At 44.6% G+C, this 72,089-nt stretch overlaps 1 protein-coding gene across 2 annotated transcripts; it reads right to left on the reverse strand.

Annotated features, from left to right (window-relative positions):
• Positions 1–12,688: 12,688 nt before the first annotated feature.
• ATP6AP2 (ATPase H+ transporting accessory protein 2) lies at positions 12,689–32,450 on the reverse strand. 2 transcript variants are annotated; one of them, XM_028113419.2, is made up of 9 exons: positions 32,287–32,450; positions 25,696–25,826; positions 24,087–24,218; positions 19,512–19,607; positions 19,191–19,328; positions 18,273–18,326; positions 16,807–16,956; positions 15,900–16,019; positions 12,689–13,718 (listed from the first exon to the last, which is right to left on the reverse strand). In XM_028113419.2, exons 1-9 carry the CDS (start codon positions 32,324–32,326, stop codon positions 13,524–13,526), a joined length of 1,056 nt encoding a protein of 351 aa, XP_027969220.1. In that variant the 5' UTR covers positions 32,327–32,450; the 3' UTR covers positions 12,689–13,523. The 2 variants fall into 2 exon arrangements, with proteins under 2 accessions (XP_027969220.1, XP_087884954.1); XM_088028828.1 differs by lacking the exon at positions 24,087–24,218 and having other exon boundaries at positions 32,287–32,449.
• Between the last annotated feature and the right edge of the window lie 39,639 nt (positions 32,451–72,089).

Genomic DNA, 72,089 nt, shown 5'->3' on the forward strand with positions numbered 1-72,089 from the left:
TAGCTGGATATAGTGTTCTTGGCTGCATATTTTTCTCATTTAGTGCTCTGAATATATCATGCCAGTCCTTTCTGGCCTGCCGGGTCTCTGTGGATAGGTCTGTTGTCAATCTAATGTTTCTACCATATTGTAGGTTACAGATCTCTTCTCCCGAGCTGCTTTCAGGATTTTCTCTTTGTCTCTGAGACTCATAAGTTTTACTATTAGATGTTGGGGTGTTGACCTATTTTTATTGATTTTGATGGGGGTTCTCTGTGCCTCCTGGATTTTGATGCCTGTTTCCTTCCCCACATTAGGGAAGTTCTCTGCCATAATTTGCTCCAGTAATAACTTCTGCCCCTCTCTCTCTTTCTTCTTCTTCTGGGATCCCAATTATTCTAATATTGTTTCATCTTATGGTATCACTTATCTCTCGAATTCTGCCCTCGTGATCCAGTAGTTGTTAATCTCTCTTTTTCTCAGCTTCTTTCTTTTCCATCATTTGGTCTTCTGTATCACTAATTCTCTCTTCTGCCTCATTTATCCTAGCAGTTAGCACCTCCATTTTTTATTGCACCTCATTAATAGCCTTTTTGATTTCAACTTGGTTCGATTTTAGTTCTTTTATGTCTCCAGAAAGGGTTTCTCTAATATCTTCCATGCTTTTTTCAAGCCCAGGTAGTATCTTTATTTTTTATTTATTTTTTTTTTAAAGATTTTATTTATTTATTTGAGAGAGAGAATGAGCATGAGAGGGGGGAGGGTCAGAGGGAGAAGCAGACTCCCTGCTCAGCAGGGACCCCGATGTGGGACTCGATCCCGGGACTCCAGGATCATGACCTGAGCCGAAGGCAGTTGCTTAACCAACTGAGCCACCCAGGCGCCCCCAGCTAGTATCTTTAAAATCATCGTCTGAACTCTAGTTCTGACATCTTACTAATGTCCGTATTGATTAGGTTCCTGGCAGTCGGTACTGCCTCTTGTTCTTTTTTTTGAGGTGATTTTTTCTGTCTTATCATTTTGTCCAGAGAATAGATCAATGAGAGAACAAAATGCTAACAGGGTAACAACGACCCCAGAAAAATATACACTAAACAAATCAGAAGAGACCTGAAACCAGGGGAAAAGAAAGGGAAAGAAAGAAAAAGAAAAAAAGAAAAAAAGGTAAAAACAAACAAATGACAACAACAAAAAACAGAATATGATCAGATATGATCAGGCTGGTGCATGGATCAGTGCCACACACTAAATTTTGGGTGTATTTTGGTCTGTTAGAAGAAAGTGCCTCCCAAAATTTTAAAGAAAGAAAAACTTACATATGTACAAAAATAAGGGTAAATACGATGAGGGGATGGAATATGACTGTAAAGATGAAAATTATAAAGGATTTTATAAAAGGAATTGATAAGGTAAGAAGTTGGTTGAAAAAAGAAAGAGGATTTAAAAAAAGGGGAGAGAATGTGATGAGGCAAGAGACTAGGACAAAGCCATACACTAGAGATTTAGGGCATATTTTGGTCTGTTAGAAGAAACTGTATCCCAAAATTTTAAAAAGAGAACAACTTATATATATATATATCACCAAAAAGAAGGTTAACTACTATGAAGGGATAGACTATGACTCTAAAAATGAAAAAGAGAATAGATATTTAAAAAAAGGGATTGATAAGATGTTGGTTGAAAAAGGGAAAAAGAAAAACTCAAAAAAAAATTAACTTTGAAAGACTAAAGAATCATGGTAAAAAAAGCCATGAATTCTATGTGCTGTATTCCCCTGGTGCTAGAGTTCTGCCGTTCTCATTGATCGGTAAACTTGGTCTTGGCTGGCTGTTCATGCTGATCTTCTGGGGGAGGGGCCTGTTGCCGTGGTTCCCAAATGACTTTGCCGAGGCAGAATTGCCCCGCCCTTGCCGGGCCCCCGCTAAGTAATCTGCTCGGGTTTGCTCTCAGGAGCTTTTGTTCTCTGCCAGCTCTCGGTACAGCTTTGGAGGACGAGAGTGAAAATGGCGGCCTCCCAATCTCCACCTGGAGGAGCCGAGAACTCGGGGTCCCGCTCCTCAGTGCGCCCCCAGAGAAAAGCAGTCACTCCCGTCTCCCTGGTCTCCGGCCGCACTCCGTGCTCACCGGGCCTGTGACCGAGCGTTTCTATCTCTGGCACCCGACCCCGTGTGGAGTCTCCAAACCCAGCTGATCCCTGCGGTGCGCTCCCGCACCGCTCCTCCCCGGGGGAGGAAGGGGAGTCTCCCTGGCTCTGCCACTTGTTGGGTCCCTGCTGGAGGAGCAGTGGCCCGACTGGGCCGCGGATCACGGTTTATGGCCACCCCGAGCTGGAGCACGTGCCTCTGCTCCGTCTCTGGAGCCGCTTCCCCACTCTGATACCTGGGAGCTCTGCCGCACTCAGGCTCCCCCGGTCTTTCTGTGACCCCAAGGGTCCTGAGACCACACTGTCCCGTGAGGGTTCCACCCTCCGCTTAGCCACCGGAGCGATGTCCCTCCACGGAGCCGACTTCTAAAAAGTTCCGATTTTGTGCTCCGCGGCTCTACCACTTGCCCGTAGCGGCTGATGGAGGCCCCCTCCCCTGCCGTCTGTCCTCCCAAATATCACCTTGGATTCACTTCTCCGCACGTCCTGCCTTCCAGAAAGTGGTTGCTTTTCTGTTCAGAGTTGTGCTCTTCTTTTCTTCGATCTCCTGTTGAGTTCGTAGGTGTTCAGAATGGTTTGATCCCTCTCTAGCTGAATTCCTGGGACCAGACGAAATTTAGGTCTCCTACTCCTCCGCCATCTTGCTGATATTTCCTCTTTTTTGTTTGTTTACAACTATGTAGTACTCCATCATGTGGATATGTCATAGTTTGTTTAGCCAGTATCCTTCATTTAGACATTTAGGTAGTTTCTACTATTTTGCAAATATAAATAATAATGACTATCCTTACACATGTATATTTTCTCGTTATAGGTGTATTTTAAGAGTAAGGCCCTAGAGGGGTGCCTGGCTGGCTCAGAAGAGTGTGGGACTCTTGATCTCAGGGTTGTGAGTTCAAGCCCCATGTTGGGTGTAGAGATTACATACATACCTATATATATAAACTTAAAAAAAATTTTAAAGATTTTATTTATTTGACAGAGCACAAGCAGGGGGAGCAGCAGGTAGAGGGAGAAGTAGGCTCCCCGCTGAGCAAAGAGCCCAATGCGTTCTTGATCCCAGGGCCCTGGGATCATGACCTGAGCTGAAGGCAGACACTTAACCAACTGAGCCACTCAGGTGTCCCACTAAAAAAAATTATTTATTTATTTATTTTAAAGATTTTATTTATTTGAGAGAGAGAATGAGAGAGACAGCATGAGAGGGGGGAGGGTCAGAGGGAGAAGCAGACTCCCCGCCAAGCAGGGAGCCTGATGCCGGACTCGATCCCAGGACTCCAGGATCATGACCTGAGCCGAAGGCAGTCACCTAACCAACTGAGCCACCCAGGTGCCCCTAAAAAATTTTTTAAAAAAAAGAGTAAGGCCCTAGAAATGTTACTGCTAGGTCAGAGTGTAAATACAAATTTAATTTTGTTAGATATTGCCAAATTTGCCTTCCATTTTGCATTCGCACAATGTACGGGAGTGTCTCTTACCCCACAGCCTTGTCAACAGAATATATTGTAAAGCTTTAGAATGTTTGCTGATGTGACAGTTGAGAAATGGTATCTCATCGTAGGTTTTTTAAAATATATATAACAGCTATATTGAGGTGTAATCCACATGCTGTACGGTGCACCCATTTAGGGTGCACAATTCAGTGGTTCTCAGTATATTCACAGAGCTGTGCCTCTATCACCACAATCGGTTCTAGAACATTTTCATCACCCCAAAAGGAAACCCTATACCCAATAGTAGTCTCCCCTTACTCTTCATTCCGTAAAGCCCCTGGCAACCTCTAAACTACTTTCTGACTCTAAGGAGTTGCCTGTTGTGGACATTTTGTATAAATGGAAATAATAATGTGACTTTTATGTCTGGCTTCCTTCACTTAGCATATTGTTTTCAGGGTTCATCCTGTTGCGGCATGTAGTAATACTCCATTCCTTTTTCTGGCAGAGTACTGTTCTACTGGGTGCATAGACTACCTTTCATTTGTCCATTCATCCATGGATGGGCATTTGGGTTGTTTCCACTTTGGGCCATAGTGAATAATGCCACTGTGAACAATTGTGCACAAGTTTTTGTGTGTACATATGTTTTCATATCTCTTGGTTGGATACCTAGGAGTGCAATTGCTGGGTCATATGGTAACTCTGTTTAATCTTTTGAAGAATTGCTAGACTGTCTTCCAAAGAGGCTGCAGTATTTTACACTCCCGCCAGCAGTGCACAAAGGTTCGATTCTCCACATCCTTGCCAACACTTGTCATTACCTATCTTTTCTTTATAGCCATCCTAGTCTATGTTCTCAATACAGTTTTTTTTTAAGATTTTTATTTATTTATTTGACACAGAGCGAGAGAGAGGGAGAGACAGAGAGCGAGCACAAGCAGGGGAAATGGCCAGCAGGGGAGAAGCAGGCTCCTCGCTGAGCAAGGAGCCCGATGCGGGACTCGATCCCAGGACTTGGGGATTATGACCTGAGCCGAAGGCAGCCGCTTAACCGACTGAGCCACCCAGGCGCCCCCTCAATACAGTTTTAATGTGCACTCTTGTTATGAGTGAATTTCTTTTCATATGTTTAAGGGACATTTTAATATCTTTTTTTTTAAAAAAGATTTTATTTGAGAGACAGAACATGAGCAGGGGGAGGGGCAGAGGGAGAGGGAAAAACAGACTCCCTGCTGTGTGGGGAGCCTGGCGCAGGGCTCGATCCCAGGATCCTGAGATTGTGACCTGAGCTGAAGGCAGGTGCTTCACTGACTGAGCCACTCAGGCGCCCCCATTTTAATATCATTTTAGGGGAATTGTCTATTCGTGTCTTTGGCTCATTTCTAAATAGGAATTTGGGGCTTTTCCTGTCAAATTTCGAAAGCTCTTTATTAGAGATATTAGTACTTTATCTGTGATGTATGTTGCAAATATTTTCTCCTTGCTTATCGTTTGTCTTTTGACTTTTTTATGGTGTTTTTGGCAGCATTATTCATTTTGTTTTAAAGATTTTATTTATTTATTTGAGAGAGAGAGTGTGTGTATGGAGAGGGGCAGAGGAGAAGGGAGAAAGAATCTGAAGCAGACTACGTACTGAGCACAGAGGCTGACTTGGGGCTCGATCTCACCACCACAAGATCATGACCTGAGCTGAAACCAAGAGTCAGACGCTTAAACGGACTGTGCCACCCAGGCACCCCAGCAGCATTATTCATAATAGCCCCAAATTGTGAATAGACAAAATGTATATCCGCATAAGGAATATTATTCAGCAATAAAAAAGAACAAACTATGGACACATGCTATGATAATCAACAACCTCAAAAACATATGCCCAGTGAAAGAAGCCAGACACAAGAGACTCCATGCCACATGATGTAGTTTATATAAAATGTCCAGAAAAGGCAAATCTGTTGAGACAGATTAGTGGTTGTAGGGTTGCGGGAGGATAGGATTAACAGTAAATGTACATAAGAGATCTTACTGGGCTAATGAGAATGCTCTAAATTGATATATGGTGATGTTGTACGACTTGGTAAATTTACAAAAACATCATTAAATTACACACTTGAAATAGATACGTGATATCTAATATAAGCGTCAATAAAATTTTTTTTAAAGATTTTATTTATTTGAGAGAGAGAGAGAATGAGAGAGAGAGAGCACGAGAGGGAAGAGGGTCAGAGGGAGAAGCAGACTCCCCGCTGAGCAGGGAGCCCGATGTGGGACTCGATCCCAGGACTCCAGGATCATGACCTGAGCCGAAGGCAGTCGCTTAACCAACTGAGCCACCCAGGCGCCCAATAAAATTTTTTTTAAAGATTTTATTTATTTGAGAGAGAGAGTGAGTGAGAGAGAGAGAGCACAAGCTGGGGAAGAGGCAGAGGGAGAGAGAGAAGCAGGCTCCCCGCTGAGCCAGGAGTCCAATGCATGGCTCGATCCCAGGACCCCGGGATCATGACCCAAGCCGAAGGCAGACGCTTAACTGACTGAGCCACCCAGACACCCCTCAATAAAAATTTTTAAATTCACATTTTTAGATGGCCAAATTCATCAACATTTTCCTTTATTGCATCTGGATTTTGATGCAATAGACACAGAAAAGCTGTTTCCTGCACTTGGGCTATGAAATAACCCTGTTTTTCTCTAGTACTTGTATGGTCTCTCTCTTTTAAATTTAGATCTTTAATCCATTTGGAGTTTATTCTTGTCTATGGGGAGATCTGAGTGTAGTTTTATCTTTTCTCAAATGGGTATCCTGTTGTACCAACCTCATTTATTAAAAAGCCTACCTTTGCCCATTGATTTGAGATACTACCTTTATCATCTACCAAATGTCTCTATTTCTAGATCTTCTGTTCTATTCCATTGGTTCATCTGTTAATGGACCAGTACCGTACTGTTTTAATCATAGAGGCTTTAGGTTTCCATATCTGGTAATGCTAGTTCAGCCTTGTAACTCTTGCTTTTCAGTGTTTTCTTAGTTTTCCATACATAAACTTTAGGATCTCCTTGTCCAGCTCCATAAAAACATTTTGATTTTCGTTGGGATAGCATTAAATTAACTTAGGGAGAACAGACTTTTTTAGGATGTTGTCCTGGGTTGAATTTTGTCCACCAAAAAGACATGTTGAAGTCCTAACCCCTTGTACCACAGATATGACCTCATTTGGGAATAGGGTCACTGCAGATGTAATGAGTTAAGAGAAGATCATAATGGAGTAGGGTGGGCCCTTCATCCAATATAACCGTTCTTCTAAAAAGGAATTCTGCCTCAAGACTGTAACAGAAATATTACGTGAGTTTCCAGCCTGCTGGCCCTACCCCCACAATCACATGACTGGATTTCTTAAAACACATCTGTGCGCATGTGTGTATATATGCGTGTGTAGAAACATATTTTTTCATTTATTCTCTGAAGCACATGGACTGGCATACATGTTTTCCTATTCAAAAAGATGTCTTTTCACTTGTCAAGTCTATTTTTGTGTCTTTTTAGGAGTGTTTCAAAGTTGAAACTTGTTTCCTATATACATGATCCTTCAAGGGCAGCCAGAGTAGATAAACTATTCTTGGCTTGCCTTTTCTTTCCTTGGCTTTCTTGAAAATGTTGTTCCTTTCTTGCAATACTCTGTGTATTATGTTTGAGAATTCTGACGCCAGGCAAATTTTCTTATTCATATAAGTAATTTGATCTTTTGCCTGGAAGCCCTGAAGATCATTTGTCCTAAAAGTCTAAAATTGTATTAAGGTATGTCTCAGAGTTGACAGATTCAGGTCAGTTTTCCCCAAGTACATGGTGGGCCCTTTCAATATGCAGATTTGTTTTCTCTTATTTCTGGAAAGTTTTCTTGAGTTAGAGATTTAAAAAATTCTCTTCCATTGTTGTTTTCCTTCAGGGACTTGAATTAAGTGTGTGTATGTTGGAGTTTTCTTGCATATTTTCTATTTCAACCACTTTTTTTCCTGACCCTTTTTACTTCTTTATCTGCTTTTCATTTTCTTGGTTTTTTTTTTTCTCCCCATCTTTATTCAGTATTCTTTATTTTCATTTGACTCTGTTCTCTCTTGGGTGCCTTGTAATTTTATTCATTTATGGATGGTTGTCTTTTACTTTGACTCAATTTCTTTCCTGAGTTCAGTCAGCTCTCTTGCATTTCTACCTGTTTTTTTTGTTCATTTCTATTCTTAGTTTTTACATTTCTGATTCTAGGATTTTTTTTTATATTGAAAAACATGTTTGAAAGCATTTAATTCAGTTTCAATTTTTGTGTTGGGGTTTTCTTCTGCTTCATGGTTGGCTTTTATGGGGAGAATTTTCATCAGCTGATTTTTGTTTTGTTCTAAAGTATTTTGCATTGAGTTAGTTTAATTCTTTTTCTACTCCCAGGCATTTTGTGGACAGAGTTCCTAGTTCAGGAGCACCTTCATCTTCCTCTCAAAGAGCAAAGAGGGTTGAGTCCACACCAGGCAGGAGTGGGGTGGAGGGACAGAGAGGGGTTCTCCTGGGACCCGTTTTTATTTTATTTTTTTTTAGTATACGTGCTGCCGAAGTGAGCACCCAGTTTTTAATTTTAATTTCAAATCCATTGTGGGCCAGTATTTTTGTAAAATAAGGTGAAAATGAATTACTCTGAAAACGATTATTTTTAAATGACCCCAAAAATACAAGCCCAATTGTTTTATTTAACAGATAAAATTGCATTTTAATCAGTATAATCAGAAGAAAAGCAAGGAAAAAATTGTAAAAACTGTACACATTAATTGAAAGTGAATATATAGGCAGTTAGTAATCACTGTTATATTCATAACTTTATCATTACACAATTATAACTAAGTAACAGTTAACAGTTACAAGACAAAGCAATTCCCCCATATCCAATACCTATATGTACTTTGAGCAAAAACCATGTATATTATTTATTTAAAGTTTTAAATGTGACCAGTAAGTTTGGTTGCTTGTTACCTTATCTAATTCAGGTTGGACGGAGGACAGTGCTATATGTAGGGATGATACGGAGCTGAATGACTTCTCTGTTTTCATATATATTTATAGTAGAGAAACTAGAGTCTCGCAGGGCTATGTTGACAGAAACGAAAGAAGGTATTTTAAAGTAATTCAGCAAGCTCAGGATATTTATTTTTAATTTTCATCCAAACTAAAAGGAAGTGATGACTTACTCCCCAAAATAGGTCTTCAGATCTTCAGGACTAACAATTTATGATGTCAGAATTAAATTTTTATACTTTGGGGTAACAGTTGGCAAACTGACCTTAAAATATCTTCCACGAGGACATGGTTTTGTTGTGCGTGACTGGGACGCAGCTTGTTCTGTATGTGGCTCACTGTGCAGGCTTTACACCCAAACTGCTCTGTGGTCTGTACCATGTTCATTTGAGAGGAGTCTGTTGATCATGTGTTTGGATATCATGTAATGTCAAATTGCTATAAAAGCTTCTTAGCACAGATCTCCATTTTTGTACTTATCACATCACAGACTGGTAACAGCCCACAGATTGGCGCCAGTCTATGGGGGCCACTTTGAGCAGCCCATTTAGTCCACTAGCAGTTTACTGGATGATTCCTTCAACCTTCAGGGACAGAGGGTTTCTGCGATGAGTGAAGAACTAGCTGAGATGTTAGCTGAAGGTAAAGGGAACATGAAGGGAGTAGTAGACCATCAAAAGTCCTCCCACATCCAACTCTGACCTTGTTATCTTTTGAAGCAACAAGAACAGCTACCCCTAATCCCTCATTTTGTTGTGTATATGTTTACATATTCCAGCTGATACCACTGTTTCTTTCCTTACTTGCCCCGTTCCCCACCCATCTTTGTCTCCATCATGTAAAGGTATGGTCGTGGTTAACTTGAAAATTCAGTCCATAAATATGTGGTGCCAGAAAGTAAAGAAGTGCTCAAAAAATGATGGGGATCTGTCAAGAGGACGTAGGAACCAACCAAAGGGTCTCCCAGTAACCAAATCTGGGACAACTGAGCAACAAAAAGGACAGTGTTGGATTGTAACACAGAGCCTAAAATATCTGTCAGTTGGTGCTGGTATAAATAATGGAATAAATAATGGGGAGAAGGGAAAGCTCTTTACAGAATTCCAATTAATATAGAAGGAATGATAGAAATAAAACATTATTTGGCAAAAACCACAGTAATTCTTTCAGGCAAGAATATCAGATGCTAGAATGGGTGAAAGATGAAAAATGAAATGTTAAGTCTTTTAAAAAGATTTTATTTTAGAGAGCATGAGTGGGGAGGGAGGAGACAGAATCCTCAAGCAGACTCCCTGCTGAGTGTGGAGCCTGAAGTGGGGCTTGATCTCACTACCCTGGGATCATGACCTGAGCTAAAATCAAGAGTCGAGCACTTAACCAACTGAGCCACCCAAGGGTCCCCTTTGTGTGTGTGTGTGTGTGTGTGTGTGTGTGTGTGTGTGTGTGTGTGTGTTTTTAAGGTAAACTATGCCCGATGTGAGGCTTGAACTCACAACCCTGAGATTGAGTGTTGCATCTACCAACGGAGCCAACCAGGTACCCCTGAATAATAGTTTTAATTACAAAAGAAATGTAAGTAACTATAGGGGAGAAAACTGGCAGATACCACCTTCACCAGTTAATGTCACCAAAAGTGAGACCTTGACATCCATATGCCTCCTGATTAGAACATGAAGATGGACACATCACTTCTGTGCTAATTCATTTTATTTATTTGAGAGAGAGCACACGTGAGCAGGGGATGGACCCACAGAGAGAATCTCAAGCAGACTCCGCGCTGAGTGTGGAGCCCGACGTGGGGCTTAATCTCACAACTGAGAGACTATGACCTGAGCCGAAATCGAGTTGGATGTTTAACCTACTGAGTCATGCAGGCACCCCACTTCTCTGGTATTCTTTCCAAAAACATATAACCTGAATTTCATCATGAGCAAATATCAAACCCAAACTGAAGGACATTCTGCCCATTACACTTCAAAAATAAACTGTCCCAGGTTAAAGAAGCCTAGGGAAACATGAGAACTAAATGCATTGTGTGCTCCTGAAGTGGACTGTGGGCTAATAAAAGGCCTTAGTAAGACAGTTGGTGTAATTTAACCAAACTGTTACTGTTGTTTGCAACCAAGAAAACTGGCTAGGACACATCTATGGTACAACCATGGGTCCAAGCAGAGCTCCTTGAATTTAGCAGTTGTTAAGCATTCGCAAACCTTAGAACATGCTAGTGCACTGAAGGCTCATTTCCACAAACCTGGAGTATTACCATCCCCATGATGTTGATTTAAAACTGATTCGGGGGCGCCTGGGTGGCTGTTGGTTAACGTCTGCCTTTGGCTCCGGTCATGATCTGGGGGTCCTGGGATTGGGCCTGCCCAGGCTTCCTGCTCAGCGGGGAGTCTGCTTCTCCTTCTCCTTCTGCCCTCACCGCCACCCCCCCTGCTCATGCTCTCAAATAAATAAAATCTTAAAAAAAATAAAACTCTGATTCAGAGAGAGAGAGGGATTTGCCCAAGACTGTTCAGCTATTAAATGGTGACATGGTGAACTGAATTCATCTGTAGGACTCGAGGCGTTTTAATCCTAGTGGGTCTTAATAATGGCCTTCTCCAGCAACTCTGCTGTTCTAAGAAACCATTGCATAGTCATTCTGTCACAAAAAGGCTACAGAGAAACTCTGCCTAAGCCCAAGGTTAGGAGAGGCTTGATGCCATTGCAGAACCCAGTAGGCCTGGTCACTGACCCCAGTTCCTGTGTCCCTTAGAAATCATTGAACATCCATTAAAAAGTAAGTTCATGGCTTCTACATTATCTGGTACCAATGAGAATGTACTCGGATGACCATTCCTTCAAAATAGGCATAGCCAGAGAATAAAAATCAATTCTGTATCATTCCTAATCGAATTAGGCCATAAGCAGTACTTAAAACATGTAGAATCTCAGATATTTTATAAACCAGGAATATTCTGCCAATTAGATATAAAGTGATTGGGTTTTTTCAGCTCGTCAGAATAGTCATGAGTCTAGCTTTCCTGCCTCACACAAATCTCGACACTGTGATTTATGTTCCTGAACAAATTAGACTTAGAGCAAATCATCAGCAACAGGTATAATCATCTTGGCAGAACATTTATTTTAATTAATTGCTTTCTGCCTAACAGAAGGGTGCTGGTGCCATTTACCCTATAAGGACTAGTGCTGTCATGTAATTCTTTTCTCCCCTAGAACATAGTCTCATCAGTTTTAAATTAGACATTAGTTTACTTCATATGTAATCACAGTCTTCTATGGCAATGTTTATATAAGAAACTTGTGAAAGAAACATGGATTTTTAACTACTCTGCAGACTTAGGGATTCCTGACTTCCCAAATATAGGCCCTGTTGAGTTCTGTGAGGGGTTAGTGTTTTGGGGCCAGGCGGCTGAAAACACCCTCACCCCCATAAACTTGCCAGGGAGTAGCAGTGGAGAATATCTAAGTGATTTTGGAACCGTGTCTGTTCTCTCTTCCCGGTGACGGTGATTTCCAGCTTAAAGGTATCTTGCATTAAGTAGTAGAAGACACAACTAGCTGACTCCATCTTTTCAAACCTGCCAACCTGTTATTTAGAAAGGATCTGATGATCTTTCTAAAGAGGCACAGAAACGGCTCATACTAAACCCAAGTAGGGTTCCCAGGGGCAGGGCAGCACAACTCTCAGACTGATTTTGCTACATAATCATGAAATTTAAAATTCTAATAAGTCTTTAAAATTATAACCTTTAAGACTTTACCTTAGATAGTCCTTATTTTGACCAATTACTTACTCATCTTTTAAATACTGTAGGGAAATTTAAGCTTTTCCTACCTAGAGTCTAGTGTGAATTCATCATATTCTGTATAAATTCAGTAACAAGAATGGTAATTAAAATGTCTTCCTTGTCTTGATACTGAATCTCGGGAGGCAGTGAGAATAAATGTAAAAAAAAAAAAAAAGCATGAAACCGTTTGTGTAACAGCCAATTGATTAAATAAAACCCTGTTTAGTTAGGATTTTACAATATAAAATAGATTTAGTATTGAAATGACACAAATGTGGAATCAGTATTAACTTTATTTGTCACTCTTTATAGACATTGGTCCACTTCCACATGAAAAGTAGGGAGCATCTACTTCCACTTAATATTCTAGAGAATGACGTACCACAAACCATTAATAGTAACTTACACAGGAAAGTTGACTATAAAATAGTCAAGCCCCAAGATGTCCCCCCAAAATTGGTTTTTGGGTGTATAATTACAGATATCTATTAACTCCACAAAGCTAGTTTCTTTTTAGATCAATGTAGTATTTTTAATATCCACCTCGTGATCTGGATCACCAGACTTTCAGAAGAGGTTAAGAAACAGCCACCCTCTGTCAATCAGATGCAGTTCTCAATCTCAGTCACTGTGTAAGTACTCCCAGATAGTCCACTTAGGGCTCTTTGAAGTTAAATACCTTCTGTTTCAGAGATATTTACATCAAATTAAGACATTTACAAATGGTTCCTGGTATAGAACAGCCCAAATGTCATTTTCATCTGTCCTGTGTAAGGAAGTTAAGCACTAAGTTTGTCTAATAAATTCAGTGCATTTTCCCCAACATAAATAACACAAGTTATTCTAAATGTTTTACATTTATTTCAGTGCACATTTCCAAATGTTAAATGGAATGAAATTAAATGGTTATATCATATTTGAGCATATTATAGAATCTATAGCACACAGATCAATTCACATCAATACTATAATTCACTCTAAAAGAACATCACAGGCACACGGAGAACAAAATTTTCTTTTTTATAAATTTAAAGTATACTATCTACTTTTAAACTACACTAAAAGATTTAACAAAACAGCCAATTTCCAAATCCCTTTTCTAAGTTTGGCATGAGGAGAGTTCAATCCATTCGAATCTTCTGGTTTGTCATCCTATAAATAATGCTGTCATATCCAGGATCCATGTTCCAGATATTGTAAGAGGTGATAATCACGGCCAAGGCCAAAGCGATCATTATCCAAAGTACCATGTTGAAAACCACTGGATACTCAAGGTTATACTTATATGCGAGGTTATAGGGGCTTGATGGGTTCTTCTACAACGAAGAAAAGAGGGAAGAATTTTAAGTTCAGAAATTATCCCCATTTGGTAGCTGATTCGTTTATCAAACATTTATTCCTAGGTGGCATTAAGACATGCTTCTACTAGGAGGCGCCAAGAAGGGGAGCCTTCCCGAAAGGGGAAGCGCATGGTCAATGGAAGTATAAACCAGTCCAACTGCTTGAGAAAATGTGGCGACACCAGCATGGTCAAAGTGTGCGTATCCCGTGATCCAGCGAGTCCACGCCCTAGGGAAACCGTGTGTGAGTGAGTGTGTGAGTGTGTGAGTGTGTGTGTGTACCCAGAGCCACGCACAGCGGCCTGCCTTAACAGCACGTGGCACGTCCACACAAGGGGAGCCATGGCAGTGAGGATGGACCTACGGCCTGTGTGCCTCTGAAACAAGACTGGGCAGCAACAGAAAAAGTAGGATTCCATTCACATACAATTCCAGTGCAGGCAAAACCAAACAGTGTTTAAGGATGAATCCATTCTGTGGTCAAGCTGTAAAGAAATCAAGGGCATGACTAACGAATCGGGACAGCAATTCCCTGCGGATGGGGAGGGCACAGGGATAAGACCGGGGGCTCAGAGGACCAAGTATTGCATTCTCTTCCCCACGTTATATACTTATGTGTGCTCCACTTGAAATTTTAATCTTAAAGAGGAAAACGGTTCATTCAACGCCATCCCCATCCTGCCGGGCCTTGGTGGCGGGGGAGTCTATTCCAGGCCCAGGCAAAGGCGCTGTGTGGGCAACTTCATTCATTCCGGCTGGAGAACAGAGCAAGGAGGGCAACCACCAACACGGGGAACCTACGGGCAACCTGGCCTTGAGCCTATGGGCGAGGAGAAGCTGTGGACAGGTTTCAAGCAGGAAGTGAGTGACAGGATCAGGTTTGTCCTAAAAGGACACAGAAGACGATGTAGCCCCAGCACCTGGCATGTCGTAGGCACTCGAATGTTTCCTTCAACTCTCTCTCCCTCAGACTGAAGAAAGAGGGATTTCAGTGGGGGAGAGGATGGCCAGTCCCACGTGCAGGGAGCTTAGGAGGCAAACACAAGAGGACTTCCCCCTTGAAGACCTTTCTTTTGGGGGGTAAGCGGGTTCTTTCTCCCTGCACCTTAGTACTTATTCCCAGAGCCGCACAGCCATCAGCACAGTCTAGCTGTAGAACATTCCCATCACCCTACAAAGACCCTCAAGCTGAATGCCTCGTTGCCTGGCGGGCTGGGGAGACCGTCCAGGGCTGAGAGGCAGAACGGTATTCCCAAGGATGCAGGGCACCAGCCTCCCGTCTCCCAGTGCTTTAGTCCATTAGAATGAACAAATACAACACTGTAATTTTCAGATTACATATGTAAAATGTTAATTCACTTCGAGTTCCTCTTGCTCCTTAAGAATGTCTGTCTTGAAAGCTAAACTATGCACTCAAAAGCTGTTTATCAGTATTTCTAGACACTCGGTAGTGGGAAAATTTGGGGGATTGTCTAGCCTGCCATGTGATATTAAATGGTCCTCCCACTCCCATCAGAACGAAGCCATCTCAAAGCAGTCACGTCTAGATTATCTTGAGCACGCATTCCACCTCTGTCCCACCCTGAGATCAATGAATGGGTCCAGACGGAAGTGTCTATAAATGACCGTGGAGCACCCATCAGTAAGGTTCTCGGCCCCAGGACGCTCAGTGCTGCCCTCCTCTCCGTGCAGGCGGGCACCCTTGCCTAGGACCCTCTAAATGCTGAAAATCAAAGCAAGATCCAGGCCAAAAACTTGTAAATCAAATTCTTAGGAGTATAAACAGCAGATCCTGGAAAATGAGGGACTGGGCCACACAGACAACACACCTCCAGGAAAAGCAGACTCCGGGTGCTGAATCCTCCATCCTCCTCCCTCCCGTTAACTTCTGACGTCTGCTTGTAAGAGCAATATTGGAATGAGCTCACTGGCTCTGACAGACTTACCCTAACTCAGATTCTTGTATCATCTGATTACAAGCAGACTGAGCATCACTGGCAAAACGCACATGCCTACATGAATAAGCAATCTGGGTTTTCACTGAAATTGTCTCCCAGATTTACCCACCGCTCGTCCATGTTGCCCACAGGTGAACGAGGATTTAGTGGGTTTTTTTAAATTTCATAGTTTTAAAGCAGGGTCTAAAACTGTACTCACCACTTGTTTTGCCTCAAGAATAGTCCTTGTCTTCCTGATGAGAGATGTGTCAAACGATCGGACGGTCACTAACTCCACCACTGCATTCCCGCCATAAAGGTTGTACATGTCATCTGCGAACTGAAGACTTACTGGCATTACTATGAATTGCGAACATGCACTTACTCAAATAATGTTAAAGCTGTGCACCTAGGAGAACATACACTCGCCTCCTGGCTAACGAAATACACTGTCTTAAAGGTTTGATTATGTCAAAATATTCAGAGAAGTGCTCATCTTCAACATGTATTCAAATGTTCAAAATAAACAGACAAGTTGTTGGCATGTAAACTGCGGGGGAAGGGAAGTAGGAAAGGGAAATGAAGATGTTCCTAAGTGGTCTCTGGTTAATCACGAACACCTATGAAGTTTGACTCATGGAAGAGCTGCAGGCGAGCAACTCCCAAGGGCGGAGAGAAACGCGCACTTACTACGTGTCTATTCAGTGTCTGCTGCTGTGCTGTTTTCCTCCCATGATTTCATAGGGTCAATGGGGACAGTTTCAGGTAGGAAAGAAGAAAGTTCTGGCAATGGATGGTGGTGACAGTTGCACAATGTAAGTGTACCTAATGCTACAGAACTGTACACTTAAAAATGGTTAAAATGGTAAATTTTATGTATATCTCACCACAATTAAAAGAAAAAAGTATAGTGCTGGAGTTACTGATCGTTTCCCCTGCCATCTGCCAGCATGAGAGACATCCCAACACACACCTCTGACCCACTCCACCCTTTGTCACTAAAATTAGAGGTCCTCCAAAGAAGGGGAGACTTCAATCAACAGTATTTCACTAAATAGATTTTTCCATTAAGAAGCTAAAATTGAAATGGTCATACTCTAACCTCTCATACCCCATCAACAATTTACCTTTTGCAGGGCATCAACAAGGATCTTGGAAGCATCTCTGAATTGTTCAGAATCTTCCCCATAATGTTTCCCAATTTCATCCAAACCTGCCAGCTCCAGCGAATATAAATCCGGAGAATGATCCTTGGCTAGATGCTTATGTCGAGACAACTGAGGAGAATGAACGAACGACCAAGCGAACAAAAGGAAGTGGGTAATGTCAGACTCAGCCACTTCAAGTTTTATATGTAACTAAACTAGGCTGAAAGGAGCCATACCAGTGTGCCAAAAGATACAAATAGTTTTAAAATGGTGGCAAACAGAACTAGTTGAAATGGGAGTTTCTGATAAACCCAGCACAAATCTCATTTTTAAGAGCAATTGTAAGACTCCTTGAATATTTAATAAAAGCTCCTAAAAAAAACAACAACAAACAACTCCTCAGTTAAAAAACCTCAGATACAAGGGGCGCCTGGCTGGCTCAGTCGGTAGAGCATGCAACCCTTAATCTCAGGGTCAGGAGTTCGAGCCCCACACTGGGCCTACATATAGCTTAAAGAAACAAACCAACAGAATACCTTCAGATATGGGCCAGGGTATGAAAGAACACATAGTTGGACCAGTTCAATCCCAGGAGAGCATGAGCCATCAGTGCTCAGAGAGCAGCTACCTCCCCACAGGCCCTCCTAGAGCACCTGGCTGGCCCCCAGCAATACACGTCTAGACTACCCCAAACCAACCTGCAGAAAGCTTTGGGCAACTTCAGGAGACAGCATACAGGTAAGCTTTCTTATTTTAGTCAAAGGAGTTTTGTTTTGTTTTTTAATGACTCACACACACAAAATACACTGCAGGTATATTTATTTCCTTCCCGACCTGGTTTATAGCATTATTAGTCCAAACTGTTATTTCTATTTTATTTATTTTTAAACTTTTTTTTTCATTTGTTGGGTTTTTTTTTTTTAAAGATTTTATTTATCTGACAGCGAGAGAGGGAACACAAGCAGGGGGAGCCGAAGAGGGAGAAGCAGGCTCCCCGTGGAGCAGGGAGCCCGACGTGGGGCTCGATCCCAGGACCCTAGGATTATGACCTGAGCTGAAGGCAGTTGCTTAACCAACTGAGCCACCCAGGCACCCTGTTATTTCTATTTTAGACCCAAAGATAAGATACAGGGATTAGGTCTTAATGTCTTTCAAGAAATCAATAGCCAAGTCAGGACTCTGGCGAGGGTGGCCTTACTCCCAGGCCAGTGCCCTTGAGGACATACATACACTTACTGTCTCTCCTAGAAGCAGAAATGCAAAATAATTTCACTGTAACAAGAGATGAGTTCAGAATTCCCATCACCACCAATTTCTCAGCTTTCGTGGTACGTAAATCTAGGGCATAATCAAACTTTAATTGGTCTCCCTATCATTTCAGGATTCTCGGGAAATGTCTTTTGGAACCAAAATAAATGAAACAAATACTAGAGTAGCCGACTTACCAAACTTGAAATATCATGTAGCACTTGCAATTCCGAAAGAAAGAGCAGATCAACCTGCAAAGGGCCAAAAGAAGTATTATTTTAAATACACATCCAAGATCTGTATCTGCCGTTTATCAAGCAAGGCACAGGATAGGATATTACAAATGTTAAGCAGAGTTAAGTGATTTTATGCAACAGCTGTCCTCTATTTGGTAGGTTCATCTCAATTGAAAATGCACATAAAAACATTTCCTAATAAAAAGGTGACGGTCATTCCGAGCACAGTGAGGACCACTCAATAGCTATTATCTTTGATAAAGGTATGACAAAGCACCCAAACTCTCAAGTGGTTTTCCCTGAGGGCATCCCAGTCTCTGACACGCTGCAGCGAGGTCCTGCTAGTGGCCCAGTCCGCTCACGTTCCTTGAACATGGTCCACATCAGAGAAGAAAAGATGGCGGTTCTGGTCATCCATAGGTTAAGACGACAGGCTGCCACAAAGGTGGCATGCCACGTGGAGAAGACAGTGGTGAAGCTGATAGGAGTCAAAAGTAAGAGTGCCTCCCTCCACTATACTGTTGAGAATGAACCAGAAAGAGGCAGCAACGCATCAGAGATGGCAGTGAATAATGGCCTCTACGTAACCAGACCAACACAGCTCTGCCAACCAAGTAGTCTGTGTGACTCCTGGCTTGTCTGCCTTAACTGGTGGCAGCCCCTGCACGAGAATGTAATACTATTTATTCAAGTCACAAAAAAAGTCTATTTGTTCATGAGATTCATTTAAAAATTATACTAAAGAATCTACTCCAGCACAGTAAACCTGTAAAACCTGTCATTTCCTGAAATTCCAAGTCTGCTCTAAAGTCAGGGAGCGTAAGACATGGAAAATTAGTAATGATATTCATGTATTCATTCAATGATGGCACTTCTTACTTCATTGTTCCTACTCAGAGAATTGAGGGGAAGTGAATTGAGAACAGAGTTTTCCTGGAACAGGCGATTGCGGAGCTGTCGTAACGTTACGGAGAGATCTTCAAAAACCGAGTTTGCCTTCCCCACCATATACACTCTCTGCAAGAAGAATCCAAAATTTTGTTACAGCCTGCAGATTAATTCCAATATACAGAGTATATATAAAATATATGTACATACGATATAGAGAGAGTATATACAATTTTTCATAAAAGTGGTTTTAAATTTTCATTAAGGAAAGCTTATTTTTTAAAGCATCTTAAGTAAAAACTTATCACTTACCTCCTCACTGGGAGCCAACTGCAAAACTACAGGAGTTTCTTCAGAAAATAAGGAGTGAATGGAATTTGCAACGCTGTCAAGACTAAAAGGAACTGCCTGAAATATAAGAGTAAGACCTCAATTATCGTTGGAACCCAAGGGGTAAGAAAAACCACTCAGCAACAACAAAAGAACCTTAAAAGAAAAACAAAAACAAAAATCAAAAACCCCCATCATTTATGGAAATTCAAAAGACCCGAATCATTTCCAAACACAGCCCTTTTGAGGGCACGGATGAAACAGTCCCTAAGTGGGCCACGAGTCTTATCTCCTATATGCCTAGATGGGAAATAACTTGCCAACAGGAAGGACACAACTCTCTTGCACAAACCATTTTCTGGTGGTAGTTCATGTACTTTAAGCAGCAATTCCCCATTTGGTTTTAATATTGTGTCACAAGGAATGTATATTCTATAATAAAAGTATCAAGTTGTAAGAGGAGGTCTGAAGAATTTGAAGAATTAAATTTCATTGAAAGAGAACCAGACCTCATTTTTCATTTCAGAATTTCAAAAAAATGTTGGATTTAGGGTTTATCTCCAGATAGACTGAAGACTCAAAGCATAAAGTATGTCACAAGAATTTTGAAGCCTCGATCTTGGGACCACAAGATGGTATCAATTGAAATAACCAATTGTAGTAAAATCTACTTTTCTCTTGCATTTTTTATTAAAGTGTAACATACATACAGCATAGTGCACAAATCTTAGGGTAACAGCTCAAGGGGTATTTACAAATGGATACACTCATAAAGCCTAGCCGGAGCAAGACAGAACATTATCGGCACCCTAGAAGGCTCCCCCTTCCATTCTCTCCACCCCCAAGGGTGACCAAAACTTCTGACTTTCATCTGCATAGATTTGTTTTTATCCCACATTATTTTTTAAAATAAGTTATGGTCACTCTTCCCCTCAAAAAAATTATGTTATTCTCAATATTACTGTAGTAAAACAAGCAGTATAATAGTGTTTGTTTTAATGGAGATTTCTTAGTGACTTTTTTTTTTTTTTAAAGATTTTGTCAGCACAAGCAGGGAGAGTGGCAGGCAGAGGGAGAAGCAGGCTCCCCGCTGAGCAGGGAGCCCCATGGGGGACTCGATCCCAGGACCCTGATCATGACCTAAGCCGAAGGCAGACGCTTCACTGACTGAGCCACCCAGGCATCCTTAATTCCCTTTACTATTGAAAGGTTAATGTTTGTAAGTAGCAAATTAATGCTAACATGGTACAGGGAGAAATATGATTAATAAATCTTTGATAAATTTAATTTTGATGCTGGGATTTTCATCTAGTTCATGATACTGTGACATAAAACCAATTCCTTCTTAATCAAGATGTGTATTAACTCTTCACAAAATTCTCTTAAAATAAGTTATGGAGTAACTGAAGGGGGAAGAGCCCCACTTGCAAAAGCACACCGTCACAGTGCCCTCTCCTCGGCAGTGCTGGGACACTCTCTGGCCTCATTTCACCTACTGAAATGGCACCTGTGTCAGGAAAGTTGAAGATTAAAGGTAACATATCCTTAGCAATCAAATCGGAGAAGCTGCTGAGTCAGATGAGAGCCAAACTGTGACAGAAAAGAAAAAAATTATACAACCACGAAGCTCAAAAAGGAAAAAGCTCAACAGCTTAAAATCTCCTGTTTTCTTCCACTGTAGTACAAGGGTATGTGTGTGTCCTGGAGAGAATCAAATTTCTTTATCTACAGGCCTTGAAATTCTAATGAAACGAGCTAATCAAACAGAAGCTTCATTAAGGGGAATTCTAAGACATTCTAGTTTGTTTTAGATTTTGTGGATTTTGCCCTCTGAGCCTTGTATTTCATTCACCACCCACTGCCAGGAAAAGTATTAGCAGTCAGTCAGGGTCAAGCAATAACATGAGCTCTTTTCACAGCTTCTACTCATGGAAAGTAAGGCTAGTCTGTTAAAAATGCTGAGTTTTGGACTGTATGCAAATTAAAATCTTAAGAGCATTTTGGATTTTTATATATTTATTTTAAAGGGATCCTCAACAATGATTTTCACAGAAATTACATTCTTAATATTACTAAGATTATTTTTTAAATCTGCCTTTTGATTTTTGTTGTTTCCCTTCTTCCATTTATTCTGAAATTCTTCTGCTCTCTTTAGCTCATTAATTTCCATTCTTTTAAACTGTCGAACGTGTGCATTTAAGCTATCAATTTTTTCCTTTCCTTACCACTTTAGCTGCACCCCACCACTTTTAAATATATGGTACATTCATTGATACTCAGTTCCAAATAATTTCAAAACTTCCACTTTGATTTTCTCTTCAACTCATGAATTATTCAGTAGTCCACCTATTCCAACTAACTTTTCCTGTTGATTTTTTTCAAGAGATGGGGCGCCTGGGTGGCTCAGTCAGTTAAGCATCCAACTCTTGATTTCAGCTCAGGTCATGATCTCCGGGTTCTGGAGAACAAGCTGTGGGGGGTGGCGCAGGGTCCCACACTCAGTGGGGAGTCCACTTCTCCCCCTTTCCCTTGGCCTCTACCCTTTCTCCCCAGCTCACATGCTAAAATCAAAAATTTTTTCAAAAGTTATATAGAAAAAAAGATTATACAGTTTATAAAGACATGCAGAGTTCTATCAGACTTTCTATGAAAAATAAGTTTAAAGAAAAAAGTTTGCCCCCATTTCCCATTCCCAAGGACCCCACTTTCAAAACCTTTGTTTCCTTTTGCCACCATCTCTAAATATGTTTGTATCACATCTTGATTTTTCCATTTTAGAAATGTATTTACTGCTGAGTATAAAAAAATGACGATTTAGCTCTCTTGCGTCACCAACCACAGCCCCCCCCCCCCCCGCCGCCCCATAAGGCACTCCATTTCTAGGTCTTCACCTTCCCAAGAGTCCTAATTTTCATTGGATTCATATCATTTCATTATTATGACAATGTAAACTGTATCCTCGGCCTGGCCTTATACTAGACAACCCCTCCTTTTCAGTTCTTGCTCTTCTAGTCCCTAATGGCAATGAGAAATCTGCTTTCTACTCATTCCTTTGTAAAGACAATGTCTTTTTTTCTGATAGCTTTTAAGACTTCCAGTGTGCTTTAAACCTGAGGAGTCATCTATTTTGTTTTTACCATTTCCAAATACATTTTTCTTTATTTTTTACGGAAGTATAGTTGACATGCAATATTGTATTAGTTTGCAGGAGTACAACACAGTGACCCAACATTTATACACATTAGGAAAGGACTGATGTGTATAAATGTTTCCATCTGTAAGTTACGCGTGTACTCCCTGTGCCGAAACGTTTGTAACTGGAGGTTTGTACCCTTCATACCCTGCACCTATTTCCCCTCCATCCTCCCCACCCTTCCAAGTACATTTTTAAGGTATCGTTTTCAGATTTAACTGCATTGTGGTCAGAAAGGGTGGTTTATTTGATACTAATTCTTCATTATTTGTTGAGATTTGCCTTGTGGCCTAGTACATGGCCTTTTGTAACCATGTTGTGTGTGCCTGGAAATAATTTATACTAGACCACAGAAAGTCTGAAAAATTCCCAAATCATACAGACCAGTCTTAAAATGCCATGAAATTAGAAGCTGAAAAATTAAAAATTACTTGAAAAGAACCCACACATTAAACACTTCTAAATAACTCATGGGTTAAAGAAATCACAAGATAAATTATGAAATATTTAGACGTGAGTATTAATGAATGCACCACATGTCAAAAAGGTCTTCTACCTGCTTCACAGTTTCTATCCCTTCCTTGAACTCCTTTCACAATTATAATGTATGTATTTTCACATCTCCTGGAGATTGGTCTATTATCTGTAGTTCTAAGGGAATGAATTCGGTTTGTTGCACCTGCGCATTCTCTCATGGCACTGTTTTCTTGCAAGTGCTTTGTAAATTACTCATCTTCGATTTTTTTTTTTTTTTAAACCAAAGCAGCCCTGGGCAGTGGAGGTGTCTGGTGGAGGTGTCCGAACGGGGTGGGTCGTGTGAATTGGGCACACCACAAGCCCGGAGTTCCGATTCTCTTAGGGGACTCTTTGGGTTCCCCCGCCAAGAGAGGTAAGTCAGCTGCTCCATGGCAGCCCTGGGGCAGCTGGGGTTTTCCTGGTCCTCCTTTTGAGAACAAGACAGCATTTCATAGCCCCTGGCTTTCTGCAAGAAACACGGAGCTCCGGCTCACCGCTGTGGCTCTTGAGCTGTCTGTTCCTATCTGGCACCTCTGTGTATCCCTGCCTTGCCCGCAAGTTCAGCTACATGATGTTTCAGGAACTTCCCTGCTGGCAGCGGACGGAGGGCCTCTCACGACAGCTCAGCCAGCCATACTGCCTGAAAAGCCAGTGAAGGCGTAAGTAACCAGCAAAATAGTCTCCAGTCTCCTACTTACACAAAGTATCAGGTAAAACTCGGACGGGAAGGTGACAAGATAATGGACAACAAAATGTAGACAAGAGAAGGGTGTTTAGAACACAATTCATAACGACAGCAGGCAAGATTAAAAATGCATGCCTTTAATTTTTTTATAATAAATACTCACATTCTCCAAAGGGTACGAAATGACACTGCCTGGGGGTAGAGCGAGTTTGTCTACTCCCTTCACCATCACCATAACGGTAGCCCGAGGACGATGAAACAGGTTACCCACCGCAAGTCCTGGCCAAGAAAGGTCCTAAACACCGAAAAGCATGAGATGGTGCTTAATTATCCGCTCCAGAAACCACTGCCCCAATAACGTGTACTAAGCAGAGTCAAGGGGTTCCGGGATGACACTGGCAATGAAAATTCCATTTATATGTTTATTTTAAAGGGATCCTCAACAATGATTTTCACAGAAATTACATTCCTAATATTATTACTAAGATTATTTTTTTAAATCTGCCTTTTGATTTTTGTTGTTTCCTTTCTTCCATTTATTCTGAAATTCTTCTGGTTTCTTTAGCTCATTAATTCCCAGGGGGAGCAAACGTTTCATTGAAGGCAGCAGTTGCAAACTCCTAACCAGGGACAGGGATTTTGACCTCCTTTGTGTTCTTAAACTTCCACAGATCTACAACAAAGTCTACTAGTAAGTCCTCTCAAATCTTCTGTGGAAGAAAGCAGACAAGGAAACAAAATGTAGGTCCTTTTCAAATCCCAGATTACAAACTCTTCCTCACCAAACCATGGGTGTCTTCTCCCCCCACACCATCACCTGCCCTTGTGGACGGCGGGCTTTTGTCTTTCGTAAGGACACAGCAGAACTGCCGTTAGAAGTCTTCTCTTTAGACTAAGCTTGTCATAAATAAAATTCCTGCTCAAAGTAGCTCACATTAATTTACTAGTAATTATTTCTCAGAGTTACTCTGACAGCCACTCGTAGTCAAATTTAAGTCTATGAAGGAGGAGGTACAAATTTCATCCTTAAATGTAAGCAACCACTCATGTTCCCACAGGGAGCTCAGGGGCTCCAGCCACAGGCCCAGCAGAGAGGTAGCTCCCTCACACTGCTTCTGGTTTCAAGGGCACTCAGGACCTGGGAGGAAAGTTCCTTTGAGTGACTGGTGATTATCTAGAGACCATGTCAAAAGCACCAAACTTATTAAGTGTGAAGAGCAAACAATAGCAAGACAGCAGACTGCATCCCCTCTCTCCATGCCTTTCACTGCAAACCCCTTGTCCTGACAGGATCTACACCCCCTCCACTACATCACAGAAACAGCCAGTTACTCAACAGCTTATGGCTTCATTCCCACAGAGGCTGACCGCACTATTTCTCAGACTCAGACAAGATGCATGCACGTTTTATCATTCGTAATAAATTGCAATAGACTGGACGTTTGTGTCACCCCAAAATTCACATTGAAAGCTATCCCCCAATGTGACACTATTAGGGGCGGGCCTTAGGGAGGTGATGAGGTCATGAGGATGGAGCCTTCACAGTGGGGTCAGTGCCTTATAAAAAGGGACCCCGGGGGCGCCTGGGTGGCTCAGTCGTTGAGCGTGTGCCTTCAGCTCGGGTCGTGATCCCAGGGTCCTGGGATTGAGCCCCACATCCGGCTCCTTGCTCTGCAGGAAGCCTGCTTCTCCCTCTCCCCCTGCTTGTGTTCCCTCTCTCACTGTGTCTCTCTGTCAAATAAATAAAATCTTAGGAAAAAAAATACGCATACTTCTTTAACAGAGAAGCCCATGGACAATGCAGCCACGTCTGGGATTCGCTCTCCTGGTATAGGCCAATTTCCATCTCGGAAAACAACAGACCCTGGCGATCTTAATATACTAAACTCGTTCCCCAAAACACCTGGAAGAAAACAGATTAATAAATGAATGATCAACATCATAAATCTTTTGCACCCGTGAAGAAAATTATTAAATATAAAACGTTTCCCCATTCTTCACTGACTCAGCATACTACATATTACTGGACAAAATGCTGAATTGCAAACATCAACAAATTCTTTTTCAAAATATTGCTCTACGAACCAAAGTCCATACATTCTGCTAAGAGAGGCACAGTGATGAAACAGGATTCTCCTAACGATCAAGATGCCTTCCTACAGGTGGCCCCTAAAACAGGGGCATTTGGGGGCGCCTGGGTGGCTCAGATGGTTAAGCGGCTGCCTTCGGCTCAGGTCATGATCCCAGGGTCCTGGGATCGAGCCCTGCATCTGGCTCCTGGCTCAGCGGGGAGCCTGCTTCTCCCTCTCCCTCTACCTCTCTCCCTGCTCATGCTCTCTGTGTCTCAAATGAATAAATGAAATCTTAAAAAAAAAAAAAAAAACCCAGGGTCATCTGCCAAATCGGCAAGAATTAGAAATCAATGGCATTTCTTCAGAATTTAAAAAGCAAATGAAGGGCACCTGGCTGGCTCAGTCAGAGGAGCATGAAACTCTTGATCTTGAGGTCGTGGCTTTGAGCCCCATGCTGGGTGTAGAGATTACTTAAATAAATAAAACTTTAAAAAATAAATAGGGGCCCCTGGGTGGCTCAGTTAAACGTCTGCCTTCGGCTCAGGTCATTATCCCAGGGTCCTGGGATTGAGCCCCCTGTCAGGCTCTCTGCTCAGCAGGAGTCTGTCTCTCTCTCTGAAATAAATAAAATCTTAATCAATCAATCAATCGCTAGCAAACAAACCCCTGGCACAGACTAAAAACAAACATGAAATCTCTAAATTATTTCTGCCATCGACCCTCTCTTCAAAATACAAATTCATAAAACTCCTAGCATTTCACTCTAAAACTTGAGCAAGTTAGCAAATCTTAGGATAGAGGAGATCTTTCTTTACATCCCATAAGCAAACCTAGTGAAATGAGGCCTGTCAAAGGCAAGGGGTGGGGAGGGGGCGGGCATGTTACTAGTCAGAATATAAATATTGCAGACTTTAGAAGCCAAGTAGTCTAAGAAATAGTATTTCCAATGGGTGTATCAAGAGGCTGAGAACAGGCATTCTGTAATAATAAAGCCAACAAGTCTAGGGGTAGGGAGCCTGAGATTAACAGACCAAGGATGAGAATAAAGGGCCTATTTGATAAACCCTCCAAGGATGAGGTATCTGGCCTCTTCAGCCATTTTGTGTAAACCCAATGATGTCTAGCTTGCACAAAGACGAGTAACTTGTGGAAACTTTCAGATTCCTATGAAAAGATCAGCTCTGAGTCCAAAACAAATCTTGGCCATGCTTACCTAGTATGGGAAAATTAGACTTTATTTAATAAAGCATCACTGTTATTCTCTTGACCTAAGGAAAGTACCACTTACAGGGTATGGGAATAAAGTTAGAAGGAACAATAAATGTTTTGGTGTTGCAGTATTGGCAGTAAATAAAAGGCCTCAGGATGGTGCTGATACAACATGAAGAGTTATGAGTTTCAATTCAGCGCAGCTGCCAGAGCAGGAATTTCCAAAATGTTCTAGCCGAAGGCAGGCAAAAAAAAAAAAAAAAAAAAATTAGCGGAACGGAAGGCTGTCTGTAACTGATAGACATCTTGGTTCACTACAGTAGTGGTTATTGCAAACGCTAAGGAAAATGGGGCAGCAACAGTCCTACACTTTCCAAGTACCACACACTAATTTAAAGAACCATATTTGGATCTGGAGATAGTCCTGTTTTGCAACAAGGCCCTAGTCACTCAATCCCAGCAAGGAAAGCTCCGCTGAATTACTCTGCCCCAACACCGTAGGTAGAATGCCCACTTCTGTGCCTGCAAGACAGTCCTGCGGGAGCCTCGGGCTTTAGAAAACCTTACTGCTGTGGCCTCCTAGACTGAGACACTGCTGCTTAATCCAGGTTTCCCCTGGAGACCTGACAGGAAGTCACCCATTCTCTACCACAATACAACCAGTCAAGGGGGACGCTGCCTCAACTTACAAACCCGACGCCGGCCGGCAGCCATCTCCACCGTCCCAACATTGCAACCCCCCGGAAAGTCTGTTGCAGTACTCAACTGAAATGAGCTTACCGACTTCTAGCAACTTCTTTTATCACCCCTGCCTCAGACTTACCAAATAACCTCACCTCCAGCTTCAAAAGAGAGCACAGGAATCCCGCCCACTCCCTGCTTCCTCTCCCCACCACAAATTTATCTGCACCAGTGTATAAAAGCTGGCCTGTAGAAGAGAAGCTCCACGAGGGCAGGGATTTCAGTTTGTCTTGTTCACACAATATCCCCAGGAGCTGAGGACAGTGCCTGACACACGGGTGCTCAAGAAATAGTTGCTGAGGGCCGCCCGGGTGGCTCAGTCAGTTAAGTGGCTGCCTTCGGCTCAGGTCATTATCCCGGGGTCCTGGGATCGAGCCCCGCATCGGGCTCCCTGCTCGGCGGGAAGCCTGCTTCTCCCTCTCCCGCTCCCCCTGCTTGTGTTCCCTCTTTTTCTGTCAAATGAATAAATAAAATCTTAAAAAAACAAAAAATAGTTGCTGAGGTCATAAATGAAGCCATGCCTCACGCTACTAACTTCCCCCTTCCAAACGGCTCTTTCACTTCCTAAAAATACACTCTGGGTGCTCCCATTCTAAAATGACAATCACAAAACCCCTACTTTGGTCCTACCAGCCTCGGCTTCCCTTCAGAAGGATCCTGGAAGAGCAGCCAATGACCCTTTGCTTCTCTACTTCTTCATCTCACATTACCACCCAACCCATAGCTCCCAACCCTACCGTGCCACCAAAATGCCTCACCAAATCCGAAAGACAATTCTCAGCCCTTAATTTATTTAACTTCTCAAAGCACCTGATCCTGGGCAACTCCCTCCTTAAAAGTCTCCGCCCTTGGCTCTCGTGAAGCCCGGGCCCCTGTTTTGTGGGGGTTTTTTACCCCCAGTCCCTCTGGCAGTTTTGTTTCTTTCCCTTCCATCCTTTAAAGCAGAGAGGTCCAAACTTTTTAGATTTCAACGCTTTTGGTACAAAATTTGAAAACAGCCCCAATACAGATATATTTATTTATAAAGTACACACTTGTAGAATAGACTGTACCTTCATAGCATATTTCAAAGCACACAAAAACAAATTTTTTAAAAAGCCTGGGAGGCTCAGTTGGTTAAGCAACTGCCTTTGGAGGCGCCTGCCTTCGGCTCGGGTCATGATCTCGGGGTCCTGGGATCGAGCCCCGCATCGGGCTCCCTGCTCAGTGGGGAGCCTGCTTCTCCCTCTCCCCCTGCTTGTGTTCCCTCTCTCTCTCTGTCAAATAAATAAAACCTTAAAAAAAAAAAAAAAGCAACTGCCTTTGGCTCAGATCATGATCCTGGAGTCCCAGGATCGAGTCCCACATCAGGCTCCCTGCTCAGCAGGGAGTCTGCTTCTCCCTCTGACCCTCCCCCGTCTCATGCTCTATCTCATTCTCTCTCTCAAATAAATAAATCTTAAAAAAAAAAAAGGATGAGATACTTGTGTAGTATTCTTCCCAATTTAATCATGAGAAAACATCAGATAAACCCAAATTGATGGACATTCTACAAAATATCTGATCGTTACTATTAAAAAAAATTTTTAAAAAGCTATAGATGGAAGTTCTAGTACCTTCTTCTGGCATCCCAAGAGATCACCTAGCACACTCCACTTTTGAGATCTGAGGGCTCCATTCTTGACCCTCACTGCTTTCCTATCCTATATCCCTCTCCCTGGCTGAGCCTATCTACTCCTCAGGCTGCAAACACCAAAAACACTGATGGCTCCCAGATTTTTATTGCCAGCCTAGATTTCCCTTGAGCCTTAGACCTACATATCCAACAGCCTGCTAAGCATTTCCTTCTAAGTCCCATGGGTCCTTCAAACTCAACAGGTTCCGAACTGAGCTGACCATCTTCCCACATGCTCCTTCCGCGTTCTCTATCTCCAAGGATGACCCCACCCTTCAGGCAGCGGCTCACACTGGTCATCTTTCTATCTTTCCTCAGCACCACAGCCAACCACGGAATTCTGCCCTTTTTTTTTTTTCCCCCTTATCTCACAAATCCTTTCCCCTCCAGGCCCAGTGCACACTCCCAGGCCCTTTCCAGGCTTGCTAGAACTGGCCACCTTACGACCAGTCACACCACTCTCTGAGCCAGCCTTTCTAGCACCTTTTCAAAATACAGGTGTGTTCATTCACCCATCGGCTTAACCACCTTCACTCGCTGCCCTGAGCTTTTGAGACAGAACCCAAAACATAACACCCAAGGAACCTCACCAACCTTACTTCTGGGAGCTTCCCCAACTTAACCTTTATACATTCCAGCCCCACCGAACTATTGGCTCTTTTGCTCTCACATCTCTGTGCTCTTACACAGTGCATTCTGTCTAAACCCCCCCAATCTTTTTCATATATTTGCCCATGAGGCATCTCCCCCCCAGGGAATTTTCCCTCAGCCTCCCCATTCTGGGCTAGGGGGTAAGTATCCCTCCCTTTGGGAACTCCCACCGTACTATGCTGTGATCCATGAACGGTGGATGGAATCAATAAGGGAAAAAATAAATAGGTCCTACTTTTGACCTCTGGGGCATCACTGACCACATCAAATCCCTCTTCCACATGACACTGTCAAATTCCACATGTTTGCCCTTGGCCTTTCCTCTCCAGGGTAAACATCTGAATTTTTTTCAAATACTCATGACATGGTATTCATAACCCTAGTTCCCTTCCTCCAGTCTCTCTCGGGTTTAGTTAACACCAGTTTAAAGGACTTATTTATTTCCTCAAATACAGAAGTCCAATCTCTTAGAGATGTTTTCCACTAAATTACACTTAGTCCTTGTGGAAAATAATAATTTAACCTCATGTGACAAGACCAAGCACCGCAGAAATTGAGAAGATCAGATTCCAAGCCTGTATGAACTAGACTATTCTAGTTAAGAAAGCATGTTCAAACCGTGTAAAGAAGCAATTACTTTGCCTCAGACCAAAACAAACAACCCTTAAACCTCACTGAATCAAAATAGTATCAGTCAACATTAAAAGATGGAATTTCAGCAGATATTCAGTTAAATCACAGTATCAAAGGGAAGATTTTTAAATTTCAAACACTGAATTTAAAATAAAAGAAAAACACCCCTCAAAATAACTTACTAGATAGATCAGGATGACCCTTCTGGAGTCAGAAGGAAAAACGAAAGGAACAAAACAACCCTAAAACCTTGGGGATATGAAAATAAGTATAATTATCATCAACACACAACCCTGAGCACACCTCCAGGGATGGAGAAGACCTGCATTTTTCAAGAACATCAGTGGTCTATATACACTCATGCAGAATTAAACCACCATTCCAAAAGTGGGTCGGGTCATCCCAACCCCTCACACATATTTTTAAGCTATAGATTTTAAACAGAGCCCCATTTCTCCAAGTTGTTCTCAATTTGACCTCTTGTTCGCCACTGTCTGAGCCTCCAATCCAGGCCCCCATCATTCCCACGGCAGGAGCATTTCCATCACCTTGTGCCACAATACACATAATGGAAAGACCCATGCTTTGGAGCCAGCTGATCCGGGTTCAATTCCAGCTTTGCTGCTTAATACCTGCATGTTGTTGGGTAATTTATTTAAGCTTGATCACCCTGTAAATCGAGGATGATGTCCTCTTCTAAGGACTACTGTAAAATTAAATGAATTAAATGATACACAGTAAGAGGCCAAATATTAGCGGACTTGAACACTAGGGAACCTAGGTTCCACTCTGAAAGCTACCATTTACTTAACATGTGACCCTAAGAACGTGACTCACATCTTAGTTTCCAAATCCTTAAAATGGAGAACCTTGACAACTACTCAGAGGTACTCCGAATTTGCCTTTAGAAAGAATCCTACAAAAACAATTACCCCCATCTCCAACTTTTGTATTCTGAAACACGTTAAGGGAGGAGACGTCACCAATTACTGATGACAACCGCTAGAAAGGAAGACACCAGAAAAAAAAAAAAATGCAAGGAAACGCAGCATCTGATGGCAGCTCAGAGAAGTCTGCTTTCCCTTCCTCGCAGAGGGCTGCGGTTCCACAGTTAATTGGGAAATGCATCCCCGTGCCTCCGGAGCCGGAAGAGACCGGCGGCGGGACCCGCAGCCGCGCCTTCCTGGAAGAGGCGGAGGGTGGAGGCCGGCTCAGGTGCCCCCACGCAGCCCGGCCCCGCCCCGGCAGCCCTCCAGGCCTGCCGCCACAGGTAGGTCCGACGAGAAGGCCGAGAGGGAGGCGGCTGGGGCGAGGCCGCCGCCGGTTGCCCGCACTGCGGCACCCGCCCCGCTGCCGCCCACCTGCGGCCGCACCCGACCCCCCCCGAGGCTCACGGCCCTCACCCGCCGCCAGCAAGGACAGGAGCACCACGAGCGCTGCCATGGTCCCGCGGTGGCCGCAACAGCAAAGGGCGGCACGGACCGGGACGGCGGAACGCGAGCGAACACCGCCGCCGTTGGGAGTGACGTGCCCCGGCTCGTCCCGATTCCCTGAGACCGCCCCGTCGTCGCCTCCGCTGGGACGGCTGCCGCCTTCTCCACCAATCGCCAGCTACGTCGCGGCCTACGAGAGAGACGTAGGCTGGGGAACGTCAGCCTCATGGGCGGGGCCTAACATGATGGATGGAAGGCCCTGCCAATGGTAGGCAGCGATCGGAGAGCCGGGCAGCTCCGCCCCCCGGCCCGTGACCACCAGTCACGAGGTGGAGCGTAGGGCCGGGGGTCGGGGGTGTGGGGGATGACGGAGCTTGCGGAAGGATCCTGAGTACCCACGGGGTGGGGCTGCCTCCCAGGTGCGGACGCCTTGGCCAATCTCCAGTGATGGTCTCCAACCGGGGTGTCTGTGTCGTTCCCGGTGGCTTGGCTCCGCCCCGCTACGGGTGCAGCTGTGGAAGCTGCAGGGCTGGTTTGGATTTCGTTCTAACAATTGCACAGATGCTGAGCACCTGCTGGGTGGAAGCCAGGCGCCTCCGGGAGTCCCTGCCCTCCAAGCAGGAGTGCCAGATAAAACACAAGACGCGTAGTTAAATTTGAATTTCAGATGAACCATGAATACTTTTTAGTATAAATATGTCGTGAATATTTCATGGGACATGCTTATACTTTAAAAGGTATTCGTGGTTTATCTGAAATTCACATATGACTGGGCGTCCTATATCTTGATTTGCTAAATCTGGCAACCCTATCTCCTAAGACTCTCCTATTCACCAGGAGTGACGGGACAAGAACATTAATTACTTCCTTCATCCATTTGCTCAGTGTTACGTGAGGGGTAGACCTACTAATTAGGCCAGGATCCTCTCTTCCGACTTTTTTTTTGCCTATGATATATTTTCTTACATTTAAGTTTTAGTTAACATACAGTGCAACATTGGTTTCTGGAGTAGGATTCAGTGATTCATCATTTCCATACAATAAACAGTGCTCCTCCTGTGTTTTTTGGAGTAGCGTAGTTGGGGTCCAGAGCCGTGGGCCGAGAAAGAATTCTTGAGACTTGGGTGCAAAAAGGTGGTTTTATTAAAGCACAGGAATAGGACCCGAGGGCAGAAAGAGCTGCTGCCCTGGGATTGTGAGGAGCGACTGATTAAATACTATGGGTTTGGGGGAGGTAAAGAGAAGGGAAATTCCCAAAAGGATTTTCATACGCTAAAGAAGGCTCAAGGGATAGTGGAGGCCCTGCTATTGTTAAGCTAAGGTAGTTTTTCCCTCTAGCAAGGCATCAACATTAAGATAGAAGGGAGCTTCCTTTATACTTAGCCTGCCTCAAGTATTTGTCAGTGGGCTGCAGGTTATAAGGACCTTTAATTTTATCTACATTTCCTTCTGCCATTGTCTCCCACATCAGTCACAAGTTTTTTGCCTATGATATTAAGGAAGAAGTGACACTGTAGCATCTAAGATCAGAAAAGGATGCCCCGGCCCATGACCTTGAAAGATGTTTGTGGTTTCAATATGCAAGTATAGGAGAGGGGGTGGTTCTGGCAGGTAGCAAAAACTGTAAGGTGCAGCATGGAGAAATCCTGTCAGGTTGAGCATTAACTGTTAAATTTAACCAAAGACGAGATTATATGGGGGAGGGGCACATAGGGCTAAAATTTTCAATTAGGGACATGTTTATTGAGAATGTTAAATGTTAAATAAAAGAACTACACATCAACGGACAGGAAATGGGGAGCCAATGAAGGTGTTTGAGCTTTGTAAAGTGCACAAATGCCAAGACAGACTTGTTGGGGGGAGCGATGCCCTACTGCTTAACACAGTTTCCGATCTCTATTTTCTTCTTGGGATTAACTGAAGGAGAAAATAGGAGATGGTTTGAAAGCGGTGATCCAGGAGTTTCTCAGAGAGCAGACCTACACCAGGAAAAACTTGCCCAACTCAAAACAGGAATCAGAACACTCCCCAAATACTCAGTTTTGAACTTTGTAGAACCCACTATGCTTACCAAAGCCACTCTCAATTTATGGAATGGAATCGATCTCCTCATTCAATTTCAGGAAACTCTTGACTCAAATTTGCATTCTTTCAGAGGAGAATTTGCACAAATATGACTTTTTTTTAAGTTTTTATTTATTTAAGTGATCTCTACACCCAATGTGGGGCTCAAACTCACGACCCCGAGATCAAGAGTCGCATGCTCTTCCAACTGAGCCAGCCAGGTGCCCCTGTACAAGTGTAACTTTAAAGAAATCTGAAAGGGGAAGGGATAGTTTTCCATTAGGAATGTGAAATTATTAGATTACCAAAAATGTCTAAAGTAGCTAATTTCCAAAGCATCAACTCTGAAACGACTGGCTTGGGGAAAAAAAAAATCAATAAGAATTTAATCATTTTTAAAAAATTCATTTTTAACCATGATGCAGTCATTTCTCTTTACATCAACTAAAATTTTATTCTTTGTCCATCTTGCTGCATATCCTAAAACAGATTCTAAACCAGAGGCCCTGAGTTTGTCCAAATAAACCTTATTTAGGGGCATACTCAACTAAAAGTGGAGCAGAACTCCTGCCATTTTTCATCCAGCCTAAAGAAACAGGAAATGGAGTAAATTTTTCTATTCTTGAGTTCTAGAACATTCTTATTTCTTTTAACTTGAAGAAGACCAAAACTATTATATACAGGAACATAAAATCCCTCTTCTTTCCCCTCCCCGCAAGAAAACCCCAAAGTCTCTTTTATACTCTTTGTCTTGAGAAATAACAGCCTTTTTTGAGCTAGAGGTGAATATCTTAGCCTTTAAATCTAAAGCCCCCCTTTCCTCAGAGGTCTCCAAGGGGCATCACTGTTCCTTATAGCCTTGGAGTTCAGCAAGATAAACACTGTAGGAAGCTTTCTCTTTGTTTCATAGATTGAGAGATTGAAACCTGCGGAAGGGCATATGTACTCAAGGTCACATTTTGAATCGTCAGCAGTTCTGCTTCCTATTTGTAGCCCTCCTGATTCAATCTTTAGCGCTCAGTAAACAATCGGTGATGTGCGTGTGGTTAACTTTTTCACTGAAGCGTTTAGAGGTGGATATGTTTGTGGCAGGATAATACATGAAGTAATGACCCACATTTAGCCTAAAAGAAGCCTCCTCCTCCACCTTTATCACATCTCTCCTCCCAGGCCAAATAGCCAAGACTCCTGTCATTCATTGCCCCGTGGGGAGCATTCTCAGAGAAGAACTAGGAAACAAAGATACCAAATTCTTGGCTCTTGAGTTTTAAAAGGAGAGGTCCAGATGCAAGATTTGAAAGAATACACAATTCAGTTTGTTTCCCTAATTCTGTTCCCCTGCCCCATGAATTCCAGCAGTAAGTTCTGAGTGATCCCCAGAGGCAGCATTGAGATGGCTTGGTCCCTGCCAATCAGCCATCAGGGAGCCCTGTGGAGGCCAAGATCATGCCGTGCCCCTGCCACTCAATTAAAATTAAGAATTTCTTTTCAAGGGCGCCTTGCTGGCTTGGTTGGAAGAGGGTACGACTCTTGATCTTGGAATCATGAGTTTGAGCCCCACGATGGGTGTAGGGATTACTTACGTTTAAAAACTTTAAAAAAGGGGCGCCTGCGTGGCTCAGTCGGTTAAGCGTCTGACTTCAGCTCAGGTCATGATCTGGGGTCCTGGGATCGGCCTCTCTGCTCGGCGGGGAGCCTGCTTCTCCCCCTCTCTCTGTCTGCTGCTCCCCCTGCTTGTGCTCTCTCTCAAATAAATAAATAAAATCTAAACAAACAAACAAACAAACAAACTGAGGGTTCTAGAGGGGAGGGGGGGGTGGGGGGATGGGTTAGCCCGGTGATGGGTATTAAGGAGGGCACGTACTGAATGGAGCACTGGGTGTTATATGCAAACAATGAATCATGGAACACTACAGCAAAAACTAATGATGTAATGTATGGTGATTAACATAACATAATTTAAAAAAAACTTAAAAAATAATTTATTTTCAAAAGATACCATACACAGAATGGAAAAGTGGGGGGGGGGGGGTGAGGGGAGAGTAACTCTACAGCAGAGAAACTTGACAAACACTACCTCAGCCAGGTGATCAAGGCCAATGTCAGTAGTGACAAACGATGTTGATGGTGTGTACTCTTGATATGATGTGATGAGAATGGCATTTTACCTATGGCCTACCTCCCCAAACCCATAATCCCAATCTAATCATGAGAAAAACATCAGACAAATCCCAACTGAGGGACATCCTACAAAATATCATACAAAAGTATGTAGAGGCAGCTTTTAGGCAAACAGGCTTGAGCAATGGAATGTGGAAAGGGCCTTTCAGCAACCCCCTTTGCTGAAAACAGACAGGACCATCAGGCGACTCACCTCAAGACATCCATAGGCCCTAACTGACCAATGGGCTACTTACAACCAGGCACAATTACCAGAAAAGGGAGAATTCCATGCATTGCCCTACCTCCTCATCTTCCACCTTTAAAAACAGCCCCCTCCCACTGCCTCGTAGCAGACTGTCTCTGCTCTGCTGTCCTGCCCACAGCTCCCTTGCAGTGTATTCAATAAACTTCCGTCTCCTCTGTTCTGCCTCAGGTGCATCCTTTTACCGCTCATGCCACCAGCTTCCACCCAATCGTCACCCCACATTTGGGGGCCCCCACATGATCGGACAGATACCACATTTAGACACCACAAAGTACTCCTCAAAACTCTCAAGTTCATCAAAAACAAGAACAGTCTGAGAAACTGTCACAGCCAAGAGAGCTTAAGGAGACATGACAACTAAACGTAATTGTGTGTTCCTGGATGGGATCCTGCAACAGAAAAAGGAAATCTGAATAGAGTATGGATTCTACTTAATAATATATCAATATTGGTTCATTCATTGTCACAAATGTGCCATACTAATGTAAGATGTTAATAATAGAGAAAACTGAGTGTGAGGTATATGGGAACTCTCAAAAAGCTTCTCATTTTTCCTCTAAATCTCAAACTCTTCTAAAAAGTACAATCAATAAAAAAAAACCATAAAGTAAATGAAAATATAAGCCAAAAACTGGGAAGATAAAAGATAAATTGCATCCAGACTATATAAATTATTCCTACAAATCAATAAGAAAAAGTCTGCCTGATAGAAAAATGGGCAACAGATGTGAATAGATACTTCACAGAAGAGGAAATACAAAAGGCCAGTAAATAGATAAGACACTCAACCTCATTAGTTGATAGGGAAATGCAAATTTGAAACCATGGGACACCACAACACACCACCAGATGGGCAAAAGTTAAGAGGTCTGACCATGCCAAGTGTAGGCAAGGACGTGAATCAACTGAAACTCTCATAACATGCTGGTAGGAGCATAAATTGGTGCAATGATTTTTTTTAAAACATTGCCTAATTTATTAAAGGTGAAGATACACATGCCCTATGACCCAGCAGTTCCATTCCTTGGAATAAATATGATACGAATATGCACTTACATGTGCCAGAATACATATGTGAAATGTTCATAGCATTCATTTGCTCACTGGGGCATCTGAGTGGCTCAGTTGGCTGAGCCACCGACTTTGATTTCAGCTCAGGTGGTGATCTCAGGGTCATGGGATCAAGCCCCATATTGGGCTCCACGCTCAGCGGGGAGTCTGCTTCTCTCCCTCTCCCTCCCTCTCCCTTTCCTCTCCCCCCACGTGTGCTTTATCTCTAAAATAAATAAGTCAATCTTTTAAAAAAAGAGAGGGGGCACCTGGGTGGCTCAGTAGGTTAATTGTCTGCCTTTGGCTCAGGTCATGATCTCAAGGTCCTGGGATTGAGGCCCACATCTGCTTCTCCCTCTCCCTCTGCCTGCCGCTCCCCCTGCTTGTGCTCTCTCTCTCTTTCTGTCAAATAAATAAATAAAATCTTGCAAATAAATAAATAGAGAACATTCATTTGCTTACTATTCATAATAGCCAAAAACTGGAAGCAATTTAAATATTCATTAACAGTAGAATGGATAATAAATTGCGGTATATTCCATACAATGGAATACTATACCACAATGAAAATTAAGAAATGTAAATAATATATTTTTATATCATATATATTATATTACACATAAATAAGAAATGAGCAATGTAATTCCATTTATATAAAATTCCAAAGCAGGCAAAAAGAAAGTGTATATATATATATATATATATATTTTTTTTTTTTTTTTTTTTTTAAAGATTTTATTTATTGGGGCACCTGGGTGGCTCAGTTGGTTAAGCAACTGCCTTCAGCTCAGGTCATGATCCTGGAGTCCCGGGATTGAGTCTGCTTCTCCCTCTGACCCTCCCCCTTTAAAAAGATTTGTTTATTTATTTGAGAGAGAGAGAATGAGAAAGAGCACAAGCTGGCTGGGGGAGGGGCAGAGAGAGGGAGAAGCAGACTACCCATTGAGCAGGGAGACTGATGCTGGGTTCCATCCCAGGGCCCTGAGAGCATGACCTGAACCAAAGGCAGACACCCAACCGACTGAGGCTACAGGTGACCTGAAAGTATATTGTTTAGGTATGTAGCATAGGCATTCAAATTATATAGAAAAGCAAGGAAGTGATTACCATAAAAATCCAATAATGGTTACCTGTGGGGTGGTAGAGAAAGGGATGTGTCTAAAAGGGACATGCAAGGGGCGCCTGGGTAACTCAGTCAGTTAGGCATCAACTCTTGATTTTGGCTCAGGTCATGATCTCAGGGTCCTGAGATCGAGCCTTGAGTTGGGCTCCATGCTTAGTGCAGAGTCTGCTTGAGATTCTCTCTCCCTCTTCCCCTCCCCCTGCTTATGCTCTCTAAATAAATAAATAGGTAGATAGATAGATAGATAAATAAATAAAATCTTTTTTAAAAAAGGGGGACATACACAAGGATTTGGTGACGCTGGCCATTTCTTAATGACCTGAATGGTGGTCGTTACACTAGTGCTCATTTCATAATTATCCATATTCTGAACATTGATGTTGTATGTTCGTATGTTATATTTTACAATAAAAGGTTTTAAACATCTAGTTTGCTTTTTTGGATCTTGAGAAAGTGTATCTTCCTTTGACTTGATAAGAATCACTTATATGTGATTTCAATGTATGTTTGGAGATTCTTTTTTTTTTTTAAAGATTTTATTTATTTATTCATGAGAGACAGAGAGAGAGAGAGAGAGAGAGAGAGAGAGAGGCAGAGGGAGAAGCAGGCTCCCAAGGAGCAGGGAGCCTGATGCGGGACTCGTTCCCGGGATCATGACCTGAGTCGAAGGCAGACGCTTAACCATCTGAGCCACCCAGGCGCCCCTGTTTGGAGAATCTTGTGTTTACAACACACGTCTTCAGTGAGTGTGGAAGTTTCCAAAGAAAGGCCAGAGTTAGGTTGGCCTGGTAATGACTGTCTTCCAAGACATTTTAGAGGTATTATCTATCATGGGAATTTACCACAGGACAGTATCTAGGCCTCGGCCTGCCAGCCTGAGAACTCCAGTTCCGTCAGTGTCTCAGAGTGAGTCTGACTGCATGACATTGACCTAAAACAATAAACTCAAAAGATCTTACTGTTGAAAATAGCATTTTGTTCACTCACAATGAGATAGAAGTATGTGGTAGTCTACATATTCATGTCAACCTGGTCAGTGTATTCTCTCCAAAAACGGAAGTGACACAGGAATTCTAGTTACTCAAAATCAACTTGGTGAGCATACAATCAGAGCAAATATTTAATGCATGGTGCTCTGTTGTACCCATCTCTACAGCCGGAATGTACTCCCTGGGCAGGCTGGATATTTGTGTCAGACTGACAGAACACTGTAATAAGCCACCTTTTTGGCATAACTGCACAGACCATACCTTTCCATTCGAGAGAGCTCCCCACCCCCTTCTTTGGTCCCTACCATGTTTGTTTTTCCTGATTAAACCTTGACTGAGACATGGCAATCTTATTTCCAAGCTTTCATGGGCACTTCCTCTCACTGAGCCACTGGACACTGACTACAGTGACTGTGGATAGTTCTCTTCAACTGCCCCTGAAAAACCTGATCAACAGCACTAGGTTCTCTGAATCTATGAGGATAGAAGTCAGAATATTCATTATCTCTGAGGGTGAGGGAGGTAGACCGAGAAAGGGCCCAGGGGAACTTTCTGGGGTGATGGAAATGTTCTCTATCTTGATCTGGATGGTGGTTACATGGAGGATACACACAGATGAAAATACAACAAGCTGTTCACTTGAGATTCATGCATTTTACATGCAAATTACACCTAAAATATTTTTAGCATATTCTCAGTTTGCACCTAGTGGATGATCATATTTAAACCAACATGAATAGGAGCCATTGTTCGTTTAGTTTGTTCATTCACTCGCTCATTTATTCCTGTATCCAACGTTGTGCCTTTACAATGTGCTCTGTGACCTCTGGGCTCTGCTAACTTGGAGCTGAATCTTGGGGAAATAAGCTGAGAATTTGTATCCCATTTGAGGGGGGAAAGGGGAAAATGCTTCATTTCATATATTTCACCTCCATGTTACCAGGGACCCATGTTCACAGAGCACATTGTAAACATAACATTGGATATATGAATGAATGAATGAATGAATAAGTGAACAAATTAACAAATGATGGCTTCTATTTATCTATGAAGAATGAAATGGAATCTTCTGCTAATGAAGTGATCACCGTAAGTTCAACTTCCAGGTAATTACAAAGGCAAAAACAGGGCAAGACTGGGGTGCCTGGTTGACTCAGTCAGTGGAGCTTGCGACTCTTGATCTCTAGGTAATGAGTTCAAGCCCCATCCATGCTGGGGGTAGAGATTACTTAAAAAACAAACAAACAAACAAGAAACCAGGGCAAGACCATGCCTCAGCCACAAGTGTTTTCAAGACAATCTCTGGAGCTCACAGGAGCTGGTTGGGATGCTTGATCACCTGAACAGACCCTTGATCCTCTGTTTCTCCTATCACCTCCCCTTCTGTCTTTTCTGCCTTTCCCATCCCACTTTGGACCTATGGGCCACCCCTCCTCACTCTTTCTCCTTACCACACCCTGATTCCCTTTCCTCTCTGTCTTCTCTTCAACCTGTAGGACAAAGCCCTGGTCCTGGAACCATGTGGCTGCCTACCTTCTCTTCCCATCATGGGCTGCTGACTGCTGCTGTGGAAACTCCCCTACCCCTAGGACTGGCTCTCAGCTGAGCCCTCCAACCTGCCTGACCATCCTTTCCTCCGACCTAGTCGCCGCCTTCCACCCTTCCTCCCTCACCTCTACAGCTATTTAAGGCTTCCAGCAATGTCTTTAAGCCCCTCTCCGCCCTCCAATCCCTTGGGAAACCACACTCCTAGCTCCAGCCAGCTGTTGGGCATCCATCGTCCTGACCATAAGGGGAAAGAGTCTAGACTGAGAAGCGTGAATTGGTCATTACCGATCCATTACTAGCATCAGGAAACCAACTGTGCTCTGTCTCCTCTCATCACCCCTGGCAGCTACTTCCCCTTCTTTATGAATGTGATGACTTATGAATGAAAAATCTCCAGTCTCCAGATACCGTCCTTCACCCTCGGGAGGACCCCACCAAGAACCCTGCACACAGCAGCCTGCGGGGTGCCTTGTACTGACCCAATCTCAGAGGTCATTAGTGAGATTAGTGAGAGTGGAGAGAGAAGCATCTGAGCTTGGCTCTGCACTGTTGTGTGCTCATGCCTGGCCCTGCCTGGCTCTTAAGTTTCCCGTGCTAGGTGTGGTGCCGAGTTTGGGGAGAGAAGTGTGGATCAGACTCAGCCTTATGTTTCTAACTCACTCCGTGTTCGGACATTTGGGTTGACTCTTTCATCCATTGTCAGACTGTCTCTCAGTCCCCGGTTCAGCTATCCAGTTGCAGTTTATTTGCTTCTTTAAGTACATTTTTAAAAAATTTTTAAAGGTTTTATTTTTAAGTACCCTCTATACCCAACATGGGGCTCGAACTCACAACCCCAAGATCAAGAGTCACACGTTCTACTGACTGAGCCAGCCAGGCGCCCCAGTATGTTTCCTATTTTAGAATAGTTTTAGGTTTACAGACCTAACCCTAACCCCCCATGTCCCATATCCAGTTTCCCGGTTGTTAACATCTTATTTTCCCGCGGTATATTTGTCACAACTGATGAACCAATATTAGTACATTATCATTCACTAAAGCCCATACTCCAGATCCCCTCACTTCTTACCTAATCCAGCTAGAACTTTGATTTCTTTCCTTCCATCCTCTTCCCCTGAAATTTTTTTTTAAAGATTTTATCTATTTATTTGAGAGAGAAGGAGAGAGAGGGAGCATGAGCTGGGCGGAGGGTCAGAGGGAGAAGCAGACTCCTTGCAGAGCAGGGAGCCCGATGCGGGACTCGATCTCAGGACTCCGGGATTATGACCTGAGCCGAAGGCAGCCACTTAACCGGCTAAGTCACCCAGGTGCCCCTCTCTTCTCCTGAATTTGCCTTGACCTAGACCTGATGCTCTGCACCTGAGGCCCCTCTCCTCCCTCACCCCTGTACATCCACGGTTCTCTCCTCCTCAGCCCTACCCCCAGGATTGAGACCACCAGCAGGTGAACCTGAACCCTAGAAGCCCCAGTGACCTGCACTTCTGACTGGTGCTTGTCCCTGGAGCTATCTCAGTGTTTCCTGCAACCATTGTGTTCTTCCCTCTGGAACTCGTGCTAAGTCTAGCCATATCACATTCTACCAAATTGGAATGGTCCTGTACATACTTGGCTTATTCAGAAATCATTTGGTTTCAGGTGACTCATTTACTTACCTTAAGATCTGAACAAAAACAGGGGTCATTTATTGGCAGGTATATAACAGTGTTGGATAAAGAGCTCCTAAGAGCACAGACTCAGTTATTCAACAGCCTGTTGGGGCGTGGGGGGGGGTTGCGGGGAGCCTGGCTGGCTCAGTCAGAAGAGCATGCAACTCTTGATGGTGGGGGTCGTGAGTTCAAGCCCCATGTTGGATGTAGAGATTACTAAAAAATAAATAAATAAACTTTAAAAAAAGGCATCGTTCAGGGCGCCTGGGTGGCTCAGTCGTTAAGCGTCTGCCTTCGACTTAGGTCATGATCCCAGGGTCCTGGGATCGAGCCCCACATCGGGCTCCCTGCTCAGCGGGAAGCCTGCTTCTCCCTCTTCCACTCCCTCTGCTTGTGTTCCCTCTCCTGCTGTCTCTCTCTCTCTAATAAATAAATAAAGTCTTTTTGAAAAAAAAGGCATCGTTCAACTGTTTGTTGGACAAGTTAGTTTACCTTTCAGGGCTCAGTTTTCTCGTCTGTAAAATAAGGATAATAGTGGTGTCAACTCCATACATTGGGTGAAGATTAAAGCTAACACGCTGAGCACTTAGAACAGTGTTTGGCACAGTGAGCACTCAGTCGTCCTTAGCTATAACGAAGATGATGATGATGATGATAACGGTATCTCTAGGAAGAACCAAGAGGTAGGAAGAGTATTAGGAGCAGTACAGAAAAATAGGAAAGGAGGTTCTTCTCAAATTTTCTTTTAAGGCTACGGGATCTCCCTCTCTCTTGCTCTTCTCTGAGTGTTTGATTCCTTCTGCTGTCCTCTGCAGGCTGGGACATAAGGTAGAAAATGAAACTAGCGTCCCCAAGCTAGGAGACTTGGTGTCAGTGTTCACATTCCAAATTTCTGGAAGAGAGAAACAGAGAACCCCCATCAGGGTGGGGCGACCTCCAGGGGTCCCGCAACTGTGGGTATGTGTGGGTGCTCCTGTGGAACCAACAGATTCTAAGGTTTCCTCTCCCACGCTGAGCGAGTGGCAGGTTCTCTCAAAAGGGGGTGTAGTAGGGGGCGCCTGAGTGGCTCAGATGGTTAGGCGTCTGCCTTCGGCTCAGGTCATGAACCCAGGGTCCTGGGATGGAGCCCCACATCGGGCTCCCTGCTCAGTTGGAAGCCTGCTTCTCCCTCTCCCTCTGCCCCCTGCCCCACTCGTGCTTTCTCTCTCTCTCTCAAATAAATAAAATCTTTAAAAATAAAAAGGGGGTGTAGTAATCTATTACACCCCACAAGTAACCCCCAAACTCAGTGGCGTCAAACAACAATACTCATTTATTATCTCTCAGGGTTTCTGGGAGCATTTGGGAGCAGCTCAGCCAGGTGGTACTGGCTTAGGGTGTCTCATGCCATTGTAGTCAGATGCTGGCCAGAAGCGGTATCACATCAAAGACTTCTACGTTCCCATGTCTGGCGCCTGGGCTGGGAAGACTCAAACAGCTGGGGGCTGGAACAGGGCATCTCTCTATTTCTACATGGTCTCCCCAACATGGCAGCTTCAGGGTAACCAGCTGTCCTATATGGGGACTCAGGACTCCAATGGCTCAAGTATGTGTCCCAAGAAGGAGAGAAAGCCAGATGGAAGCCCAATCACCTTCTAGGATCTAGCCTCAGAAGGTCACTGAACATCACTTCTTTGCTTACTTGTTTGGGCAAGGCAGGTAGAAAGATCTGTGCAGGTGTAAAGGGAGGGAACATAGACACGACCCCCTGCCCCCTGCCTGTCAGTGGAGGCCTGTTGAAGTCACATTGGACGAAGAGCCCATGGGTTGGGATATTTATTGGCTGGCCATCTTTGGAAAATACAACCTGCCACATGGGGTTTGCATACAGATTAGGAGACAATGGTTGTCACATCTAATATAATACCACCTCATGTCTTCTACCCAAGAATATATTATAAACATTTCTCCACATAATTATTCTTCTACAATATTCTTTTAGAAGAAGTATGCATTTTTAAAATTCATGTAATCAACTACATACTCATTGTAAAAAAAAAATCAAAATACAGAAATGCATAAAGAAAAAAGTAGATGGTTCCCTCTTCTCTTCCCTCTAATCATACTCCCTAGGGGTAACAATAGGTTTTATATCTTTCTACACTTTCCTCTCTCTCTCTCTCTCTTTTTTAAAAGGTTTATTTTAGAGAGAGCAAAAGAGAGAGGGGAGCTGGGGCAGAGAGAGAGTGTCTCAAGCAGACTCAGTGCTAAGCGCAGAGCCCAACGTGGGGCTCGATCTCACAACCCTGAGATCATGACCTTAGCCGAATCCAAGAGTCAGTCGCTTAACTGACTGCACCACCCAGGGGCCCCGTATCTCTCTCTCTCTCTCCCTCTCCTTTAAAGATCTTATTGTTTTAAATAATTTGTACACCCAACATGGGGCTCAAGCTGACAACACCGAGATCAAGAGTGTGTGCTCTACCAACTGAGCCAGCCAGGTGTCCCTGTAGTATACTTTTTTTTTTTTTTAAGATTTTATTTATTTTTTGACAGAGAGAGACACAGTGAGAGAGGGAACACAAGCAGAGGGAGTGGGAGAGGGAGAAGCAGGCTTCCCGCTGAGCAGGGAGCCTGATGCGGGGCTCGATCCCAGGACCCTGGGATCATGACCTGAGCCGAAGGCAGACGCTTAACGACTGAGCCACCCAGGCACACCTATACTTTAAATACAGGCAGTGTGTTATGAATGTGTGTCTTGTTTAGTTTAAGCTCTGCTTTCCAAAATGGGCTCTTACTGTTGAATTAAGAAGTATTCAAGGTATATGGATCACCTGAACTATTTTAGAGACGCTCCTCATACTTGCACAAACAGGGTAGTTGAATCTAGGCAGGCATGTGGCCTGGGCTCAGTGGCACCTAAGGCTTGATCTCTAAAGGGGCCTTATCCAGCCGTGGATTTGGACATTCTGGTTGCTTGATGCTGCCTCCAAGGCTAATGGAATCCTGCTTCTAGAATACTACAGTCTTCGCCTCCAATGAACCTTGAATGCGAGGACCAAGCTGGGACTCGTTTGCATACACAGAAGAGGTTGGCTGTTATTGCTAGGCCTGGCTGGTTTGGGCCTGAGACCCATTCTCCTTAAAAGCTGGTGGCTGGGGGCGCCTGGGTGGCTCAGTTGGTTCAGCGACTGCCTTCGGCTCAGGTCATGATCCTGGAGTCCCGGGATCGAGTCCCGCATCGGGCTCCCTGCTCAGCGGGGAGTCTGCTTCTCCCTCTGACCCTCCCACCTCTCATGTACTCTCTCTATCTCATTCTGTCTCTCAAATAAATAAATTAAAAAAATATTAAAAAAAAAAAAAAGCTGGTGGCTGGTGGCAAGGGCCGCCTGAGGGGCTCAGGCGGTGAAGCGTCTGCCATCAGCTCAGGTCATGATCCCGGGGTCCTGGGATGGAGTCCCATGTTGGGCTCCCTGCTCAGTGGGGAGCCTGCTTCTCCTTCTGCCTCTACCCCTCCCTCTCCCCCACCCTACACTTTCTCTCTCTCTCTCAATAAATAAATAAAATCTAAAAAAAAACAAACAAACCAAAAACCTGGTGGCAAGGTGAGGCATAAATAGGCCCCACCTGCCTCAGATTAATGGCTGGAGCAAGAGAGCCTCATGTGAGTGCCTTGACCGGATTGGCCTTGGTCAGTTCACAACATTATGGATGTACCATAATTTAATATTCCAAACCTGTCTCAACAGACATTTAAAATGTTTCCAATGTTTTGCCTTTACATGAAAGGCGGCAGGACCATCCCTTTAACAGCGTATCTCTGCACATCTTTTCAGTAATTGTATATTTCATTGTGTGGATGCCCCCTAATTTACTGATCAAATCCCCTATTTTTGTATCTCAGGTTTTGGCAGAATCTAGATCTGAATTCAGGTCTGGTTGATGGAGAGAAGCCCAAGTCTTTCCCAGTACTTCTCGACAGACTTTTCGAGAAGACTGAACCTGGGAGTGAAAGTGCCAGGAACTGATTGTGGATGTTGCTCTTCTCCCAGTTCCTATGTGGGCATTTCATCCCAGACCTCAGTTGACTTTTCACCTCTTGGGATCCGCTTGAAATGATTCTCCACCCTCGTTACAGGTATGATTTTCTGAACAAACACAAGAAATCCTGTTGTTACAAATCTAATTCTCAAACCCAGGAAGGTGCAAAGCTCAGATTGTCAGTATATGGAGTTAAATATAACCTCATGCACTGAGCAATATATTTAACGTCCTAATTAATAATTCAGAGCATCAAGTGCAGTGTGGAATGATATTATGTCTGTCTGCACTGCCTGTTTGTGGGAAAATTTGCTACCTTAACTGCATTACAATCACCTTTCACCCACCAACCAAAAGGCAAACCAGAGACATTTGCCAAGAAGGGGCAAGCATATATTAATGACAAAGGGCAGGAATAACATTATTCTAATATACCAGTGATAACGCTACTGAATAGGGAGGGAACTTCTTTAAATTCCATTTTCTGAGACAATGGAGATTTTGATGTGGATTTTTGCCTTCATTATAGTGTTTTATAGTCTGTGTTCCTGAGAACTGGGTCAGATTTTGCATTATGTCTGTAATTTATTTTGGAATGCCTGATATTTACATTCTTAGGCAGTGTATATATAATGCCATGTGAATACTAGAGTTTTTAAGTTAGAGGAGGGTTTGTTGTTTTAATTGAAATAACAACTTGGCCCCTCCTTATCGGACATTCTATACATAGTTCAGTGTAACTTAATTTTTTTTTTCTCAATGAATTCCTCTGTGAATTCCCCTCCTGTAGATTCAATCTTCCCTGCCCCGCACAGCTCTTCTCCATGGTCTCCAGGCAGCTAAGAGTAAGTTCTATCTTCGTGATCCTCCAGAGTATTTTATCATTCTTTATCTTATACAGCAGGGTGCCTACTTAGTTAGAATTTTAATTTGTTTCGAGGCAAGAGAAGTTGCTTGCTAAAAGCTGTCTGGGTCCTGTTTATAAGTTTATTCAGTACGGTGTTATTTGTAATTGAAAAAGATGGCAAACAACCCGAGAACCTACCAAAGAAGGCTTTAGGTTAAACAACTCACAGTATGTTCACACTTTGGAAATCTCTGCAGCTGTAATAGGAACAGAAAGCCCCCCGGATTGATTATCAAGATTACACTGTAAAGTGAAAAAACAAAAATCAAGGAACCAAGCACTGTGTATTGTATGCTATCATTTCTGTAAAAACGAGGGGAATATATGGAGAGATATATATATATATCGGCTGGTATAGACATAAACTATTTCTGGAGGAAGCACAAGAAGCTGATAAAACTGGTTGTTTTGGGGGAGGGTCTGGGTGACTGAGAGAGAGTTGGGGGTAGACTTTCTCTGCATATCCTTCGGTATCTTTTGAACGTTGAACCATGCAAATGTCTGACCTGTTCAAAACATAAATCCACAACATGGAAATTAAATAAACAAAAGGAAGACACAACGACACAGGCTATGGCCGAGACGGCAGGTCACCTTGGAATTGACTCGAGTCTTAACAGATCCTTAAAACCACCTCTCTTAGTTATGTAAATGCGCGGTGACGGGTAGCCCAGGGGGAGGGGTCTAACAAGACCTTTCTTTGCGGCTGGAAGTGGCCAGCCTCTCCCAGCAGAGATCGTCTCAGGGCCGGTTGTGTGCCGCTCAAGGGGTTCCTGACGTTACAGGGAACTGGGTCTCGGTCCTTCACTTCTGAGACATCTCCCTTCTCTGACGGGTTGAAAGGGTCCTGCTGGGGGTCTGTTGGCCAGAGAGGGGACATGGGAACATTTGGGGAAATGTACCAAGAAGGAAGAAGCTTGACCAGGATCAATACCTTTGGTGTCGGCTGTTGTTGGGGAAGATGGTTTCTGGCTAGGGGTGGGGCTGGGCCTGCAAGCTCCAGGTGTGTTGCGGAAAGAGGGGCTGAGTGTTTCAGAGGAAAGTAAAGAGCCAGATACTTGAGATCCCCACTCTGGGCACCTATCCCAAGGGCTCCGCAGAGGAAGAGGGTCAGCCTTCCTCTGAGAGCCACTGGGGCCCAGACAGGAGCTTGATTAGCAGTGAGGCAGGGTGGTTGAACCGACCAAGATCACTGGTTTCCATCAGCAAAACTCCTGGGTAGCCACGGCAGCAAGTAAAGAGGGTACCTGTTGGGGGATGGCTCAGATTCTCTAGTTCTTTCTCCTCCAGGTGTTTGGAAGCAGGACCACAATGGAATTGGACTGGCATCTTGGATAATTCACCAAAAGAGGAGCCGCAAGAAAGACACTGGGCTTTTTATTAATCTGGGTATGTGGACCCCCAAGCAGTCAATTTGAATGTGTAAGTGACTTGAAGGGGAGCAGAATCTGTCATCCCAAAATATGCTTTGGCAAAAGGGTTACATTAGGCTGATCATTTTTTTTTTTTTAAGAAACAGCGGACAGAAGAAAAACTTTGAAAACCCAGTGAAAGTTACCCTTTTGTAAGAGAAAATTACATGTACAAGGGAACTCTCCATTCGTAAGGGTGTCTCCCTCTCTGTACCAGGATGACTCAATCTCTAGAAACTCTGATCAGTGGAGAAGGCAATGACCTAAAGCTGCACAACGACCATACTCTTGATTACTGTGCTTTGTCTGATAACTCCCCATAACTGACCGTCCCCTCTCCCGACTTTTTTTTTAAAGATTTTATTTTTAAGTAATCTGTACACTGAAAGTGGATCTCGAACTCACCACCACGAGGTCAAGAGTTGCATGCTCTACCAACTGAGACAGCCAGGCGCCCCCACCCCAACATCTTCTTTTGTCTTTAGCAGGAGATGGTATTTAAGGTTGTGATTTGGACCATTTTGGGGAGTTACTCAGTTTTCCTGGGTCTCTCCCATGCATATAGGAGGTATACACGTTATTAGACATGCTTATTTTTCTCCTGTTAATCTGTCTTTTATTATTATTTATTATCTGCCACGAACCTAGAAGGGTAGAGGGAAAATTATTTTTCCTCCCCTACAGACTGAATGATTATTAAGGTGTCATTGTTAATTATGAGTGGGGGTGAGATATTGGTATTGCTGTTATGGTTACAAGGATTCCTTGTCTTTAAAAGATACATACTGATGTATTTGTGGATAAAAGAATAGGGTGGCTGAGATTTGCTTCAAAAAAATCCAGTAAGGGGGCGCCTGGCTGGCTCAGTTGGTAGAGCATGCAACTCTTGATCTCGGGGTTGTGAGTTTGAGCCCCATACTGAGTGTAAAGACTACTTAAAAAAATAAAAATCTTAAAAAAATTTTTTTAAATCCAGTAGGGAGGGGGTGGGGGAAGGAAAAAGTGGGTGGGGCATAGAGGAGCTGAGATTGGTGGTAAATTGATAGTACTAGTTACGTTGGGTGGTTGGGTGATGGGTACATGGGGGTTCATTATACTGTTCTCTCTTCTTTTGTGTAATTTTGAACGTGTTAAATGTTAAAAAATATATATATATATATATATATATATATATATATTTAAAGACAAAGGCCACATGAATTCATTTAACCCCAAACTGGTAAAAACCTGCCCTATCAAGTATGGTCCATGCTATTTGTTCCTTGGCTCGTTTGACCTCTTTGATTTCTTCACACTTACAGTCATCTCCCTGGAGTGAAGAACTTGTCTTCAACATCTCTCCATCTCAGCAACCAAGTTTTTTGCCGGGCACATGGAGGCAGCAGAGGACAGTGGTTAAAAGAAAGAGTACTGGACACACCCACTGCTCACATCCGGGTGCGGCCACTTAGTAACTGGGCAAGGTAGCTTCTCTCTGCCTCAGTAACCTCATCTGTCCTCATCTGGGCAACAGCAATAAAAAAAACCCAAAAAACCATATACTTGAAAGGCTATTAAAAGGATCAGACAAGATGATACCTATAGTGTTACATAGTCTCTGATACATAAAAAGACTCACTGTTTGTTATTATTTATCTTGGGCACTCAGAGTATTTACTGAATATGAGTGCCTGAATGAATAAAGGTGAGTGAGAGCCAGTATTACTACGAAGTCTGTAATTTTGTAATTTGTCTTATTTTGAAAAATGTATTCAACATTTCCTAATGCCCTTAGTTTTAAAGAAAATTGTGAAATTAGTTAAAATGTACCATCTTTTAAAAAAAATGATATATTTAATTTGGGGGGTCTCATTTGTAATAATTGTGGGTGTCCAGAAGAATTCATTCTGAAAACTTATTATTTAGCATATATATCTTGGTATTCTATAGTCTCAAACTTCAAGGATTTCTTCAAGAGAAATGTAAAGCTTATACTTTCAGCGAATTTATTTTTGAGATTAGATACTTGTTAAACATAACATAGGGATGTATTTTTGGCCTATGCTTTGTTAATTAAAAAAGAATTAATTCAAGTAAGAGGCAGCTTTGGAAGGAGGGGAAAATGGGGAGTTACTCATCAATGGGTATAAAGTTTCAGTTACACAAGATGAGGAAGTTCTAGAGATCTGCTCTACAACTACAACTCATAACTCTGTACTGTGCACTTAAAAAACTGTTAAAAGGGTAGATGTCATGTTAAGTGTTCTTAACACAATAATAATAATAATAATAAAGACTCAACTTTAAAGCTTCCAATAGAAGTCTGTCCATTTTTTTTTTTTTAAGTAGGCTCTACACCCAACGTGGGGCTTGAACTCATGACCCCAAGATCGAGAGTCCCGTGCTCTACCCACTGAGCCAGCCAGGTGTCCCAAAGTCTGTCCATTCTTAAGTTTTTCAGGAAGCACTAAGCACCAAAAAGTGTTGAGCTAATGAAAATACTTTCGCAAACATCAGCTTTCTTAGTCTTGTCCAAAATGTTGCAGCTAAAGAATGCACAACCTCATAGGGGCCACCCCTCTGGTGGAGTCACTGAAGTGGGTTGGGACTTAGCATTAGAGCCTCTAAATGTGATGTTCTCAGTTTACCCAGGGAGAATGTGACTGTTGTGGATTGAATCATATTAGGTGAACTTGAAGGAGACTGATGGCTATAACAACCCCAATACGGCTCTCAGTATGGAGGATACATTGGTGCTTGGTGCCCAGTAGACTGGTTTCAGAAACCTGTATTATCTTTCCTAGGACCCCCTCCCAACCACACACACATACACACACACACACACACACACACACACACACACACACACACACGCACAAGCTTGGGACCTTATCCTTTCTGAATGACCAGGATAGCATCCCTAATCTGCTCTTTGTGCTAGGAAATTGGCTTTTGAAATAAGGCAGCGGTTTTCAGCGACCTATGGCTGCCTAACAAATCATCTTAGTGGTTTAAAATAACAACAATCATTTTCTTATTATTCCTCATGGTTCTGGGGGTTCACAGGGCTCAGCAAAGAGGGTGAATAGGAGGGTTAGAATACAAGCCTGACTGTAGCCTGTAGCCGGGCAAAATTTCTATGTTGATATGAACTGTTCAGAATAGGCAAATCAATAGAGAGAAAGTAGGGGGCCGGGGAACAAGAGGTGACTGCCAGTGGGTAGTGGGGTTTTTTGCAGGGGGGTTGGTGATGAAACTGTTTGGGAATTGAATAGTGGTGTTGGTTGCACAACTTTGTAAATATATTAAAAAAACCACTTAATTGCACACTTTAAAAGGATGAATTGCATGGTATGTGAATTACATTTTTTTTAAAAAAGCATTTGGCTGTCTTCTGGTTTCCACTATTGCTGTTGGCAACGATGCTGACATTTTAATTGTCATTCTTTTCTAGGTAATTGTGTCCCATTCCATCCCCCCCCCCCGGCTGCTTTTAGAATCTTCTCTTGGTTTTTTGTGTTCAGGGTTTTTTTGTTGTTTGTTGGTTTTTGTTGTTGTTGTTGTTGTTTTGGTTCTACAGTTTCACTGGGATGTGTTTCAATGTGGATTTCTTTTATCCTATATGAATTTGTTGGGCTCTCTGGACCTGAAGATTCATGCCTTTCATTAATGTTGGAAAATTGTCAACCATCACCCCTCAAATATTGCCTTTCTTCCATTTTTCCCTTCCGCGACTTCACTTAAACATTTGTTAGACTGTCTCATTCTCTCCTCCATACCTTGTAACCCTTCTTTGATATTTTTCGTCTTTCTTTGCCCCGTTTTGGATAATGTCTTAGAACTTTATATTAATACGTTTAGCTACTTTCTCCACCTTTCCGCCTGCATGCCCAGTAACATCTCACCTAGAGCACAAAATTAAACTCCTACCGCCCCCAACCTCCACCTCCTCCCTCCTCTCAGTAAGTGGTAATTCTGTTCTTCCCGTTACTCAAACCCAAAGTCCAGTGTTATCTTCACCTTTGCTCTTCCCCCTCATACCCGACATTCAGTCTATCAGCAAATTCTGTCTCCCCTACCCTTAGATCTTACGTATAGAGGAGAAGATGTACCCATTTGTTCCAGAAGGAAGAACATCAGCCAAAATGTGAAAACGGGACCTAATTCCTTAGCAGTAGAGCAGGAAGTAAGAGGAGTGTGTATTTTTTTTTAAGATTTTATTTATTTGAGATAGAGAGAGAGAGAGAGAGAGCACAAGCAGCGGGGAGGAACAGAGGGAGAGGGAGAAGCAGACTCCCCACTGAGCTGGGACCCTGATGCAGGGCTCGATCCCAGGACCCTAGGATCATGACCCGAGCCAAAGGCAGTTGCTTAACCAACTGAGCCACCAGGTGCCCTAGGAGCATGTATTTTTGACTGGGTATTCCTGTCTGGGTTCTGAACACAACTGTTTGATCTACACAGAACATTCTTCCAGGAGGGTTGATGTCCTCAGCAGACCAAAGTATAGACCAAAAAACTGTTTAGGAAGCAGAGAATTAGAACAAACAAATTTCTTTCAAGCTACGGAGATGCAATAGACTGGTGATCTTCACTCCAGGCCTCTGTCTAAAGGACTCAGGCCAGTCATCCAGAATTAGTCATCATCAGGCTCCCATCCCAACATCTATCCCTTATGCCCCAGAAATTCTGCTTACATCTGGCCTCAGTCCTCACCCCATGCCTTGGTTTGTGCCTCATTATCCCTTCTCAGGACTCGTGCAATGGCCTTCTACTTGGCCTGTCCCCAGTCTCTCTCCTGCCACTTCATCTTCTACCCTCCCACTAGAGTTACTCTCCTAGAAAGACTTGATTTTATGCTACTTCTCTGCTGGAAAACCTCCTTTGGTTCCCCAGGTTTCAGCATCTAATCAAAATGCCTTAGCCTGGCTTTTACACTCCACACACCCTGTGTCCCAGCCACTCTGAACCTCTGGACAATGCCTACAACATTTGGTATCTTTAGAGGTGTGGCTTTCTCTGCCTGAAAAGCTCCTCTGCCCCCATCTGCTTAGTAATCACTTACTTGCCTTTAAAAGCTAGCTGATATATCACCCCCTCCAGGAAGCCTCTCTGGACTCCAGACAGCGTTCCCCTCTCTTATAGGGATGGACACATTATATTGCAATTACGTGTTGCACCTACCTCACCTGTGACAAGCGGAACACTTTGAGGGCAATGACCCTGCTCATTCATCTTTTAATCCCCAGAGCCTAACATGGTGCTGGGCTCATGAAGGATACTCAAAAAGGATTTGATGAATGGATGAAAGCTTGAACAAATGAGTGACTATTTGACCATCACAGTACACTACCATTTGGTGATGCCTAATGAACCTCACCCCTCTGTGTTCATGCCCTTGCGTTCTCCCTCCCACATTGAGTCTGGGCCAGGAAGTGATACCTGTCATTTCAGTTCATTACTCAGTGGGCAGAACAAACCACGTGGCCTTGCCAATTGGAAGATGGAGGGGCAGGGGGTGGCAGGAGAGTGTGATACCCGTGCTCAAAGTCAGAACTGGGTAAACACTGACAAATTCTAACCCTTTGGCTCTCCTATGCCTAGATTTCTAACCTTTCTAATAATGAAAAATATTTTTATAGACCTCTGCTTCATATGGAGTCTTCTCACATCTATGATCCTTGCAAGAGTACTCTGAGATAGATAGCATTGTCATCATCATATTTTATGGAGGAGAAAACCAAGACACAGAAAACTTCTCAATCTCTCAGCTAGTTAATGAGGAGGGTGGGGTTCAAGTATCAAAGCCAAGGGCTCTCCTCAAGCACAGCAGCCTTGGACTTGCCACAGTCCGGGCATGTCATCATGAAGATTTTCCTGAAAGAGCAAATACTGGGAACAGATTGGGCTTGGGCCAATTTTCAGGCAGCCCCGACTTTTCTCTATCCCTCTCTCTCTCTCTCAACTGATTCACTTAAATCATTACAAAATCCAGTAAGAAAGATGGACGGAAAGAATCTGATTGGCCAGCTTGGGTCATGTGTCCATCCCCGTAATGGGAAAATGGGGTCATGTTATTGGCAGCTGCATGGACAGGAAGGATTCATTCTTAAAGGAAGAGGAGTGCCGTTACCAGAAGATTGGCAGGCGTGCCGTGCTGGCAAAAATCGGAGATGCCCCCCCTGAGTCTGGAATCAGTAAGTGTTACGGATTGAATTGTGTCCCCCTACTTAAAAGATATGTTGGCATCCTAACCCCCAGGACTTCCAAATGTGACCTTATTGGAAGTAGGGTCTTCACAGAGGTCATCAAGTTAAAATGAGGTCATGAGGGTGGGCCTTCATCTAATATGATTAGTGACCTTATAAAAAAGGGGACATTTGGACACGGGCACACACAGGGAGAAAACACAATGGGAACGTGAAGGTAGAGATCTGGGTGATGCTTCTACCAGCCAGGGGATGCAAAGTCTGCCGTAAAACCACCAGAAGCTAGAAGAGAGGTCTGGAACAGATTTTCCCTCAGGGCTCTCAGAAGAAACCAACCCTACTGGCACCTTGGTCTTGGACTTCTGGCCTCCAGAACGGTGGGACAGTGCATTTCTGTTGTTTAAGCCCCCCAGCATGGGGTACTTTGTGGTACTAATACTCCAGGCTGGACAGAGTAGGATTCTGACAAAGGCTGTTATTGTCCCTCTCTATCTCTGACCCATTTCTGTCTCTTCTCCTGTGTTCTTTGCCCCTCAGCATCTACATCAAGGTTCTTCCCCAGCCCGTCTGTTTCCGTCCGATGTCCAGCCAGCAAGGCCACTGTTTCTAAGCCACTGCTGTGTGTGTGTTTGGATCCCAGAATCCTGTTCCCTCCAAATGAAAGAGTGGCTCCCCCCTAAGGAGGGGCAGGAGGGAGCGTGGGTATGTCTGGGCCTTACCTGTGTGGGTTGTCCTCTGTGTCACTCATCTCCGGATGGGCTGTGGGGCTGAGGGGCTCGCTAAGCCCTGCCTGGTGTGGCGGTGGGGCCTGGGGGAAGGCGGTGAGTAAGAACCTGAGAAGACAAAAGGAGGGTCTCTGAATCAGGATTTCGATTCAGCTTACTGATGCCCAGAAAGCTACTGTAGGATGAGAAAACCATGGTTCCTGAGTATTATTAATGTGCTCGAATGCTCTTTGTTTCCCTTGTAAATCTCCTTAGGTTTTGGTAAGATTCCTTTGGACCTTTACAATCCATCTTTTTTTTTTTTTAGATTTTATTTATTTATTTGAGAGAAAGAGAGAGAGCACAGGAGCTGGGGGAGGAGCAGAGAGAGAGGGAGAAGCAGACTCCTTGATGAGTGCAGAGCCCGACTCAGGGCTCAATCCCAGGACCCTGAGATCATGACCTGAAGTCAGACGCTTAACCACTAGGCCACCCAAGCGCCCCTGGATCATTACAATCCATCTTAAAAAATGCTAAAGGATATGGTGGGGCTAAAGGTGGTGGTAGCAGCAATCCGTGGTGGTGATGGGCAGAGTGGGCGTCTGAATAGCCCACCTGTGGGCTAGAAAGGAAGTTGCAATGTCTGGCTTGGTTGAGGCAAAAGTGAAAGATCCCACAGCCTTCATGTTGGGAACAGCTGGTCAGGGAGCTCCTATAGTGGGCTCGGGGAGCACCTGGAACAGCCTGGTAATCTAGATTCAGATAGAGGCTCGTTTTTTCCTACATGGTCTAAGAGAGGATCCAGCTTAGGGGGAAGCTCTGGGCTGCTGCAAAACTTGGAGCCCAGAGGAGGCAGCTTAGCTTAGTAGCATGGCAGAAATTGCAGCTATCGGATTGCTCACTTTCCGTGATGGCTCTGTCTCTTATTAGCTGGAAGACCTTGGTGTGGTGGGCACAGCGATGTGAAGAGGCCAAGGTCCCCCTTCAAGAGAAGATGTGTTGCTCTGACCATCAGCAGTGTGGTTGGCGGATAGCCCTCAGCACTCAGCCCCTTCGGGGTCTGTCTGGGCTCCAGAGCGCAACTTGCCAAGGTCATGGCCTTCTGGGGCTGGGCCCCCTCCATTGAGTGACGGCTGCCTGAGTATCAAAATCCGGCCATCTTGGTGCAAAACTCAGGACAACCCAGAAGGGCCTTTCTTGTTCCAGAGCTTCCTGCAGGGGTGACCGAGGCTGTCACCAGGACTGCATCACAGCTGACTTTGCCCTCTGCCCACCCTCCCCTGTTCCTTTCTCCTTTCCGCGGTCCCTAATAAACATCCTGCCTCCTTGCCTCTGCCTCCGAGTCTCCTTCCCTGGGAACCCAACCCTGTGACACTTAGGCCAGTTAATTCGCCTTGCCCAATCCTGGCTTCCTTTGTCTGTGAAGTGGTTGTGGCAACGCCTTCCCGGAGGCTTGTGATGGAGATTAAATGAGAGACTGTCCCGGCCGTCCTGTTCCAGGCTCCACCGCCAGGACCAGGGATGGATTCGCGTTAGTATGTTTAGCGGCCGGAGCCTGCTAGCTGGAGATGACAGCAAGTTGCTGCAAGGGACTGTCGCCTGCTTTATTGTTATTATTATTTTTTTAAAGATTTTATTTATTTGAGAGGGAGAGAATGAGAGATAGAGAGCATGAGAGGGAAGCGGGTCAGAGGGAGAAGCAGACTCCCTGCCGAGCAAGGAGCCTGATGCGGGACTCGATCCCGGGACCCCAGGATCATGACCTGAGCCGAAGGCCGTCGCTTAACCAACTGAGTCACCCAGGCACCCTGTCTCCTGCTTTAAACCTGCACCTCACTGAGTGCTGCCAGGCTCCACGTGTTCCTGGCCAGTGTGTCCCGTGTTTGTCAGAGTCCCTCCCGCTGTGCCAAAGGCCGGCGGTTCAGTGGCACTAGCGGGCTGTGTGGTGTGACAACCTACAGGGTGGCCCAGAAGAGAAGGAGCGGGCAGGCTGGGGGCCCGGGGTGACCAGCCATCCCTGCAGGAGCCCTTTCTAATTTTGTTTGAGCCCCAGGGTGGGGTAGTGGCCTGGAGTGGAGGCAGGCGAGATTTCTAGGGGGAGCTGTTGGACTCAGGGGGCCCCAGCAGGACCTTGGTCTTCTGTAAATGCCCTCAATCCCTTTGAATGTAAAGAGAATGTATCCCATGCTTGAAGTAGAACACATCATCCCCCCCCTTTTTTTAAGATTTTATTTATTTATCTGAGAAAGAGAGAGAGAGAGCACAAGCAGGAGGAGGGGCGGGGGGGGGAGAAGCAGGCTCCCCACTGAGCGTGGAGCCCAATGCGGGGCTCGATCCCAAGACCCCAAGATCGGAACCTGAGCCCAAGGCAGACGCTTCACCAACTGAGCCCCCCAGGCGCCCCCCAGGTCATACCCTTACGTTCTTTATACACACATGCCAATGTGCAGCAGCATCACCTAAACCCCCTTTCGAGTATGGTTTGGTGCCAAGTATACACGCCACAGAGCAAGAGCAAACAATGTAAATAATAGGGGGCTATTCTGTTCCCCGCCCCGCCTCCCCGTTTACTCAAAAACTGAGCCGGAGGCGGAAGCCACAAATCTTCTAGTTCCTTCGCTGCTTTCCATTCAAATATGTCTCTCCAGTCTCGCCAGGTTATACCGGTGTGTAGGGCACACATTTTTTCACAGGGTATGGCCCCTGCGTGCAAGCAAACGACTGACTGCATCAGGAGCTCACCCTGAGAGGCAGTGACCTTGCCGTGGAGGATTTAGTGCCGAGCCTCCGGTAGGGAGGTTGCTGTCCAAGTCATTTTCAAGGGCAATTTTGGCTCTCGGTGATTTCTTCTCACTGCCTGTCTTTAGAAGCCACACCCTCCAGAGGGTGCAGTTTCACTACACATCTGTTGGCAACACTTAGGATCGGTTCAATTTCCCAGCAAGAGCTAAGATGCTGAGATAAACATCCTTGTCCATAACGACTACTACTAATTCTATGCATCAAGCTGACAGGGCCCCCCGGGGGTGCCCAGATATTTGATTCAACAATATTTCTGGGTGTATCTGCGAGGGTGTTTCTGAATGAGATTAACATTTGAATCAGAAGACTGAGTGAAGCGGATTCCCCCCCCACCTCCTTGAGGGTGGGCCTCATCCAATTCGTTGAAGCCCACCCCCCTCCGGAGACCAAGAGAACAAAAAACCAGAGGAAGGGAGGGTTTGCTCTCTGTTTGACTGTTGAGCTGAAACATCGGTTTTCTGCCCTTGGATTGGGACTTACACCGCTGGCTCTCCCGGGTCTCCGGCTTGCAGACAGCAGACCGTGGGACTTCTCAGCCTCCAGAATCACGTCAGCTGATTTCTTATAATAAATCTCTTTTATTGGACCATCTGTGTTCATTCTCCCTATCTGTATCTGCTAGCTTTGAAGGCAGACAGAATCGGTTCCAACTCAAGTCCGACTTCTTACTAGCTGGCCAGCTTCTTAACCTCAGAGCGTTCATTTCTCTGTCGTAAAACAGGGCCCACAGCACATTCCACTTGGAGGTTTTCATGAAGATTAAAAGCAATTAACCCAGTACTGATATAGTAAAAACATTGTGTCATTTAGATGAACATTTAAATGAATATCGATTATGTAATTTATATATATATATATATATATCTCCTATTCGTTCTGTTTCTCTGGAGAACCCTGACCAATATAATATAATGTCAGTCCATACACTCAGTACATAAAAGCAATACAAAAGGGTTTATGGTTAAAAGTAAGCTCGCTATGCCCCAGTCCCTTAGTTCTCCTGAGAGGCAACCGCTGTTGACTGTTCCTTGAGCCCCCTTCTGGAACCAGCTTAGGTCTGCGCTGCCTAATATGGTGGCCGCTCTCCGCATGTGACTACTGAGCACTTGAAATGTGGCTATTCTGAATTGCAGTGTAACACACGTAAGTCACTGTTCATATGGATTACATGCTGAAGTGATAAGATTTTGATATATTGGGTGAAAGAAAATGTCTCATTAAAATTAGTTTCCTTTAAAAAAAAGGGGGGGGTGGCGCCTGGGTGGCTCAGTCGTTAAGCGTCTGCCTTCGGCTCCGGTCATGATCCCAGGGTCCTGGGATTGAGCCCCGCATCGGGCTCCCTGCTCCGCGGGGGAGCCTGCTTCTCCCTCTCCCAGTCCCCCTACTTGTGTTCCCTCTCTCGCTATGTCTCTGTCTGTCAAATAAATAAAATCTTAAAAAAAAAATAAAATAAAATTAGTTTTACCTGTTTTCTTCGTACTCTTTCCAAAGGTGGTTATTAGAACATTTCGAATTACAACTGCAACTTGCACTGTTTCTATTGGCCAGAGATGCTCCGTGCTTATTGAAATGCTTGTTTATAGGTCTTCCTCCCCCTTTATTTACCCAAATGGTGGCATCTCAGGCACATAGCAGGGGAAACACGCGGGCCAGGCTGTGATTTGTACATTTCTGGGTGCTTCTGGGCAGCCCCCCGGGCCGAAGCTAAATCTCCATGCGCTGGGTAGCAGGCAGAGGTGCCCTGCTGACCTTGGGCCAGGTCCCCAGGGTCATTTGTCCCCTCCCAGGCTGGAGCCTCAGGGCCAAGGTGCCATCTTGGAATATCTGTAGCATTTAGCTGCCCTAACTCAGGCTTTTTCTTTAAAAACTAAATAAATTTTAAATCCACAGTGTCCTCTGGGCCACTAAATTGTCAACTTGATGCTCAAGGTGGGGCGGGAATGGACCTTCATATTTTCTGTCTCATTCTGAGAGGTTCTGTTAGGCCAAGTCTCCTACATCCAGGGAGGCCAAAGTCGGTTTGGTTTAGGAATATGAGGTGAACTGTATGTCAAGATCAGTGAAATGGAAAAACAAATGATTTTTTTATAATTGTTGGTGCTTTGCTTCGAGGTTACATTTTGTCCTAGAAAATACAGGCTATTGATTTTTCCCCCTCTGTATATACAAATCCATTTATAATCCTACTATTTCAGAAAAGTCAAAACTTTAAAAAAAGAAATAAAAAAGATAAAGAAAAAAGAAAAAACCAATTTGGCTACCAGGGAAAAGATACAGGAAGCTAGAGCATGTGAGAATTCCATTAAATTCCACATAGAGGCAGGCAGGTTTGGAGTGTCCATGCAGGAAAGACTGGCAAGGAAAGATCAGTTGAAACCATCTGCTTCTAGAAGAGGGCCAGGTGCCATCCTGACAGATGGGCACGAATGCTAGCTTGGCAGGGGGCCAGCTGACGCTTGGCCTAATGGCAGAGAGCAGAGACTCTCTCAGCATGTGTGGCGACCACCCAAACCTGGTCAAGGCAGGGCCACAGGGGCCTATAACCCCTGTCCAGCTTTCTGAAGTGTAATTCTACGTGGAGGGCCCTATGCGGAGGTTACCAGAAAGAGATAGGCAGGAGGATGCTGTAGGCTACTTGCTTATGTGTTATCTATGAAGGGGTGAACTTGGAAAGGTTCCTGCTTCATACTCTGTCAAAACTGCCCATTAGAACTTAGGCAAACATTTCCCATGGGGCACCTGGGTGGCTCAGTTGGTTAAGCGTCCAACTCGAGTTCGGCTCAGGTCATGATCTCAGGGTCGTGAGATCGAGCCCTGCATCAGGCTCCATGCTGAGCGTGGAGCCTTCTTAAGATTCTCTCTCCCTCTCTCCCTCTCTCGGCCCTCCCCCTCTCCCCCCTCTAAAAATAAATAAATCTTTAAAAAAAATTTCCTGTGGCCTAGGAACTGTTCCAAGAGGTGGGGTTTGGAAGTGAGTTGGCATTAGCTTGGTGTTGCCAGCTGAGAGCACTTTTTCTCAATCAAAATGGATGCAAACATCAATGATGTTTATTGTTTTTGCCCTTTCTTTCCTTTTCAAGAAAACTATTCTAATCCATTCTCACCTGTGATAGCTCACACAGATGGCCACAATTCTCATCCCTCGTTTCATCGGTGTCCTCAGCCATGTGACTTTGCAGGGCCTTTCCCCAGTGGGTGGGTTGATTTACCACAGCCGTGGACTCTGAGCTCAGCCAGATGACTCATTTTGGCCAATGGACCGTAAGCAAGCATGCCACAGGCTCGAAATGGCTCATTCGTTGGAGTTTGCTCTCTCTTGGGCATCTGCCATCTCCATGTTGATACACCCAGGCTAGCCTGCTGGACCATGAGAGACATGTGGAGTGGAGTAGAGCTGAGGCCAGCGTTGGTCAGCCACCAACCAGCTGTTGGTGAGTCCAGCTGAGATCAGCGGAGCCACCTAGCCAACCATCCGGATGCCTATGTCCTTATGGTTGTATGCCACCGAGCTTTGAGTTGGTTGTTAGGCAGCACTGTTGTAGCAGAAGCGAACTGATACACCCAAAAGGCTAGACGGCCTGAATTTGCCTTTGGTATACACAGAAGGAAAAATCCATTTTCCAGCCAATGCTGCCCCACCGATAATATTTATAGAGGAATTGGTGCAAATTTGTCTCTAATTGCTGCAGCCCCAACAGCACAATCCTGGGAGATTTCAGTGACCCAGAGCAGTCATAAATTATGCCGTATTAGAACTATGTATGATTTTATAATCTGATCACCCATAAAACCTTAAGAGCTCCTTTAGAAAAATGTTCAAAAATTACATGTGGGCAAAAAGCTCCACATGTGTAACTAGAGCCAGCTAATGTTTGTTTTAGAAACTTCCGTATTTCCTGACTTGCAAAAGTTCACCCTTGCCGACTCAGCAGGGTAATAACATTGGTATCTGCATTAATGTCCTGTGCCTATAACAAGAATCTCTTGCATCCACGTAGAGGTAATTTCAGAAGTTCTCGCAGCAGGGTCGTAATTCTTAAATACTTAAAATATTATGTATGTTGTCTTTCCTGATGAATAGAACATTTTTTCATCTTGCTGTTAACAAACTTAGATTCTCTCAAGTGATTGAAAAGCACTCTGCAAGCCTAAAGTTCTATAAAAACTCTAAGTAATAGCAACAATAAAACCTTATTAGCCATTTCAGGCTCTGAATCAAGATTTCCAATCCTTGGCGTCTAATTAAACGTTTTACATTCTAAGGGAACACGTAGCATTATACCTCTCTCCAAACGCTTCCTTCCCTGATTGGGATTAGAATATTGGTCAAGACTTTGCACAAGATGGGGCGCCTGGGTGGCTCAGTCATTAAGCGGCTGCCTTCGGCTCAGGTCATGATCCCGGGGTCCTGGGATCGAGTTCTGCATCGGGCTCCCTGCTCGGCAGGAAGCCTGCTTCTCCCTCTCCCACTCCCCCTGCTTGTGTTCCCTCTCTCACTGTGTCTCTCTCTGTCAAATAAATAAATAAAATCTTCAAAAAAAAAAAAAAAGACTTTGCACAAGATGCACAAATGCAGCTCGAAATAAAGATGTCTGCGGTATTGCTTTCAAACCTTATGAGCCTCGGTCCCAGCTGATGTTGCTAACTGCTGGTGGAATTTGGGGGGCCGGTAGTAAGAAAGCCACAGGTTTCAGATAACCTACATGCCAGGTGCTTTAGGGATGTTACCTTGTTAAAGTCCCCTACCCGCGTTATGAGGCAGGTACAACATTATCTCTAATCTATGGAGAAATGTGCCTGCACTGTCCAATATGGTCACCATAGTGACCCCACACGCTTGCAGTGTGACTGGTCAAAGTCGAGAGGTGCTGTGCCAAACACACACCAACGTTCAGATTGAGTATGAACAAAAAGAATTTAAAATACCAAATACCTCATGAATGATTTTCCTTTTGATTACCTATTGAGAGGATAGTACTTTGGATGTATTGGGTCAGGTATATTATTGCAATCAATTTCACCTGTGTCTTTTTACCTTTGGGCGTGGCTACTAGAACATTTAAGATGGCATATGTGGCTTTCCCCTGGACAGGGCTGCCCTCTAGGAAGAGAGAGAGTGAAGGGCAACCCTGGACAACCTCCAATGGGAGTGGACAACCTCCCAGGCCTGTCTCTGGAGTTGCAGGGACTGAGTGGGAGAAATGATTCCTCAGAATGAAGCAGCAGATGGGCTTGAAAACCAACCACAGAGGCACTCTTAGAATTTGGGTTGAGAGCCAGAGAGTCTCAGTACTGCTCCCTAGCCTGCCTTCTGCATGTGAGTCTGCCTCTGTGACTGGGTTCTCAGGCTTCTGAAAGTTTGGATTCTTTGCCGAGTCCAGTCTCCAGGAGCTGGTGGGATCTTTAGTGGTCAGCTGTGAAAAATGAGCCCCGAGTGGGTGGCATTAAACATAGCTCCCCGGCTTTGGCCACAGTTCAGACACAGTTCAGAAGGGGTCTTTACCTTTCCCAAGATCACTGTCTTGGGCTGGGTGCCCCAGAGAGCAGACTGTGAGATGGGAGTTTTGCATGCGGAAGGTTTATTAGGGACCCACCCTGAAGGAAGGGAGGGGAGAAAGCAAGAGTGGATGGAGGAATATGTTGAGCTCCAGTCTTCAGCGCAGACTTTGCTGACTCTATGGGGAATGTGAAAGCGAAATGACCCTCGGAGGCACCTGGAGTTGTCAGTCAGTCGGCAGAGGTGGGCTACCCCAGGAAAAGGTGTGGTGTTGGCCGGAGGGTCTCCCCTGCAGCTGGGGGGAGTCCTTCATTCCTGATGGGGGATACTACAGCCACATAGCTGTCATCTGAAGCTAGGTCCCCTAGTCCCTTGTCCAGCACTGCTCTGCTCTTCTGCCCGACCAGAGAACCCGAGGTGCTGTCCAGAGCGGGATATTCGTTCAAGACAGAACAAAATAAATCAATGGGAGCTGGAGCCAGAGAGGCACTTTGCAGGGGAAACAGGCCATGATGTTTCTGATTCCTCTACTTGCTTCGAAAAAGCACCCGTTGTCCCGTGGGATATCGCAATGCTGGAGGAGTCAAGGAACGAGGGAGATTTACTAAAGGGTCAGCCAAGAGCTGCTGTGAATGTGGGCCAGTAAGCTTTGGTATGTCCTCTTACACAGATGTAATCTCCAACCTCAGTCATAAGACAAGCTTATGACTCATCAAAGACAAACATTGTAATTCCCACTACTGGAGACGGAGCTCATGCATCCATGTGCTCAGGATAGCTGCGTGCCAGCGCTGGGGTTGTGACTTTGCCCTCTTGTCGGCCTGCTTTTCCGGCAAAAGCCCCCAGCAATGAGCCAAATACATGTCTAGGTCAAGGACCCTCGGTGAAGGCAAAGTTCTCAAAAGAGGTCTAGAAGGTGGTCAGTGCTGGTCACTGGCCCACGCTTTCTGCACAGTGCATTCTGAGCTAATGGTGTTGGCCTACAGGTCTGCCACAGTCTCGAGGGGGAGCCGGTGATAGTGTCCAGTGGAAAATGGAAGAATGGATCCAGGAAGTCTGACTCGATTTCTATCATCGTCTTCCGTAGACAAGTCGCTCCATTTGTTTATGGTTAACGTAGGAATAAGTCAACCTTCACAGGGCCCCCGTAAAACTAGATGGAACCATATCTCTCTCAGACAGTTGGGAATGGGGCCCAGTGTCCCAGATAGCGCTCTGCACAGAGCCCTGACTGGGGGGGTACGGAGCAATGCGCGCAAAATAGAAGTCAGGTAATGAAAGTTCCAAGCACAGCAGCAAATAATCAGGCAATTATTGAGCTAAGACTATAGCTTTAAGTCCTGAAACTTCTGAGTCAGAAAATTCTTCTAATAATAGTTAATAAGAACATAATCCTTAACCATAAGGAGCAGGAAAAGTTGTCTAGAAGACGACCTGTGGGCTACAGTTGAGTTAACAAACAGAAGCGCAGATTTGTGACGACTTCAACCAAAAAGAATGGAATAGTAAGTGCACTGAGGCTTGGCAAAGGGGAGAAGGCTCGGGCAGGAAACATGAAAAACCCCCTCTACCTTGATTAACTCTTAATGAGTTTTTTTGACTGAGCCGAGGGACCACTCTTCTACCTCCATCTTGTGGTCAAACGCAGAACTGCAGACCACTCTGGGTCTTTCCATCCCCCTCCTCTTTTTCTATTTGCCAAACATTCTTGGGCCTCAATCCCCCAAGTGGGAGCCGGCTGATTGAATTTGCCCCACCGGGTCACCTCTGTGGTTTGCAGGCCCCAGCTCTATTACACGGCAGAACCATCGCCTGTTGTATTTAGCCCTCTCTTCCCTCTGTCAGGAGATACCTTCCAGCATGGCTGGCTGTGGAGATGTGCGTAGGGCGCAGCCGGTACCAGACCGGAGACAACAGCAAACAGGCAAACTCGAGGAGGAGCCAGGCTTTGTGGGGCCTGAGACGTATACAGTTTTGGGGTCCCTCTTTAAGGAAAAGAATATAAGAGGACCGGTGCCAAATGAGGTATGACAAGAAATCCTGACTTTTTTGAAAGAGTTGACAAATGCCTATGCCTCACAAAATCCAGACGATGCAATAGAATATTTTCATTAACTGCCTGACACACCTTGATAGTGCTTTTTATCTTACGATTTTGGGCTGCATACTCGATCTGTGATTCATCTTTGGGTTGATCAATAATTCTGAAAAAAATATCGAAAGTTAATCTGAAATTAGGGCATACAGGAGCAATTCAAATGTCTGCTGAAATTGCCACTACATTGTACCGGGCTACATAATTACGTAATTGAATTACTCTTATGGGATAAAAATGGACTCAGGGGTAAATATGTTTCTTTAGGGTATTTTGCTGTGTCGGTGTCAATTTTGCCTGCCGTTTCGTCTGGAACTGCCAGCCTTCATTGGAACAAGAGGGCATCAGATGCTCGAAGATATGGTCCAATTCACTGAGGTGCGTAAAGCATGCGACTTCCCAGACAGACCTCCTCCCCATTTGTTGTACTGCTATAGGTCTGGGCCCCACAAACCAAGAATTTTGATAAGTTCTATTCTGTATACATCCCATGAGAAAGGAAAAAATATATATGGTGCATTCATAATTGTACACATGGCATGGCTGAATATATTCCTAGTGGGAGAGAATATCCTTTGTCTAGGCATAAAGAAGAACTAACTCCCTGGGGCACCTGGGTGGCTCAGTCTGTTAAGCATCTGCCTTTGGCTTAGGTCATGATCTCAGGGTGCTGGGATCAAACCCCGAGATGGGCTCCCTGCTCAGCAGGGAGTCTGCTTCACCCTCTGCTTCTGCCCCTCCCCCCAACTCCTACTCTCTCTCTCTCATTCTCTCTCAAATAAATAAATAAAATCTTTAAAAAAAAAAAAAAAGAACCAAATCCCCTGTTTGCAATTTTTCACATCTGATGATTGGAAGAATTTTCCACAGAGCAGAGTACCATCTGATTCCATACCTCTCAAGCATTGTTTGTCCTTTACTACTCATACACTTCTGGTTCTGGGCACCATAGGACATGTTCACATTGAGCTACAACCCCTGGACCTGAATCTTCATGTTACATCACCTGGGGAGTAAACCCAGTGGGTGCGAGAGTGTTCTTGGAAGCTATTCCTGCACTGGGATGGCTAGCGATATCTTACACACACACACACACACACACACACACACACGTCCCACTAAACCCAAATTAAATATATCCCCAACTCAGCTTCCCCTTAGCTGGATATAAAGAAATCCCCCTAGCTACTCCCATGCTACCAGATCTGAGGGGAAATATGGCCGACAGGAAGTAGGAGTGGAGACAGTGGTCACAGACAAACAGATAGGTGAATAAGATATAACACTGCCTTCCAGAATCTGGCAGACCAGTATTTAAAGATGGCATGTAAGTGGCCACAGTATACAAGGAAAGTGATGGGAAGGGTAAAAATAAAAAACAAGAACAATAATAATAAAAGAAAAAACGCTGACCATCACTGACTACTTACTATTCGCCGTATACTTTGCTAACCGTTTTACGTGAGCAATATCTTTTAAACCTCACAGCAACTCTAAGAGAGTAGGTACTGTTATTAACAGCCTATTTTATAGATACAGAAACTGAGACTAAGAGAGATTCAACGAGCAATTCCAGGTCACACGGCTAGTGGAGGACAGAGCCTGGGAGTGGGCGGTCTGATCAAGGGTGAGGGGTGGGTTTGCACCAAGACAGGAAAGTGCTATTGGGCCAGTGGGGAGATGGGTAGGAGGTTAGGGGACTCCCAGAAAGCTGGCTTTGGGGATAAGAAACTGATGCTGTTGGTTGACAGGGGGAATGTAGGAGAAGTTGGCTTAGAAAAAGTCAATGAGCTCAGTTCTGCCATATTGCTTTGAGGCATCTGTGGGACACCCATGTAGAGATGGCCGGGAGGCAGTTGGCAGTTGGATATCTGAGTCCAGAGCACAAGAGAAGTGATCTGGGCAGGACACAGACAAGGGTGGGTCATCCCCACGTAGTGGTCGTCGACTCCAGGGGAGTGACTGAGATCCCCCGGGATATGTTGCATGTAGAGAAGCCAAGCTGGAATCCAGGGGGTAGGCAGAGGAAGAAGGGTGGGCCAAGGGCTGGGCAGCAAGGGGGCAGGGAACCCAGCAAGTCAGGGGGCAAAGCATGTCGAGACGAGCTCTTGGTCACAGTGGTACCCTATCACAGATAAAGGCTGGGACTCTGGAGTTAACAAAAATAGTCACAATCATCCTGGTGCCTGAGTTTGGTTGTCCCCAAGGCAAGGACTTGCAAGCAACTAGATTTTAGGAGATTCAGAGAATATGGGGAGTGAGGAAGTAGAACAGGGGCGGGAAGGCAGCCAATAAAGGGAGCATTACCATGTCAGTTCCCACCAGGAGCAACTGGCGCTCAGTTCCACGGAATCTCTGGGAAATGGTGTGGGACACAGCTCAGGGGTATCTGTCGCAGATCAGGTTCTCCGGAGGCAGAAGCCGCAGTGTGGGGCATTGGGCATGTGGGGTAATTATCAGGAACAGCACCTGTGGAAGGAGGGGGAAGAAGCAAGAATGCGCCGAGAGCTGGCTTGAACTGCAAAGCTGGCGTGGCAAAGCCGGGACCGAACCCCTGAAGACCCCTGTGGCCTCTGATGGCCCATCAGAGTTGTCCCCACAGTAAGTGAAATGACCCGTTAGTGGACGTGGGCTACCTGGGGGCAAGGTGGTTTTCAGCAGTTGGAGACTGTCTCCTGACATTGGGGCAACAAGTCCCTCTGTAAAGGGGACCTGGGGGTGCTTCTCTGTGGCCACCGCATGTGCCCTCTCCCACAAGCCGTGCCCTTTATACACCCCGAGGTCAGGGCTGAAGTGAGCTGGAGGTGCGCTCATCTTTCGGCATGGCGGACCTGCCATATACGCAGGCAGAGCAGAGCTCCCTGGTTTCAGGCTGGAAAAAGCCCGAGCACGTGGAGGTAAGGCCCAAGCCTTGGGGGTGAGGCACCAGCACGTCCAAGCAAGTGCTGTGGGGAAGAAAAAAGCCCGCTGAGGCGCTAGCTCAAGATCCCCCGCTCTGAGCTTTTGTCTCTGCTCTGTCACTTTGCCCCCCTCCCCAACACCGGCTGGTTGATCCCTGGGAAGATACCTGACCCAGGCCAGACCAATCAGAATCCTTCCCTGGGATTTTCAAACCGGCGTGAAGGGGAGCCGCCAGATAGAAGGGTCTGGAGCATGTGGGAATCACGTGGAGGGGGAGAATAATATCATTCCCAAAAGAGCAGCTGGGAGAGAGTGTGGGGGCCACGAGAAAGGAGTCCCAGGGGCTCTAGTGGCCTGGCTGCATCCCTTTCCTTCTTTTCTTCCCACACCCTGTGAGATCCCCTGCCTCCTGCCAATAAAGCCCCCATTGTGCTGAGTGAGGCTGGGCGGCTTCCGGTCTGGGAGCCCAGAGTCCAGCCTTGGTTGGGATGTGAAGAAATACCACGAGAGCCGGCAACTCCTGGAGAGCTCACGATGAAGACGAGAGAGAGAGAGAGAGAGAGAGCGAGAGCGAGCGAATGCCAAAACTCAAAGAGAATGCAGGGTCAAGGAAGGGTTTTTTATTTTATTTTATTTTATTTTTCTAAGCTGTGGAAAACTTAAACGTGTTTATGTGCTGAGGGTAAAGAGCCAGTAAAAGCAGCATAAATCATAACAACAGAATATACTAAAACGAGGCAGTGATACAAAGCTATAAAAACTCTAAAGATAAGGAAAATATGCCCTCAGTAAAAACAAGGGGAGAAGGCAGAAGGAAAATCAGCCTTGCAGTGGACAGCGGCTGTTGGCTTGGGTACCCGCGGTACGTACACAGTCCTGGGCAGCTGCTTCCTCTGCAGTCAGAACAGTCCCACGCCCTTGACCTCCTGCGTCCTTCACCTCTGGGGGCTCGCTCGCCCAGGGCACTGGGCAGGGGCCCTTTAGGAGCTGCGCCCTGGGGATTAGGACCAGACATGTGCACTCCGGCCAGTACACGGGGCCTTGGGTGCTTACTCAGGACCACAGCTGGGAAGGGGCTGCGGCAGAGCAAGAGACAGAAGATGCAAGACAGAGAGAGAGAGAGACAGAGAGAGAGAGAGAATGGCTAGGGAGCTCCCTGCAGAGGGGTGGGCCTGGTGTCCAGAGCCCAAGGGAGAGATTAGTCTGAGATCGGATCAAAGGCTCTTGGCTAGGACATGAGAGGGAAGAGAGAAATCTTGTGTGTCAGGGGGGTGGTGGGCAGGAAGTGGACTCCATTTTTCTCTGCAAGTTGAAGGCGAGGTTGTCTGCTGAGAGTTATCAGGAATGGGCTAGAAGTGGCAAGAAAGCTTTTGACTTCAAGTGGCCCCAAACTCAGCTAATAGTGGCTTAAACCTTAAGGACCTTTACTGCTTAGCTAGCAAGAAGTCTGGAGGTAGGCAGTCCAAGGTTTGTCCATGGTTCATTGACTGCATGGAAAACCCAGCTCTGTCAGCCACTCTGCCCTGCCATCCTTAGCTGGTGGCCTTTCCTTCCTGTTCTCATCACCCTGTGGTGTCAAGATTTCTGCTGTGGCTCCAGCATCCAGTGCCTGTTTTAGGAGAGGAAGTCCTGGGCACTCAGACAATGAGAAAACTGCCCCCCCCCCCCCCGCCTCTGCCCCAACTCTCTCCTCAGGAAGAAAATTTCTCTTCAGAAGCTTCCCAGGAGACTCCTCCTTTATTAGCCAGGGCTGGGTCACAAACCCATCACCAAACATATTACCTAAAATTAAGAGATACTTGCCTAATACCCACACACAAAATTGGGTTCTGTTAGCAGAAAGATGGGAGCTCAAGTAGAGGGGAAAATTTTCAAACAACTGTGAGAGGGAAAGGAGAGAAAGACAGCACTGCCCGACAGCAGTGGGGGTCCAGCTGCCACGTGGGGCCCAGCGTAAGGGGACCAGGTGAAAGTGGGCAGATGGGAAGAATGGCCCCATTTACACAGAAGGCTCCCAGCACAGTCCCGGAAAAGGTCGAAGACGCTGACCTCTATCAGCCACCACCAAAATCTCACAAGACGGAATCATCAAATTCTAAAGCATCTGCTGGCCTGACCATCATGTACGACTAACGCTCGGGGTTTAGTTGTAGGAGAAGGAAATCACTCCAGCCATTTTAAGTGGAAAGGAATTCGAGTCAGGGTATTCGAGGTCAGGAATGACTCTCAGGATGGCGCCACAGAATGACTGGCCTGCCCGGGGAGCTACTTTACGTCTACCTTAACCAGGAAGGTTGAGAATTAGAAAGTTCTGGGGTGATGGGTTGCTTCAAGAGCATGCTGCTTTAGCTGTGTGTGATCCAGGGATCAGAAAGGCTCTTAGGCTGTTGCCTCAATTG

The sequence above is a fragment of the Eumetopias jubatus genome, unplaced genomic scaffold (genome assembly GCF_037043125.1).
Source record: "Eumetopias jubatus isolate StellerSeaLion01/CBP00866 unplaced genomic scaffold, mEumJub1_p1.0 scaffold_11, whole genome shotgun sequence".
In the NCBI taxonomy this organism is placed as follows: domain Eukaryota; kingdom Metazoa; phylum Chordata; class Mammalia; order Carnivora; family Otariidae; genus Eumetopias; species Eumetopias jubatus.

Coding starts and splice junctions, on each gene's coding strand:
- ATP6AP2 (XM_028113419.2), bottom strand. CDS start 32,326: ATGGCAGCGCTCGTGGTGCTCCTGTCCTTGCTGGCGGCGG. Junction 19,608..24,086: donor TTTCGTACCCTTTGGAGAAT/GTGAGTATTTAT, acceptor CTTATATTTCAG/GCAGTTCCTTTTAGTCTTGA. Junction 19,329..19,511: donor AGTTGGCTCCCAGTGAGGAG/GTAAGTGATAAG, acceptor TTCTTCTTGCAG/AGAGTGTATATGGTGGGGAA.